At 42.4% G+C, this 60948-nt stretch overlaps 1 protein-coding gene across 2 annotated transcripts; it reads left to right on the forward strand.

Moving 5' to 3' along the window:
* Positions 1–30726: 30726 nt before the first annotated feature.
* On the forward strand, positions 30727–58904 carry LOC144785994 (somatostatin receptor type 5-like). 2 transcript variants are annotated; one of them, XM_078664900.1, is made up of 2 exons: positions 30727–30879; positions 56540–58904. In XM_078664900.1, exon 2 carries the CDS (start codon positions 56605–56607, stop codon positions 57589–57591), a length of 987 nt encoding a protein of 328 aa, XP_078521026.1. In that variant the 5' UTR covers positions 30727–30879; positions 56540–56604; the 3' UTR covers positions 57592–58904. The 2 variants fall into 2 exon arrangements, with proteins under 2 accessions (XP_078521026.1, XP_078521027.1); XM_078664901.1 differs by lacking the exon at positions 30727–30879 and adding an exon at positions 55807–55924.
* Positions 58905–60948: the final 2044 nt, after the last annotated feature.

The raw sequence follows: 60948 nt of genomic DNA on the forward strand, positions 1-60948 counted from the left end.
ACGCTGAAATTGACCAAATTACGGCGTTACCGACTGGTATTTACCCACCTACATCTGGCCCTATGTCCCCATGGAGAAAAAAAGTGCAAAGGTGCTATCATTTAATAGGCTGCACCCTCCCTGTGTATAATTCCGTAGCCCATATGACAAAAATGTAACTCACAGGCCTAAAAATTGGAGACTGACAGAGCCTTCTAGGTATACCCACCGGGAGTTTTAAAATGTTCTATAAAGAATACAATAGGTCCTTTTGTGAATCACGTCAGGCACTTTGTGGACACTTATACATTTATGTCTATGCCTTTCCCACTCTGGAATGTTTGGGGACTTGATTTTGCCAATCCAGTTCCAGGGTGACAAGGGAATCGGAACACCTCTAAAAGTCCTGGGGGTCTATTGGAAGTAGATATTTTTCTCGTGAAGTTAAAAGAGGAAGAGAGGTAAATGAGCTATCGACGAAAGATGCATGCCATAGGAAGTGCACAGTTTTATCTGGCAAACAATTTTGCATTGTTCAAATAGGAATGCACGTGACAGAAACTAAAGTTATGATCCTTCCCGACTTGGTAGGCCTGGGATCTTTTTACGCGTGCCCTTGGAAAGTTTTGTACAGTTTTTAAAAAGCATAAAAGTACATTCGAAGAGAAGAAGGCATTTCTGAAAGTACTTTAAAACTTTTTTTATTTGACTCGGGGAAAAGCCATCGGCGCTTGCAGATCTACGCTACAACGTTTACAAGTCAAGATATTTACAAAAGGATACTGTGCACTCTTAAATCGATCTTCTCCCACTTTATGTTTTTCAAGCCTGTGTTCTTGTCCACTGGGGCTCTGAGTCAGTGCACCTCTGGGTGCCCTACATGAATTATGTTTAGTCATAATCTCTGTACATGTTCTTCAACATCTGTTGTTACTTATTGCCTATCCAGTCACGATTTCTTGTTTTCGCTTGACTGCAGGTACAACAAGAGAAACAACCTTATTTTCACAAAATAAAAAAAAATAAAAGTAGCATCTGTAAATTCACGAGCAGCCAAGAAACTGCCCATTGTGGAGAGGACCGACAGTGAGGCAGAAACTGGGATATAGGCCCACATGCATCAAGCATTTTTGCAGTCGCAAACGGTGCGATTCCTTAAAATCGGCCGTTTGCGAATGCAAAAGTGCTTTTTGGGATGCATGAAGCAATTTTAGAATTCGTAACATGTGTGCGAATTCTAAAATTGCGGGTGCTTTTAAGAAGCCGCAGATGTGCGATTTCTTAAAAGCAATGCATCATTTTTTTAAAAAGTGAAAATTCGCAAATAGGGTGCCAAATTTACCGAGTGATTGAACCACTCGGTAAATTTGGAAAAAGTGTGTAAAATGTTGAAAATGTTTTTTTTGCAACATGCATGTTACGGACACACATGTCCTTAGGACATGTGTGTGTGCAACATGATGCGAAAAATACATTTCAGGGGTGCATGGGGGGGTCCTTTGGACCCCCCCCTGCACCCATGAAATTTTCTAAGTGCCACTCGCAATTTCCATTGACTCCTATGGGCCTTTTGGCCCATAGGAATCAATGGGAATTGCGAAAATTAAGTTAAGAAATCGGTATTTCTTTGGGATTCGGTAAAAATTGCGATTTTTACCGAATCCCACAATAATACCGAAAATATTGATGCATATCATTTTGCATTTCTTAATTTGCGATTCCTTATTTTTCGCAAATTAAGAAATGCAAAAAGACACAATGATGCATGTGGGCCCTAATCCTTTATATTCTTCGGGGGTATGTAAATGAATTATTACATACCCACTCCACACAGTAGCCAAGAAGAACAAAGTGATGGTATTCACCAGACCATAGTGGGGGGAGTCTTCTTGCTGGCCTTATTGTTGTAGATGTAATATTCAGAAGAAGAATAGAGTTGCAGGGATATAGTACTAGAATAGGGGCATAATTCAGCTATGGTTATATAAGAAGGTTTTCTTTTGGAGAAAATGAGAGTGGTAAAGCTAAAAAAAAGGGCAGCCGTTCAACACTGCCTCCATTTCTAATTAAAGCTGCAGGGACACAGAAACGCCTGCCTGGGGGCCATGAAAAGGAACAAAAGCCGCAATTCACATTATTGATATTCAACTGTAGATATGTGTATGCAATTGTATATCTATTTGGTGAAAAGATAGAAATGTCAATGCTCATGGCATTTGTGGGATTACTAACAGGTTAATTTTTCCCCTCCAAAAATAACTTGGGCCATAAGGCAACTGCAACCACAAGAGATCCAGAATCGACACACAACAACCACACAACCCAGGAACTGGAAACAATATCAAAGCATGAGGTCCACCAGTTACTGACTTTGGTGTTTTCACAGAGGTGACATCCCAGGTTTCGGATCAATATATCCTTTACAAGAACAACATTTAAATCTGCATAAAACTCTGTGCATAGTGGCCAGCATGGCAAGCATTACGCTACGGGTGTAATGTTGTAATTTGGAGATGTATCATCTGATTAAACTGCATGCACAATGAATGCAATTGACAACTTGCTGGATCATCTGACTACAAGCTATTTTCTGGCCAGTGAAGATGATGCTGGACTTATCAGATCATTTTAATGCCACATTTCTCTTTTGCTGTCATTGGGGAGAAGCTTGTCACCTCTACATTCAAAGTCCTAATGTATGACAGTAGGCCAAACGCTTAGTATGAAGGATCTTTTCACCAGCGATAAAATCTATCCATCAAACATCATCTGAGTTGGAAAACAACCACTACAATCCTGAGGAATTTGCAGTGGCTGTTTGTTGGTATCTGGCAAGGACTAAGATGTGTCCACGTCTGTACAGGTGAATTGCAAAGCCTCAAAGAGTAAATATATCATTAAAAATAGGCACTGTTTTTTTCATGAAAAGTATCTATGAGACGAGACATAAATGTAGGACCCCAAAGACAGGCTAACAACGGCCACTGTCAAAAACCTTACTGACTCTAACTAAACATCAGTAAGCTCCCCTCAATAAAGCCTCTCAAATACATAGATGTAACCCTCTACTGAACCAGTTGAGTTATAAAGTTTGTTTACCGCCAGGTTTACGGCATCTAGGGCCAGATGTAGGTAATCCCAATTTACCTATTCTTAAATACCGAATTTTACCGATTCGATATTTAAGAATATGTAAATGGGATGTAGATACATTTTCAGTAAAACTTACCGAATCTGTAAGATTCGGTAATTAAGAATCGGTATTTACTGATTCGGTAATTCCTATTCATTCCTATGGGCCCATAGGAATGAATGGGAACCCATTCAATATGACCGATTTGGTAAATACCGAATCAGTAATAGGGGGAACTCATGCAAGGGTGGCAGGGTGTCACATTGACACCCTGTTGCACCCCTGAATAGGGCATGGGTGCACATGTGGCACACATACATGCCCTAATGTCTGCCACATGGCACAGTAAAAAAAGCACAAAATTGCTTTTTTTTAAGGTTTTCGAAATTTACCTCCAACCTTCATTTGGTGGTAAATACCGAATCCTTAACTGTGCAATGCACTCATTTGAGTAATCTCTACATTTCAGATTCAGTAATTTACCTATTTGGTATTTTAAGGAATCTGTGATTTACCGATTCCTTAAATTAACGATTCGGTAAATTACCGAATCTGAAATGTAGCCACCTACATCCCAAATGCCCAATACCGGTCGGTAACGGCCGAAATTAAGTAATTTCAGCCGTTATCGACCGGTATTGGGCCACCTAATCTGGCCCCTAGATGGCAGTACAGCACTTCCCACCCGAACGAAGCAACCTTAGAGGGGGTTAAAACGAAATATATAAAAGGCAGGATCATACATGGTGTATACAAAACTATCAAAAATTAATGTGTCCTCATGTAATGCAACTGGTGCTATGTAAAGTGCTCTGATACCCAATTCGGGTAAAGTCGGCGCTATATAAAACTATGTCAAATAAAGAAATAACAAGAAAAATACAGAATAATGAACCCTACTAAGATACAACAGGAGAAATAAAATGATCACATAGGATTTCAACCAGGTATGAGGAATCTCCCCATAGATATGTAACTATCAACTGTGCAATGGAAAGCCCTCAGAGATGTGTGATGTATGCTTCAAAGGGATGAGACATCAGAATGCAATCCAGTTAACAAAATGAATGCACTTATGGAGTTAGCACTTCCTACCATTTTCTTGACAATATTCCTGTGGAACAGTGGGCAAGCTGCAGTCTAAATATAGATCACTGCACTGTGGCTAACATCAGTGGCCATGACCACCGTCTCCAATATTATCCAGAGCTCTGGTCATTATTTAGCTCACCCTATGTTCAGCTGGAGTAGTTGTACACAATAAATACCAATGATTTTTAATGGCATTTTGTCAGCGTTGTGTGTATTAGGTTTCTTTCATTTGATGGTGCAAGTAACGTGTATGTGTGTTTGTGTGTGTGGATGGCAGAAAGAAGAAAAGAAAGCATGAAAACAAGAGCATCGCCTTTAAGAGGAGATTGTCAATTCCTGGAATTCACAAGTACACTGATTTCAATCCCAATTAGAACAAAATAGAGGACTCAAAGGCTATATTATACAGGACATGGGATAAACAAGGCCATCCATGAACCTGAGAGCAATGTAGTGGTGGGTTCTCCCCTTAGGGTCTACAGATTTGTTAAGAAGCATACAAATATTTGTGGGTCGGATTAGCACTAACCCGTAGAGGTGTAGGCACAAATTCTAGTCCTTTGTGCCTCTGTACTATTGGAACCTAAAGCCTCAACATACTTAAAGGTTACTGTGTTGCTAGCCTAAGAGTCGGTCCAGAAAACACTCCATGTCAGTCACACTCTGGTGAAGAAATCACCGTAATACTGCGAAGCGGTGCCATACTGTGGACATTGTATACCAATGCCACTGCCAGAGAATGGCAAAATATTACTATTATCCATCACAGCCCTTCTGTGAGCTTGTGCATCCACACTCACTCTGTAATTATATAAACAGGACCACTGAGATAATGTGGCAATAGAGAACCAAGTTATGTAGGAGGGTTGACTAAATTATGGTTCAAGGATTGGGATAGGGAAAGTGTTTGGCATAATGCTTGGCTTTATCACTTTACTATTTTGTGGAAGACATGGGTCTTAAAGTTATGCCTTGTGGCCAATGTCTTTGAGCAGATTCTAACCTGATGATGATGAACTCGGATCCCACCCTCAACCACAAACATCTCAGCTGATATGTCTAAATCTTTTTTAGATAAGGCTACTCTGGTGGGGGTGAGTTCTGGTCAGACTTAGTGCTCGTTCATTCATTGATGTGTCTGCAAAAGTTATAATGGTATTTTTCTTGAAGAGTGGAATAAGACAAGGTAATATAGCCAAGGGGTAGAATTAGAAAGAAGTGTATACAATGTTGGGATGGGAAGGATCTATCCAACCCTATTTCATTGATTAGGGAGAGGACAAAGGAGGGTTTCAGCACTGTTATAGGGTTCATTGGAATTCAAATAGGGCATAATTACATTTAAACAGTAATAATTCAATAACAACATGGAAACCAATAGGGCAATGATGGTAAGACCAAGTTACAAGCCACTTGTTGAAGGTGCCAAAAATGAAGAAAGAGCGTGTTAACTGATAATGCAATGTATGTGGATATGCCAGTAGCTTTTACTCTGCTCCTCCAGATGATATTAACCTCCGCTATATTACAAGGTTACTCGATCAGTGCCCGTTCAGCTATCAAAAAATGTTCAGTCTATTAGAGAATTCATTATCAACTACAAACCTGACTTAATGCCCACCTATGAGACCTGGTTCACAGATCACTCTTCAGATGTTCTCAAGGATATCACCCCACCAAATAATGTTCTGTTTGAGTTTCATCAAACTAGCAAGCGGTGCAGTGGCCTGGAGTAAAAGACTCTTAGAAATGCTTCAAACTTCATTTTTCTTGTGACATTGCAGTGGATACTCTTACTATCAAAATCATCGGTCCGGGTAGCCCCCTTTGGGCTGTTATGCTGGCCTATAGACCTCCATCAGCAGAAAGAGATGTATATGAATCGCTTGACTCCGTTTTAGCCAAGGAAGGATTGGCCCACTCACTGTTAATTTTATTTAGAGATCTAAAGATTCATTTTGATTTTTAATATTATTGTTAGCCACACTTTTTTGAGTTATTGGGTTTTTTAAATCTAAGAGTAATCTCTATCTTCCCACTCATGTGAAATATCATGACCAGCACAACCATTTATATTGCAGAGAAGCTCTCCATCTCTGGTGGTTCTAGGCACACCTGCACCAGGATACCATCAACCTACAGACTAAGAAGGGTAAAATAGCAAAAACAAGGCAGCAGGCCTTTTTTATTGATGTGCCCAGGACATGGAACAACACAGCGTATCTATCTATTAGGACCACCTAAATACTGGTCCAATTTAGGAAAGAGTGAAAGACTCACATATTTAAAGAACACTACATCACCATCCATAAACCGTCCAAACACCAACTTCCTCTCCTATTACTTGTTAACTTTATGCTTGTCTTTGATCATCTACAGCTCTCCTCTGCCATTTGGCTAGGTTTGTGCTATAGAAATACCATGTATATCATACATAGATACATACATACATATGAAAGGTCACACCTTAGATATCATTTGTGCTAATTCCCATTCCTGTCATCCCTACCATCTTATCCCAGGTTCAGGGTCAGGTCAATTTCTGCCTTCCTTTTTCCTGTGAACTTAGTAGTTTCTCCAAACCCGGTTGGGTCTTTCTACCCTGGACTGAGGTGAGGCGGTGGAACACCCTTTTACTGGATAACTTGGCTGGTTCTAGTTCTGCTTTTTCTGTTGTCAATGTGCGCAGTGCCCATCATTCAGCTGAATGATTATTACGACTCCCAAACAACAAGTGGTAGATAATTTAGCACTGCTTGTTTCTAAATTAGACAAATATTCCGTGAGCCTCTTGCGGCTGATTATCACAGGGGTTGATATTTCTTAAACATTCACTGTGAGTTGCCGAATGCAACTGTTGTTGCTCATACGACTGAGCTAATAAACAAAATGGTTAGAATCTTAGCAACACTTGTAGATATGAGATTAGGAGAGCTAAGCTAAAGTTCCATCCAAACTAGATTTTAAGGCCCATAATCCTTCACCCGCAATCTTTACAGTTCCTAAAGATCGTCTTTATCCCCACAAGGCAAGCACTTTGAGAGCCTTTTGCAGAGCACTGTAATAAGATTGCAGATTTCTTTGAGTGTAAGATGTCAGTATTCAAACCACTTTTGAAGGTGATCCACTGTCCAACTTTGTGTCTTTGGAATTGTTTTGTCTAACCTCTTTCTTACATTTATATGTCTTATGTTTGATGTCTTGGACGGCGCTATTTCTACCATCTTAGTTGCATCAAGCAATGCCTCCTAATGTCCTGGGGATCTCCTCCCTTCCACTCTCTATTGTGGCGAGATGCTAGTCGGTCCAGAGCAAGTGTTAATGTATCCTTGCTGTTTTGATCAGATCCTAAACTTTTGAAACAGGCCTATATTTTTCCACTTCTAAAGAAACTCTTCATAGACCCCAAAAGTTTTGGCAAATATAAGCCCATCTCCCAGCTCCCATTTATAGCTATAATGCAGAGGAAAACAGTCTTCAATGATTCTCTGAGTTGGTGAAAGCTAATCGACTTTTTCATCTTGGGCAGATTGGCTTCTGTCCTGGCCACAGCACAAAATTAACTGCTGGATCTGCTCCTGATGAGTTGCAATGCTGTTCCAATGTTAACATCCATGGCACATTGATTTTACTTTACCTTTCCATGGATTTCAACGTGACGAGTTATCCCATTCTAGGCTTTCTGCCATGAGCATCAAAGATCAGGCTCTGCCTCGGTTCCAGGATTTCCTATCAGTAGAACATCTAGAAATGTCTCTGCCGCCCTTTACCTCTTCTCACAATTCCTGTTATTGTGGCATACAATAGGGTTGCACTCTGTTATTCAAGCCGGTTATGGTTCCTCTGGTCCTCCTTATTCTAATCTTTTACTGTATTGTTTTTCTAAATGCAGATGACAGACAGATTATTGCACAAACAACTGCTCCCGGTTGTCATATGCCTACCCTGCACTGTAATTGTTTGTCTGAAGTACATCAATGAATGAGTAATACAAATTGTAAAGTAAATGGGGAAAAGAAGATAGCATTTTTTTCTCCCCGAGGTCTTTGCTTTTTGGGAACTTCCTTTTTATCCAGATAAACTAGACACTTCACTCAAACCTGCTGTCCTAGTAAGAAACCTGAGCATTAAAGTCATTCAATGTTTAACTCTCTCTGATCCGGTAGCAGCTGGCATATAAAGAGGGTGGTGAGGAGGGAGGGAAAAAAATAAAAATGGTCAATTTAAAAAAAATTACACTTACCTGTAATCCTGGTGTGACGTCCTCCTCGCTCCGGTCTTCAGCAGGCAGGCTCTAACGCGGGACCAGGAACATGCTTAACCAATCCTGGAGCTGCTTTCATGCAGCATGAAAGCAGCGCCAGGATCGGCCTCTCTTGCCGCTCCCAAGGGCACTGGAGCCCTATGCTGTCTCTAACCAAGCTGTCTTAGACAGCTGGGTTAGAGAAATTTGAACTGCGTGAGATTGGCTGGCTGTCGCAAGTCGGCTGGCCAAAAAGACATGAACACTTTAGAACTAAAGTGCCCTGCCCATCACTGCTTTCTCCTGCTGCCTGACTGGCAGCAGTAGAAACGAATATATGATGTTACAACTCAAACAGTTGCAAAGTATGCTTTTACATCGCAGTTTTTACAACGCAACTACCATTACATCGCATGAGTTTACAACACAGCTACCATTATATCGCATGATTTTTCAACGCATACCATTACAAAGCATAATACTTTTATTGCAGTACAGTAGGGTAGCGTAGGGGTAAAAATTACAATTCCTCCTCCAGAGAGTGCAACAGTAGTGAAAGTGTTGGATAGCGGAGGGGTACAAATTACTATTCCCAGTCCAGTGAGTGCAACAGTAGGGAAAGTATTGGCTAACGTAGGGGTACAATTTAATATTCCTCCTCCATTCATTGAGTGCAACTGTAGGGAAAGTGTTGGATAGCGTAAGGGTAAAACTTACTATTCCCAACTACCCCAAAACCTATACCCACCCCAAAACTTACAATTCTCCATTATTAAACTTATAATGCAATGTGATGGTATGCAATGTAATGGTATGCGTTGTACTGACATGCATTGTAATGGCATGCGTTGTAATGGCATGTGATGTAAAGGCACTTGTGTTGTAAAAGTTTCTTTGTAAAGGCATTGCGACGTAATGCCTGTGTTGTAATGGACATTTCCCGTAGAAACCAGAAAACCCCACCCCGTCCTGACGCTCGGCTCAGGACGGGGTTTGGAAAAATAAAATGGCGATAAATGAACTTTATTAACATTTTATTTTCCACATCTGGGGTCAAACTGGTTAGTGAGGTGACGCTCCTGTGCCTTAACGGAGGAGCCGCCCCTGCTCATTTCACATTTTGTCAGTAGCTAAGTCTCTTTCTTTTTCCAGAGGTTGAAAATAATGAATGCCTTTGTGTCTTCTCATCTAGACTACTTCAATTCACTTTATCTTGAGCTTCCCACCTATCAAATTCCTAGACTGTAGTTAGTCAGAACGTTTGATGCTAGGTTTGGCCTTTGTCCCCCAAAGACCCTATTTCAGCTGCTTTCATCTCCTTGCACTGGTTTCCTGAGAAACAGCTAATTATTTTCACATCCATGTTCCAGGTGTACAAGGCTGTTAATATTCACCTCTCCCTGCCACTCGCAGCTGCAGTACGGGTTCTGATTGTCCTGTCTTACTTACCCATTAAGATTGGCTATACATATTCAGTTAGTGGTCTCTGCGTTGATCGTAAAATACTATGGGCATATTTACAAGCCCCTATCACCACCACAGCGACACTTTTCAGGACATTGTAGTGGTGATAGGGGCTGCACCTTATATACAAGGCAGAATTAAGCCACTTAATGTGGCTTAACACCGCCTTGTGAATAAGGCCCCCTCGCAAACTATACTTAGAGGGAAAGGGGTGGGCAATGGGTTTGTGGTGGGCGTTCCACCACAACACCCATTGATTTTAACGCTGCCCATATTAACAAGAGAGGCGTTAATATGGGCAGTGCCAAAATTACGACCAGGGAAAACCTGGTCTTAACAGGGCGTAACGAGGAAAAAAATAAAAATCTCCTTGTTTTTGCTGTTTCCATGTGTGCTGCATTGTGCAGCACACATGGAAACAGCAACACGCCATTGATTGTTTATATGCAAGAAGTTGACCCTTCCCACACATAAAAAATAAAAAAAATGAGGTTTTCCAACTTCTATGTGTGCTGCATTAAGCAGCACATATAGAAGTTACAAAACACCATTTACAGATTGTTTATGTGCAGGAAGGGAGACCAATCTTCCCCTAATGCAGGCACCTTTGCACATAGTGCAAGGGTGCCTGCCTGCGTTAGCGCTAGGCTGTTAAATTTAGAGCCAGCACAGGGGGAAACACAGGGCTGAACCATGTTGTTGTAAATATGGTTCAGACCTGCGTTTCAGAAGTGGCGGAGCGCGGCAGTAAGCCAAGGAGGCTCATGCCATGCTCCGCCACTTTGTAGTAAATAGGACCCCTGGCGTTAAGGCCTTTTTCGTCTCAGCTGCCTCTCATGGGGTTTCTCTGCTCCTCCATTTCTGAGCATCAAATCGACTTAAGTTGTGCTGACTGTTGAAGACATGGCTGTTTACTTCCTTGGTCTTGGTGTCATCTCCCTAGGCCTTCCTTCTCGGCATGTTTACAAGCTGTGCATAATGGATTACTTTAGCGGCAAGAAACCCAGTTATGGGTGAAAGATGCACTTCATAAATCCGAGAAAAATTATTAAAACAATAAATACAAGTAAAAACAATTATTTATTGTGGTGACTTGAGGTCGCTAGAATGGCATAGTGATATCTTGCTTGGAGCACCAAGCAGGCTTGCACTGATCCTGGTTGAGACACTTTCCCCATCAGTTCTAAGTATTGAACACTGGCAGGTAGTGGATGTTGTAGAAGTGACCTACAAATTATCATATAAATACATTTTTTCCAAGGCCCTATATTGAACACATTTTCCAATGTATTATCGGTGAAATAAAAGGGGCGACCCTGGCCTCCTCTATTCAAATCCATGTGATACAGGAATAGCAGGTTTAAACAAGTTTTGATATTTTATAATTATTTAAACAGGAAAATGTTACGTTTTTGGAAAAGATTCGCTCCTACATTTCACTGTTGGAATACTCTAATAATTTTACAAAAGTTTCATATTCGCAGAGTTGACCAAAAATGACAGAGAAACCAATGGAACTTTTGAAAGGATAATCATCTTGTTGGAAATGTCCGAAACATTGGTTTTATACGTAAAAGCTTACATTGGGAAGTTGAACCTCCTGATAATACAGTAGAATGGGAAAGTGTTCTGTAATCCGGATCCTGAACAGTTCCTGAGAATTACAAATATTTTCAGAAATTATCCAGAGCTAAAAAAACTAAGGCAGCACACCTCCCTTCAATTTCTGGGAATGCATCTGGCTTGGCCTGCAGCCTTTTGCTGCCTGAGGAAATGACCTCTGGAAACAATGCTTCTACTAGTTCTTGCCAAGTTTTTTAATTAAAAGCCGTGCCTAAGTATTTATACAAAGTAGCATCTTCAACTACTTCATCCGCAAGTGACCAAATAGAGTAACGGCTCTCGGAGTGGTCTGCCCACTCCATGTGCGCAATGACTGGCCGGCTAGGAACGCACTTCTGCTTGGAGAACATGCCCATGCCCCCATTCCCTGGCCCTGCCCACCACTCCTGATCCAAGCCAGCAGCTACTGACCAACTAAAAGACTATCACTTCCTCCTGAATGCCACAATTTTAGTTTCTCCATGTTAATGGTTAATGCATGTACCACACAGTAAGTATTGAATGCTTCGAGTTCGCTTTGAAGCCTGTCAAATGTACAATCACCAGGTCATCAGCATGCAGAAGTCACAGTACAAGCCTCCCCCGTTTTTTGGGGGAGAAGACTTAAGCCTCCTCTAAGACTTTTGGTAGATCATGGGATAAGGTAAATAATAGCCCGGGCTAACTGCTGCCTCTTTAAATTTTATGAATCAAGTTGTTTTAAGAAAACGCGATTCAAGATACTAATCACTGCTTTTTGTAATTGGGCAGGCGTAAGGAAGAAACTTGGGGAAGGTAGGTTTAACCGGTATTCTCCTATGATTGGGAATGACCAGCTGCCAATGGCATTACAAGATGCGTGCCTGGCCAGGGGGGAACTAGGGGACATGGTATTGTGCTCCGTCAATTTGCCGTCCCAACATTTTAAGACCTTATATGATCTTTATATATATTTTTTAAAACATTTTTATTCATGACTGCATCAAAATTACATGGCATTGTGAGCATTACATCAGTGTCCAGTCTTTTCTTATTTTCTTAACATGAACTGTCTGTGAAGTAGCAGGTATGTCTAATCCTTTTACCTTATGTGTTTCAAGGTATCAATCCTAGTACATCAGGAAGTGTTTGCGTTCACATTACAATATCGTCTTTCAATAAACTTACATCCCTCATTCACATTACAGTATCAACTTTTAGTAAAACTATATCCCACCCATGTCTATCCCACCCTCTCGTCTCCTAGCGTATCTATCATGTACACACTGTTTATCTAGGTCCATGGATCATAACTTGTGTAGAGAAAATGTCGACCTTTAGCTGGCTAACCCGCACCTGTGGCGTTCACATCCTCAATCCCCAGTTCCTGTGCTTTGCCCCTTACTGATACGGTCATGGGGCGTGTTCCTAAGAGGACTCTGCGTCTACACTCTCTAACTCTATCAGCATTCGCTCCCAATCTTGCGCTACAGGGTGTTTGCGGGCCCCCTTCTCCTCCTCCCTTCGCAGGGTCACGCCTTCTGCTTTGCCCCATTTTAACAAACCAGAGCGCCAGACTTCAACACTCGGTGGTCTGGCTGATTTCCATCTCATAGTGATAACTCTGAGTGCCAACAGAAGTGCCAGATCCAAGAATTTTAGTTGTGCCCTGTGGGTCTTGGGCCTCTTCCTGTTTCCTATCAGACAGGGCAGTGCCCCCTCCGGGATCTGCAGGGCTGTGATATCGTGCAGTGTGTGTCTGACCTTCCCCCAGTAAGTGCGTAGTCTCGGGCATGTCCATTGCATATGAAGGATATCCGCTTCATCCTGCTGACATCTGGGACAGTTGTGGGAGGAAGTAGGGTTCATTTTATGGAGCTTATGGGGAGTGAGATACGCTCTGTGCAGTATCATAGCCTGTATGAATTTAAATTTAACGTTTCTGGATACTCTCCTGTGATGCTCTAGGACAATCTTCCATTCCCCATCTGTCATGGCTTCTCCCGTGTCCTGAACCCAAGTGTCCCTGATTGTGGTAAGGGATAATGCAGCATGTTCCCTAACGCCCCCATAGAGCCATCACACCAAGTGTCCTCCCGTCCCCATATAGTGGAGGAGGTGTACCAGGTCATGTTGTGTCGGTTTGTTGCGTTGTGGAGCCCATGTACGTCGGACATATTGACTCACTGAGGCATGCAGCAGGTATAAACGTAATGGGGCGCCTGTGGCCTGTGCAGAGGAGGCATGATCCTTCAGCGTGTCGTCCCCGAACAGGTCTCCCACTCTATCCACTCCCGCCTCCGTCCAGGGCCGTAACCTACGCTGCGTCAAATGTCCCTGCGGTGTAGGGAGCCCTAACAGGGGGATGTTATCCGCATAAGGGGCGGTCCCGGCCGTGTACGTCAGTGCCTTTCGCCAGCATCGCAAAGCAGTGCGCAGCAGAGGGTGGCAGTCCTGGGGAATCTTGGCTGTAGGCAGCAAAAGGGAGTGTAGTTCCCCGCGTGCCAGTCGGTCCTGTGTAAATGCGATTTCATGTAGGTCCCTACCCGCCACCCATCTTGTCAGCCACTGTAGTTGGCTTGCGTAGTAATAACCTCGCAGGTCCGGTACCCCCAGGCCACCCCGACTGGTGCTCAGCTGTAGTTTTTTAAGGCTTATTCGGCGTCTCCCCGCGCCCCATATTAGAGTCATGAGCAATGTATTCAGTGTGGCAAATACGTGTTGTGGAAGAAGGATTGGTAGATTTACGAAGTAGTATAATATCCCGGGGAGTAGGACCATCTTCGAGATCGCCACTCTGCCCATGACAGAAAGGGGTAGGGATATCCAAAAGTTCACACTGCCCCGGAGACCATTAATTGCCCTTCGTACATTGCCCTCAATCTGGTCCTCCTGACTCCTATATATGTTAATGCCCAGATATTTAAATGTGGTCGGTGCTATTTGGATCCAGTAGTCACCAAATTGTATATGGGATGGCCGTTGTCCTTCCCGGAAGTAGAATCCCAGGGACTTCGACGGGTTTATGGCCAGGCCGGAGACGGCCTCAAAACGGTCAAAGATGGTCGCCAGTTGCGAGTAGTCCCCGTCCAAATCTCGGAGATATACCAAAATATCATCGGCGTATATGGAAATCAGGTTATGGGTACCCCCGACTGATATTCCCATCTCAGCCGCCCGAGTCCGGAGTGCGATTGCCAGGGGTTTGAGCGTTAACACGAACAACAATGGCGACAATGGGCAGCCTTGTCTGGTACCTCTGTAGATGTTATAGCTATCCGAGGTGTACCAACCCGTACGTGCTCTAGCCGTCGGGTTGGTATACAATAAGCGTATCCATTTTATCAGGGTGTCAGGGAAACCGAAGCGCTTAATTACTTCAAACATAAAGTTCCATGTCAGTGAGTCAAACGCCTGTCGGAGGTCCAGGGCAATACAGCCAGCCTGAGGTAGAGCCAGCGGCGTAGCCAACATGAGGGCGTGGAGCCTTCTCGTGTTTTGGGAGGTGCTCCTCCCCGAAAGGAAGCCGCATTGGTCCGGGTGAATTAAAGTGGGGAGATGGGTCTGTACACGCATGGCAATAACTTTACTAAGTATTTTATACTCCGTAGGGAGCATTGAGAGCGGTCTGTAATTATTTACGTCCAGGGTATCTCTGCCAGGTTTTGGGATGGATATCACCGAAGCCTGCATAGTCGTGGTAGGTAGGCGGCCGACCTCGTAAGCGGTCCTATAAATTTTTTCTAAGACAGGTACTAGTGTTTCAGAAAAGGTCTGATAAAATTCCGCAGGTAACCTGTCCATACCAGGGGTTTTACCTCGATTAAAGGAGTGGATGGCTAGTTTTATTTCCTGTCGTGTTATGGGTCCAGCCAACTCAGTCCGCGCGTCCCGGGTCAGGGTCGGGAACGGGAGTTCCTGCAGGAATCCCATCATATCATCTCCGGTGTCCTGGGGGGGGGGGGGGGGCATACAATCTTTCTAGATGGGCCCTAAAGATAGCATTAATTTCGGATTGTGTGATCACCTCCTCACCCGTTACGGTCCTGATTCGCGTAATCACAGGGACTTCAGGGGTGTCCCAGATTAAGCGAGCTAGCAGAGCTCCAGATCAATCCGCCTCCGCATGCTGGCGTCGCAAATAGTCTCTGTAGTCTATAACCCTCAATGTTTCGAGGAGTTCCGCGTGTTCAATGTTGCATGTCTGTAAATCACTCTTTCGCTCCGGGTCTATACCCGCTGCCGTCTCTAGGTCTTTCAAGCGGGCCTCGGTTTCACAAAGCTTCTTGTGAATTTCTTGCCGGTCTCCCACCAGTTGGCCAATCGCGTTCCCTCGTATCACAGCCTTCATGGCGTCCCATACCACCAGATTCGAGGACGTGGAGTCCCAGTTCTCCCTGAAATAGTTATTAAGGGTATCGGAGAGGTGTGTGCGGAACGGGGCATCCTCTAATAGTAGGGGGTTGAGTCTCCAGGTGGGTATTGGTGAAGGCACTCTCCTCCAATGTAGTTCAAGTGTTGGCGGTCTGTGATCCGAAAACGTTTTTGCAAGGTATTCAGAGGACGTACACTTGGTTATAAGGGAATTGGTACACAAGAATCTGTCTAGGCGAGTGTGTAGGTTATGCACTGGGGAGTAGTATGAATACTCTTTGTGTGTTGGATGCAATGTACGCCACGTGTCTGTCAGTCCCCACCCTTGAAGCCACGTTCCAAAGGAATCGGACATCTTGTGCACTCCTGTCTTCTGGAGGGGGGGGGGGGTGATCTATCCATGTCAACATCCAAAACCATATTCCAGTCTCCCCCCAATACCCAGGGAATATCCATCCAATCAGATTATATGATCTTTATATAACGCCTGCGAAAATTGTTAGATGGGAGGGAACGGAGGGGACTTATTGTTTTAGATGTGCAACATTTGGTGCGGATATAGTGCATATTTTTGCCACTTGCCCTCACATAGAACCTATAGGTCGTGAAATATCAGGCTTTTTAGAGCAGGTGTTAAATGAAGATGTACCTCAGTGATGTTATTAGGTGTAAATGATTTAGAGAGAACAATGGGGTAGAACTCATTTTTATAGCAATGTCAGTACTTAGGCTTTGTGTCGCCTCAGCCTGGCTTGATTCACAACCTGCAACCTTGCAGCAATGGAAGGGACGACTTTTGCACATATATAATTTAGAAAAGAAACACTATGAGAGGAGAGGCAGAAAGGGTAGGATTAAAGGGAATAGGATCTGGGGCCCCTTTACCGCCTGGATTATATCACTTACATAAATGGAATTTTGTTAAGTCTATTGGCAAAATGCGAAGTAGGGTATAAATAGATTTAATTTATTTTGAAAATATTGCTGTTACATTATGTTATTTTCTAGCCTATGATTCACTGCTATATTTGAGCAATGCATTAACTGATTGACATTTATCTCAAATGGAATTGTGGTTTCATTTATTATTTGTTTGGATTGTATTAATATGTGATTTTCGTTGTATTTACACAGCTTTATCGAAAAATAAAAATATATTTAAAAAATCAATATACCACTTTCTTACTTTTTTAATTCACTTATAGCTGTGTGAAATAGACAGGGCCCAGAATGAGCGAACATGAGAGATAATGAGAAGTAACAGAGAGCAGGAGAAAGTCTTTGTATCAGTGAGAGTCCAAGTCATAAAATTATACATGAACTATGCTTAGCACAGACTACCTTTGGACACACTGCCACTGGTGAGACAGCAACGTGTTTTGTAATAAATGGAAAACAAATCGTTCTTGTCAATTTTGAAGGTTAGGCAGCTAAATAAACAAAGATAAAAAAAGTTTGGAAAACAGTGAGAAAACATCATTGAAATCCACATAAAATACTGGATGAATTATATTTTGTGATGTTACTTTAGTTAAGACAAGACTGTATAAATAATTTTCAGGTGCCCCTCATTTACGCGGTGGTAAGGTGAAGTGTAAATTGCAGCTGAAGTATGTTCTTTATGATTTGTGTCATCTTTTGTTGATATCAAAGGCTAGAGAATAATCAGTAAGAAAGATTGCATGTGAATGCCTGCAGGGCCAGTACAGTAACTGTATTAACTCTGATAAGGTAATACAGCTGGATGAAAGGTTTTATTGGAATAATGGCTAAAGTACGCATCACTTCAATTAACATTTGCGGGCTTAATGATAATGCTAAGAGGAGGAGGATCCAGGAAGATTTCAAAGTATTAAAGGCAGATGTTTATTTTCTTCAGGAGACGAACATTGCTGGGAATTATAGCAATCTACTTAAAGCCTTGGGGCTGAAGGGAGCAGCTCATACTACACAAGATGTGAAGACTAAGGGTGTAGCTGTTCTCATAAAAGGCTATGCCATTAATCCAGGTAGGAAGGCCGTGGATAAAAATGGTAGATGGGTAATACTGGAATGTAGACATAGAACCGGTTCATTTATATTATGTTCAGTCTACTCTACAGTGTTAGATGACCCAGCGCTACTGTGCTTTTTGTCTAATGAATTCCCATCCTGGCCTGCACCGTATGTAGTGTCTGGAGATCTAAACCTTAATGGATCTAGTGGGACCCCAGGGACATTCGAATTTCCAGTAAGGGGCGGAAACCACATTCGATGAGGGTGTTTTTTTTTAAGTTATATTGGTCTGTTAGACGCTTGGCCTAAACTTAGAGCTCTGGAGCCTGGCTATACTTTCTACTCTGCCCGACATGGTAAGTTCAGCAGACTGGATTATTTTTTAACTTCACCATCCATACTCCAAGAGGCTTGGATTGAGCTCTTTCCCAGAGTTATGTCAGATCATAATCCTGTTGTCTTGGAATTCTCAGTAACTGGAGCAAGAAAGGAGTATTCAAGATGGACGTTTGAGAGGGCACTTTTATCAGATCAAGAATTTTTTAAACATATGAAGGGCTGGATCAGGGATTTTTTTTATAACAATAGTGGTAGTACCCCCCTGGAATGGTTAGGGATGCCTTTAAACCATCAGTGAGCGGTGAGATATTGCAATATAGCCTGAGCAAACAAAAAAAAGAGGCAGAACAGATTAAACAGTTTTATCAAAAGCTTGCCCGATTGGAAACAGAATTAATTAGTACAGTGACTTGTGGAGGTGATGTGGCTAGAATCACAAACTCTATTAATATAACCAAAGTCTGCCTGATTGATTTTAACACTGAGAGGCTTGATGGGAAGTATTTAGCTAAAAGGCAGAACTGCTATTAATATATCGAGACTGTGGGCAGATTATTGGCAATCAGGGCCAGACAACAGGTGGCAGCTGGATATATAGAGAGGATTAGAAATATGCAGGGGAAAGTTGTGACAGATTCTGCTAGGATTAGAGAGGCTTTCAAGGAGTTTTATGAAGATCTTTATTCGGCTCCATCTCATGATGGTCATTTTCCAAATCTGGACTTGCTAGAATTTGAACTGATTGGAAGGGTTCCCAGGAGGAGGGATCCCGGCTAGGGCTAGAGATTACACTGGAAGAGCTATATAGTGCTCATCAAGCCCTTCCCTCGGGCAAGGCAACGGGAAATGATTGTATCCCCATAGAGTTTTATAAAGTCTTCTTTAGGGAGACATCTCTTGCTATGCTCTGTTTATTTCAGTAGATTAGGGAAGGGGCTACACCACCGTGTTCTTGGGGTGTCGCGAATATTGTTATCTTTTTGAAAAAGTGCAAAGATCCTATGAATTTAGGTTCATATAGACCTATTACGTAGCTAAATAGTGATGCCGAATTATACTCCAAAATCTTTGCTTCACGCTTAAACTCTGGGATGCATCATCTTGTTTCGGTTTGGCAGCACAGGTTTATACAAGGAAGGGGAACTGTAGATCACGTTAAGAGGATAATTGCATTTTTTGACGCCACTGAGATGTCCGAAAAACCTACGGGTGTAGCTTTTTTAGACGCCAAGAAGGCATTCGACAGGGTGTCATTGAGCTTTCTATGGAAGACCATTGAGGCTTACGGCCTAGGGGATTCATTCATGAAAGCAATGCAGGTTTTATATGTCAACCCTATAGGACGATTGCGAATTATGGGGGAAGAGACAGCGCCATTTTCAATCGATAGAGGGACAAGACATGGATGTCCAGCCTCTCCCCTGCTGTTCGCCTTATATATAGACCCCTTTCAGGGTGGGGAAACCAAGCTGTTGGCCTATGCCTATGATATGGCTATAATTACATCTGAACCTGATCGGGCAATGGCTGCGGTGGAAAGCATTGTGGAAAACTTTGGGTCCCAATTGGGCTTTTTATTGAACAAGGCTAAAACCCAGATTGCGATAAATAGATTTGCTACGGGTATGGATAACAGGATTGTATAAAAAGCTATTTAATTAGGCATTAATATTACGGCAAAGGTGGAAGATATAGTGGATCTAAATATTAGCCCTATAATAGGGAAAATTAAGAACGATCTTCAATGCTGGGATAATTTGAAGCTGTCAATAGTTGGGAGATGCAATCTCATCAAAATGATGATTTTGCCAAAACTTTGTATATTTTTCGCGCGATCCCTTTGGAAATTCATAATTTTTGGTTTAGACAAATGGAGAAGGAGGTAGCTATATTTATCTGATCCAATCGAAAGACCAGTGGAGCTAATGTATTCCTATCCCTACCTAGCGATAGAGGGGGATGGGAGCTTCCTCATTTTAAGGTATATTATCTAGCGGCTTCATTTCAATATTACTGGCCTCTCTTTAGCATTAAAGAAAAGGATAGCGATGATTCTCGTTGTGTGCCGTCAATATATGAGATATTGATAGGAGCCCGGGCTAACGGCTGTCTCTTGAAATTTTATGAAGCAAGTTATTTTGAGAAAACGCGATTCAAGGTACTAATCTCTGCTTTTCCTAATTGGGCAGGCGTAAGGAAGAAACTTGGGGTAGGTAGGTTTAGCCGGTATTCTCCTATGATTGGGAATGATCAGCTGCCAATGACATTAAAAGATGTGTGCTTGGCAAGGTGGGGAAAAGGTGGTTTATACATGTTAGCTGGGGACCACATAACTTCATTTGAAGTAGTCAGGGAAAGGTTTGGTGTTGGCCCCCGGGATTTTTTAAAATGTTTGCAGTTAAGAGATTTTGGGCCAGATGTAGATAATCAGCATTTAGCAATTCTAAAATACCGAATTATACCGATTTGGTATTTTAGAATCGGTAAATGCTATGTAGGTATCCAATCGGTAAATTTTACAGAATCTGTAAAATTCGGTAAATACCGAATCTGTATTTACCGATTCAGTATTCCCCATTCATTTCTATGGGCCTTAAGTCCCATAGGAATGAATGGGAATTACCGAATCGGGGGGGAAACATTGAAGGGTGGCAGGGTGTTACTTTGACACCCTGTTGCACCCCTGATTTGTGTATAGGTGCACATGTGGCACACATACATGCTCTGCCACATGGCACTGTTATTATTTGCATAAATTAGCATTTTTTAGGGTTTTCGAAATGTACCACCAAATTGTAGTTGGTAAATAACGAATACTAAAATGAGAAAATCACTCATTTGAGTGCTCCCTACATATCAGGATTCGGTAATTTACCGAATCGGTATTTAAGAATTTGGTAATTTACCGAATCCTTAAATTACCGATTCGGTAAATTACCGAATACTTAATTTAGGCCCCTACATATGAAAAGCCTAATTCCGGTAGGTAACGGCCGAAATTCGGTAATTTCGGCCGTAACCGACCGGAATTATGCTTCCTACATCTGGCCCTTTCTGTTTAAAAAAGGTGGTGGTGCGGTAGGTTTTGGGCCGGTATCCTTAATGGAATTGTTATTTAGTAGCTCGGGATCTTCAATTGCACAAATATATAGATGACTGCTGGAAGGAGTACCAGATGATTTAAATAAACATAGGTTGAGATGGCAGGATAAGCTAGGGGTTACGGAATCCTGCTTTTTGAGACCATTCGAACTAGGGGACACGGTATTGTGCTGCGCCAATTTGCGGTCCCAACATTTTAAGACCTTATTTGATCTTAATATAATGCCTGCGAAAATTGTTAGATGGGGGGAACGGAGGGGACTTCTTGTTTAAGATGTGCAACATTTGCTGCGGATATAGTGCATATTTTTGCCACTTGCCCTCACATAGAACCCATAGGTTGTGAAATATCAGGCTTTTTAGAGCATGTGTTAAATGAAGATGTTCCTCTGACACATCAGTGATGTTATTAGGTGTAAATGATCTAGAGGGGAACAATGGGGTAGAACTCATTTTTATAGCAATATCAGTTCTTAGGCGTTGTGTCACCTCAGCCTGGCTTGATTCACAACCTCCAACCTTTCAGCAATGGAATGGACGATTTTTGCATATATATATATATATATATATATATAATTTATTAAAGGCACTCTTGGAAAGGAGAGGCGGAAAGGGTAGGATTAAAGGTAATAGGATCTGGTGCCCCTTTCCCTCCTGGATTACATCACTTACATAAATGGATTTTTTTAAGTCTATTGGCCAAATGCGAAGTAGGGTATAAATAGATTTAATTTATTTTGAAAATTTTGCTGTTACATTATGTTATTTTCTAGCCTATGATTCACTGCTATATTTGAGCAATGTATTTAATGATTGACCTTTATCTCAAATGAAATTTTGGTTTCTTTTATTATTTGTTTGGATTGTATTAATATGTGGTTTTCGCTGCATTTACACTGTTTTATCGAAACACAACAATATATTAAAAGAAAATGAATAGAACACTTTCATACTTTTTTAATTCACTAATAGCCATGTAAAATAGACAAGGCCCAGAAAGAGTGAACACGAGAGGTAATGAGATGTAAGAGAGGGCATGTGAGAGTCTTTGTATCAGTGAGAGTTCAAACCATAACATTATATATAAACTATGTTTAGCACAGGCTACCTTTGGACACACTGTCACCGGGGCGACAGCAACGAGTTTTGTATTATTTGAAACACAAACACAGTTCTTGTCTATTTTGGAGGTTAGGCAGCTAAATAAAGAAAGATAAAAAGGTTGGAAAACAGTGAAAAAACAACACTGAAATCCACATAAAATACTGGATGAATTATATTTTGTGATGTTACTTTAGTTAAGAAAAGACTGTATAAATAATTTCCGGTTCCCGTCATTTACGCAGTAAAGCCCAGATTTACTAACATTTTGCATGGTATGAGGGTGACTTTTTTTGGCGCAGCCATAGCATAAAATATATTTCAGGAATAACAGAGCCAAGCAAAGCCTGTATTGAGTGGGTTTGTAAAAAAATAAAAATGTAACGTAGTGCATAGCGTTGCCTTGTATTACTTTGCATTGGGGAGGCGTTACGTTGGTAGAGCTTGGGCATTCCCGTGCAAAAACCCAAGTATTTTGATGCAAAAAAAGATTTACTAAAGTCTGTCAACCTGGGTTTATGTCAAAATGGTGCAACTACCCGAGGCTGACGTGATGAGAACAAATATCTTTATTTCTCCTTGTTATCTCCTCTTTGAATGCAAAGAGAAATAAGAATCTAAGGATAGTTTTTGTGCAGGACAGTATTGCTTTGTGTACAGAAACTATGCTGACCACAATACAAACATGCTTGCATCATGATGTCGGGTGCCTGCATTGACACTAGGCTGCCATAAATGTGCTAGTGCAGGGAGAGAACAGAAGTGCACCATAGCTTGGTAAATATGGCACATTTCTGCTTTCTTCCTTTCAGTGCAGCATGTTTCCTTGCTGCTTTCCTAATGTAGGGCCAAAACACGTATAGTTATTGATTCAATATTATCTTACTTGGAGTATGCTATTAGCCTAAATCCAGGCCTTATACATTGTTTTTTACAATAGCTTTCTGATTACTACTTTATTTAAGAACATGAGCCTACCTCGGCATGCCACACAGCACTTTCCAATGGCCACCGGGAGCAACAACAATAGAATTTAAAATACTGTTCTTTGTAGATCCCGCTTTCTAGCTCAAAGACACACAATTTCTTAAAGGTAAATTGATTCCTTACTACTCAGGAAGAGCACTCTGGAGTGGCCACAGGTCTTCTTTTACAGTTCCAGCATTCTAGAGATTTCAAGAAGGGGGGAAATTGTGCTGCGTCCAAGTGAATGATCTTTAGAATGAAGTTTTGATTTACATACAGCACATAAGTAATAATCTTCATGCCAGAAATTGGCTTAAATTGTGAGTTATCACTAAGTGAAACCAAGCAAAAAAATCTGATACCTGTCAGGCGTTGTGTAGTTCCTAGGACCCCCTAGGACCTGCGCCTTAGGATGACCTAAACTGAGGGCTTGGTTTGAAGACTGACTCTGGACACCCCCACAGGATGAGTCAGGCGTTAGACCTGCTAGCTCTAAAGTGCCACTACCACCACCCTGTACTATACAGTGTGGTAGGTAGTTTCTGGCAACCACTGAACATGACAAACCTGATTGCTCAGGTATCGTGGAAACAATAAGGTATCTTTCACTCAGTCACTCATGGTTGCCTTTCTCAGAATACCATTGCTTCCATATCTTTCCCGGCGGCCGTGCTCTAAGGAAAGGCTGTTCGTTTTGCGGTTGGCGTCCCCCGGTTTTAAATAGAGCCGTGCAGGACAATACAGTCGCTCCTTACCAGTGTCTTCTTCTCAATGCCAGGTCTCTGAACTGTCATTCTCTTAATATTTGGAGTTTGTTGCAGAATTCCAATATATTGTGTTTGTTTCTGACAGAGACCTGGCTGGGGGACTGCTCCGCACCTGACCTGGCCAACGCCATCCCTCCGGATTATAACATCTTCAGGAGGGACAGAGTATCGGGCAGAGGAGGAGGAGTAGCACTTATTGTGAAGACGAACACTCCTTGCTTAACCTATCCGGTTGAGAATATTCAGGGATGTGAAGCCCTTGGCTTCACCCTTCATCTTTCCCCTCTCCAGGCCTGCACCGGGATTCTTTTGTATAGAACACCGGGACCTATGGGATCTTTTATTGATGAACTACAAGTAGCTCTTTCAGTCCCTTGTCTTAGATCAGATCACTGCATCCTTCTTGGAGATATTAATGTCCATATAGACAATAAACTTGACCCCAACGTTATGAAACTTACTGACATTACGGCTTCGTTGGGGCTGTCTCCGTTTCTGCAAGGACCAACACATAATAAAGCCATACTTTAGATCAGGTATTTTCAACAAGACCGATCTATGTATCTTCCATACAGCAAGTACTTTGGTCAGATCATTTTTTAATCTCCTTTTCTTTGCCTGTTACTGCCCTCATCCGGGAGAGAGAAGTAATAGAGGCCACGAGGATTTCGCGCCCTTTCCATCTGCTCTCGGCGGATATGCTATCGTAGGCTCTCATCACTTTTCCTTGTCCTTTTTTGGGCAATTTGGAAGAGAATCTTGCTCTCTTCCAAAAATGGCTTATAGCCAGATGCGAGACCCTAATCCCCGAAAAGAAGTCTAAATCAGGTGAGCGAAGAGCGTCGGCCCCGTGGTTCACTCCCCAGCTGAGGATGCAAAGGCAGGATTGTAAAAGGGCTGAGAGAGTTTGGAGGTGGGCCTATGATCCGACAGAAAAATTGAAATTTCGAGCAGTACTTAAAGCCTATCATCAGTCAATCTGGGATGGAGAAAAGGCCTACTACGAACGTCGTATTGTTGAGCCTGAAAATGTCTGCAAAGAAATTTTTAAAGTGGTCCAGGACTTTACTTCTCCTGTCACCTGTACTCCTAGTCATATTCATGATGACTTATGGATAAAACAACTAGCCACTCTCTTTGTTAGCAAGATTACAACTATTCAAGCCTCTCTCTCTTACTCTTGCCCACGACTTGATCTGAGTCATTTACCTCTATCATCTCTTGTGGAGGGTCAAGGCCCTTTTCTCTCCGAATTTCCCCCTATGAATCTTGATACATCTCTGGATCTTTTGTCAGGTTTGAAATCTGGTTCCCCTCTAGACCCATGCCCGGCCAAACATCTGGGGAAAGTGGCGCCTGCCCTAAATGCCTTGTTAAACCCTCTGTTGAATTCTTCTTTGTCTACAGGTGTGGTGCCACAGGCATGGAAGCGCGCCATGATTCTACCACTGCTCAAGAAACCTACCTTGGACCCCTTATCCATGCCAACTACAGGCCAATCTCCCTTCTCCCTGCTCTGGCGAAGGTGACCGAGAGATACGTGCACAGGACAATTTCCAGTTTCTTCGAAGGAAACGACCTGTTGCACGCTTCGCAATCCGAGACGGCTTTACCCGAGGTCACTGATGCCATCAGGGAAGTGCTCGATTCTGGGGGAAAGGCCATGCTAGTTATGCTAGATTTGTCGGCAGCATTCGACACCGTTCCTCACGATGGCCTCCTTGTAAGACTCTGGGAATGTGGCCTTCGTGGAACGGTGTGGAACTGGTTCAAATCTTTTCTGGCCGACCGCCGGCAAACGATCTGGGCGCCCCCTTTTTCCGCTGACATGGCTCCGCTAGAGGTGGGAGTCCCTCAGGGCTCCATTCTTAGCCCCATGCTTTTTAACATCTTTATGGCCCCTCTGGCGGCAGTCGCGGAGTCGTTCGGCGCCCAGATCATATCATACGCCGACGACACCCAGCTCCTATTCACATGTGATAGGGGCGGGTCGTTTAATGGCATACAGATTAGGGGATGTCTTGGTGCGGTCTTTGAGTGGTTTAGGTGTCATGGCTTGAAATGCAACTCCGACAAGTCGGAGCTGCTCTTTTTTGGCTGCGCTCCTGAACCTAATTGGAAATCCTGGTGGCCACAAGACATGTTTCCTCATGACAATGTGTCTTTCAAGGCCAAAAACTTGGGAGTGATAGTGGACAGTGAACTGTCTTTTGGGCCTCACATCTCGTGTCTTTCAGGAAAATGCTTCGGCATTTTGCGGATGCTGAGGAAATTTCTTCCCTTAGTATCATTCGATCACAGGAAAATTATTGTTCAGGCCCTGATTGGTTCTCGACTGGACTACGCAAACGTACTCTTTTTGGGTCTACCGAAATATCTCTTGACCCGTTTGCAAGTAGTTCAGAACTCGGCAGCCCGAGCCATCTATGGACTCCCGAGAAGAGCAGGTGCCACTGTTCTACTGAACACCTTACACTGGCTACCTATCGCAAAGAGAATTCTTTTCAAAAGCCTGACTATGGCCTTTAAAGCTCTACACGGCACAGGCCCTAAGTACATTGGAAAACGTCTCTCCCGGTATCTACCGAGCAGGACCCTGAGGTCATCCTGCCTATCCCTGATGACAGTTCCTGCAATTAGGCGTGCAAGAATGGGAGGTCGGTCGTTTCGCTATCTAGCACCAAAGGCCTGGAACGATCTACCATTATCCCTGAGACAGGCTCCCAGTCTTCTTGCTTTCAGGAAACATCTGAAAACGTGGCTCTATACTAAATAGATATCTTTTTTCTTTCTGTTTGCCTTCTGCTGTTGTGTGGTTGTTTTTATTTGCTGATATTCTTCGGCAAAGCGCCGGGATGCTCCATGGAGTAGCCGTGCGCTATAGAAGAAATAAATTAACATAACATAACAATACATAGATTGACGATTGGAATAGTTTCAATAAATATTTATGAGTCAAGCGTCAATATAGTAGGGAGAGGTGTGGCGCAGCGGTCAGGGCGACTGACGCTAGACGCTGGGGATCACGGTTCTATCCCCGGCTCCAGCAGCAGGGGTCTGCCCAGCACCATGTGACTCTGGGCATTAGCTCGCTTAATCTTCCCAACGGCCCCCAGTGCCGAGAGACCCCTTTGTGGGTGATTCGTGCGCTATACAAATACTGGATTTACATTTAGTATGAAACATGTTAGCTGCGACAATCAAAAGACAGGAGCAGACAAATGTAATCACTGGTACCAATATCGTAAAAAGTAGATACATTTATACCATAGTGCTAATAAGATTATAAAAAGCATATTACATAAAACAATAGCATTGGCGAAGGGATGTCAGGTCTATGCCTGTCGAAGGATCAGCCTTAAGAGTCTCGGTGCAGCCTGGTAGGAATTCTTCCTCTGCCTTGGTAAGGGGGAGTGACAGCCTTTTCTACTAAAGTGGTCACTCCGGGGTTTTCTAGAATCGATATGTTTTGAAAACATTCACTAATCCCCTGCTAATCCTTTGCTAAACAAACATGAGCATATGCAGCTGGCTGTTGGTCAAGAATGAAAAAAATGGTGACCCTTTTACAGAATAAATTTACCGTCCCTGGGGACATGTTTTGTGTACGTCAGGTACAGGAATTAAGATATGGTACCAAGAGCCTGATGTTGAAGAGACAGAACTAAGCTACTGGGTAAAAGGTCATCTATGTAAGACCGTATGTTGTGTGGATGGGACGCAATGTAAGTAATCGGTATGTACAAGATGGAACTAACCTAAGAGACATGACAAAGGCAGGTCTATGCTTGATCTGTGTGGTAGTGTTGTTCTGTGGTTTAGATGATTGTGTGAATAATAATAATAATGAATAATGATGTTTATGATTGATCCAATACTTAAATGCTGTTTAATTAACATGATTACATTTTAAACTAGTTTAATATGTTATATAGATGTGTGTTTATTCACATAATTTAGTCATGTCACATTTATATGAAAGTGCCATTTTGGATAACATGGATGCTATTCTGATGCTGTTCTGTCATTCACTCCTGCTCGTCCCCCTCCCATCTTGTTCCACTGCACACCTACACCTACTCCTACCTATTGCTCACTAACCTGGTCTTGCCTAGGGTGGGTGATTTGCCAAATCCCTGCCAGATGGACTAACTCCCCGCTACCTACGTGTAAGTGTCATCATGCTGTCCATCTTGGTGTAGAGCTGGACATCCTTTGCGTCAGTAAATAGGAATCAGCTGAGCTGGAATTCCGGTATGCAGAGACCTCACAGTGTCAGCTGAGTGCTCCTCTCCGTAAACAAGGAAGTGGCTTGGTTTATATATTAAACATCACTTGTGTGGCCATGTTACAACCTCTGTTCGGTCGCAATGATTTATTCTAGTTCGATAGCATTGTCACCCACCAGTCAATATCAAAAACGACCTTTGCGTAATGAACTTCATCCCTTGTACTGAATGTACAAGGTGTTGTGATAGTGTGCCTAAAAAGTAGAAATTTAAGTAGTGCGGATTCGGAGAATGTTATCCTGCATTGTCACATACGCAAATGTATGTCAGAAGTCATTGTGTGTAAAGAGAAGGCAACTTAATAAACATGAGCATGTAAATGGTGGTGCTCTTTGCCAAGCCTATCTTGACCAAGTGACAAGGCCATAGACAGGGCATGCGATGCAAGGTCCTGCTTTGTCATCAAGGATGCTGTTGACTAGGACTGGTGATGCAAAATCATGCACTGGTGATACATCGGGCAGCGTCAATTTCCGAGAAGTTGTGGGCGGCGATGTGAGGTCCTGCCTAGAGATGAATAGAGATGCAGGGCTGCAAAGAGATGCATCACGCTGTGTCGGTTCTGCCCAAGAGTCCACAACTGGGATGTCAGAGCACCTTCAGCCCCACTTCTTAGGAACGAGGACTGGGATGGGACCACTTGGGGAGCAAGATGTACAGTAGACAGAGTCCAAGTGCTGGGTTCAAGGTGGCTGGTGCCTTTCCTGTCCCTAAGGTTCAGAATAGGAGGCCAACTAGCCCCTGAGGTCACTCTAGTGGTCCTGGGTTCAAGATGCAGGTCCAGTCCTTCTCACTTAAAAAGCAGAGCAGCAGAGTAGTAATTCTCCTGGCAGCACAGGAGTCCTTCGTCTTATTCTTCCACAGGTCACTGGTGTACTGAAGAGTTGGATCTAAGGGGTCTAATATTTACACTTGGTGCCAGCTTTAAAGTAGGAGAAGAGCCTGAATGTTTCCATTGCATGCGGTGTTTGGAATGTCCTGCCTCACTGCCTGGTCGAAGCTTTCCTGGGGGCACAATAGACTGGGGTGAAACCCTTTGTGAGAGGGCTGAGGCAGAGCCTTTGTGATATGCAGATGTGGTAAGTGACAGTTCCTCCCCCATCAAGTCAGAGATGGCCCATCCTGCCAACACCAATTCCCCCTTTGACTCACTGTCTGGGAGAAATACACAAAAAACAATTGTCAGCTACACCCAGTCATGTGGCCCATGGCTGCAGGCACCAAATGGCTAGAAAGGCAAAAAAATGCAAACTTTCTAATTGTGGCATTTTCAGAATTGTGACTTAAAATCTGATTTTACCATTAGAGAAGGGTGTTACATATCAATTATTTACACAGTAATGTGACTTAAAATCCAACTTTAACATTAAAGAGGGTTTTACATTTTAATTATTTAGCCAGCGAACTCAGAATTCTCACTTTGTCCCAATTGAAAGTTGTCACTTATTTTAATGTAACAAGGTAACCCAATGTTATCCTATGCAAGAAGTAGGCCTTACAGCAGCGAAAAACAAATCTAAGAGTTTTTCACTGCCAAGAAATGCAAAAGTTAAAAGTATATGGCTAACGTTTTAAATACACTGCACCCTGCCCTATGGGGTATAAAGGGCCTACCCTAGTGGTGACCTATATGCATTAAAAATGTAAGGTTTACACCTGGTAAGACCACCCTAAGGCTTTCTTTTTCTACTAGGGATGCTGCCTGATGTCTGCATGGTTTTGCCACTTATTGCGATTTAAATGACTACTCTGTATAATTCTGCATTTAAGTTTCCATCAAATTTACTCTTAACCTCACTATTTTTTTGATTTTTGTAACAAAACCCTTTATCTTTTCTCCTGATCTAGAACACAATTATTGAGTGGTCCCAGTTACTTATGATTATTACTCTACTAAATTTATGTTGGGAAGGGTGCCTTTTGTGTAAGATCAACCCAACCCAAGGGGCTAGGGGTAGGGGGGGATACCGTTTGAGGTAAATCTTATGTAATCTGAATTTCTGGGGTATCCTAAATATCGGGGTACTATTCTGCTTCTGCAGTTATGCCTGGCATAATAGAGCGCTAAGAAGCCATGCCCTTCATTGAGTGCTTAACAAAGCCTAAATAACAACACAACTAACAACAAGAGGAGAACGCCTCCTTCTCATCATTGGCCGAGAGGCACATGGACAAACTAAGAGTGGCTGAGGCACCAAGAGAGCCTCTGTGGAACATGTTCCCAGAACAACGAGAGTATTGTGAAAGACCAAGCGAGCATTCCAAGTGAGGCGAATAACTGGAGAATGAGCAACCTTGTAATTTGGATTACAAAAACAAGGGCCCTTCGAGGGAACATTCAGACACACAGAGATGCGCGGCTTGAGGACAAGTACCAATCACTAGGCTGGGAGTAGCGCACCAAGTGGGCAGGCTGCCATCCACAGCCCTGGAGACTGGAGAAAGCAGCAGCAGGTACTTTATGGCTCGTTTTCCTTACATTGTTGTGGATTGCATCGAATGTTGTGTTATAGCTTTTGCTTTTTTTCCCTCTTTCTAAGCTTTTACTTCTAGTGGCCTGGTCTCCCTCCTTCTTGTGAGTGACCCGTTCTTTCTCAAGGAGTTGAGATGATTTTGGCAAGTTAGTAAAATTAAGGGAATGGCAATTTAATAATGCAACGCATGTTTAGTGTCACTTGCACGGTTAACAGTTTGCAGCAGGCTTTGCATTTTAATCTCTGGAGATCTGACTCCATGGTGGCACTTTAATGTGTCAGTGTCGCAGGAAGAGAATGGGTGAAAGGTTGTACTTTTACTGCATGTGGAATTAATTCTGTGCATTAGTTATAATTTTAGGGAGAGGTTTTTTTTATGTTCTTACAGGAAGGTTCGGCTGCAAAGGGCGGATCACATCCTGCAATTTCGAACTCTGTTGGAAATTCCTGTTGACCAATTAGTATTCGTTTTTTTAATGTGTCCCGATGCTACATAGGGGATCATAGTGTACTGAAGCTGTACTTCGAAATGTTCCTTTGTGTTGTTTCAGTTAACATGTGTATACATCCATAATAAATCCCTTTGATTTATTTTTCCTATAACTACTCAGCTCGATCTAAAAACATAACCGTATCTGTAGCGACTTGATCTAGTGGTAACAATTTGGAACTACTCAACTGGAGTTGCCAGTTTGGCATTTTTCCCATTTGATCAGCATGAATTTTTGCAGGGGCATCTGAGGGGTTTGGCACAGGGAATTCCAGCATTTTCACTCATTCACTCTTCGACTTCTTCACTTTGCATGTGGGAAAGAGTTTCGCTTACAGAGCTCAATCCCTATATGATTTTTTATACGTTAAAAGGAGATCCATCGCTTCACATTTTGCCTGTTAACCCCCCCTTTGACTTTAGCTACATTATCTCTGAAATAAACATCGGCAAAGCCAATAAATTTCCTAATCAATGAAAATGCAAGCCATGCCTATTGGCTTTGCCAATGTCTGCTACATTATGACTCTTTTCACTATAAGACTGGTCTCGTCCAAGAGATTTATTGCAGCTCTGCATTACGAGCTTCCTGTCAGGGTAAATAGTCTTCGGTGAACACCTTTGTAGATGCTGAATTTGCTTTGTTCTTGTCCCCTTGTACGTAATCTAAGGATTTACGAACATGTAACTGTATGCTGTATATTTGACTGGAAACACAGCAGATGCCTGCTGCATGAGACAATGTGTGCATTTAATGTGGAGTGATGCTGTTTGGTGTGCTGTGCAATTTTAAATTCTAGTGCTGCGCATTTGTTTAATGGCCCGTAAAATGAGGCTGGCCTTCTTGGGCGCCATCATCGACCCACGTTAAGGGGAGAAGCAGTGCCAGTGTCGCTGGGACAGAGGAGAGGCTGTCTCCCATGAACACAGGATCACTCATCAAACTGCATTGATTTTATGGGAGCCACAGTTTCAACGGCACGTCCCAGCATCCATCTTGAATGAGGGGAAGTGTATTATCGACCCATCGTGGGAATTACATGGGGAGCCATTACATTGCGGTCATTACATCAGGAGTCTTTCCCTTGCAGAGAGGTTTTCAGTATTTTATATCACAGACTTTTATTACACAGGTAAGTTTAATTTGTAAGTGTCCTAACCTAATATTAACAATATAGATATTCACTGAAAAAAACCAAAGGTTAAAGTAATGTTATAGTTAGTTATTGTAATAAGATCTTACCTTGCCTTAAAAAACATAATATCTTATTAACTAACCTATCTATTACGTTGTTTTAAACTTTGTTTTTTTCAGTGGCTTTTGATCATAATCATCCAATTATCCTGCTAGCGGTGGGTGGCCGCAGTGCATGACCTCTGGCTAGTCCCTGTGCCCAACACCCAGCGAGTAGCAAACCCACCATGAGCTGCCAAACCCCACCGATAATGCCCTTCAGCCAAGCAACCCTGGAGGTTGAATGCAGGGCCTGGTCTGCGGCACGGCCCTGTGCCAAACCCCTCTCTGGCTGTCAGCCCATCTCCGCGCACGCCTTAGGCCATGCGCTGCATAGGGTTGGAGACAGGGATTGGGCTGTGGTCAGACCCTGAACCCAACCCCCGCCCGCTGCCACCAATCCCCCTGCCAGCCGCACCCCACAAGTATATTTATTATTCGTTAAACAAATTTGCTATTGTGACCTACTACTGTACCTGTGGAAGCGGTACTCCATTATGGGATACTACAGTACTCCATGGGAGAGCTGCCACAGGTCCTGTGGGAATACCACCGTACCCACAGTATGATTTTTTTTTAATGGTCCCTAGGTTGGACCCTCTGGTTCCTCTATGAGTGTCAGATGGTCAGAGGGTTCCTATTCTGCCTTCTTATATCTTATGTTTTTCACTAGTTCAGGACACGGTACCAAGTCCCTGTGCCCTGTAATGTCAGCCAAAATATTTTCCTTCAAGTTAAATCCAGCCAAACAAATCATTCTGTCGAGTGGAATAACGAAAACGCCAATGGGAGAAAAAGCTCTGTCAGCCAATAATAAACCATTATGTTTTTTATTTAATTTACGGTGCCACCGGAGTTCAATGAGACTTCTGCTGGACCAATAGTTCAGATATACCTACTTTTTTCATCCCTTCATAACCACCCTGAGCACATCTTTAAACACAAATTTCTAAAAAAAAAAAAAACGGATTTAAACCAAACATTAAAAAACATGCTTTCTGGGTAATCAAACTTTCTGCCACATTTGGTGTAATTCCAATCAGCTAATAATGTTTTGGGATCCCGACTTTTTCTCTGCACCCTGCCTGATGGATCGCCCCAAAACATTCCTAGAAGGTCCTAGGGTGACTGAACTTTTTTGGGAAAGTTTTATAAAGATTTGTCAAACAGGATCAAAGTTATAAGCAAAACAAAAAATGCTCTTCCTATGGAAACTCTGGTCTAACTATAGCAGTAGCGACCACCAAACGGCTAAATAGTTTTACACCCAAAAAACAATTTTTTGCAAAATTTAGCGTAATTCCGTTCAGCTTTTAATTCTGTAACAGAGCACTAAGTTTCCAATGGGAAATCAACATTTGGGTTTTCTTGGCAAATTAGTGTGAAGCTTTCCAGGAAAAATCTGAGGTGGATGAACTTTTATTGGAAATTTTAGTGAAGATTCATCAGTGCCAAAGTTTATTTGCAGAACAAAAAACACTCCTCCTATGGAAACCCTGACATAACTATAACTAAAGCGGCTGCTATTGTCTAGTATATGACTATACTTATCACCTTACCTGAGAAGTAAAATACTTCTGATGTAAAGTAATAATGTTAATCCTAATGCAATGACCGCTATATAGTGACTACCAGTCACAGTAACAGTTCGGAACGTAATAAGTGTCAATTATGAGGGAATTTCATCACAAAACCAAATGGTTCATCAGCCACAGTAGCATGGGACTTGTTTCCTCTCGGCTGCAGTGAAGGAGAGGCTTTTCTCCACCATTGGCCTTTAGCTAGTGCTTAATGTGTTAAAATATAAGTGCCAGGGCCCTGATCAGGAGGCCACTGCATCTTGTACCACCCACTGCCCGTGCCTGCGCCGCCATTGACAGTACTAACATAATTACTAACCATCACACTCCTACAAGTGTGACATGTCCCATGCCCGAAAAACTATAAGAATGGCTTAGGTGGCAGGTATTAGTCATTGTTAATGTATATTGAAATAATAACCATGTCAAAAGTGCCGGTGCTGACAATTCAGTGCCGGTGCCATGCACCGGAAACCACCAGCTCAAATTAAGCACTGCCCTTAGCCTCAGTATTTATGTTAAGAGAGAAGCTGTTGAGAATTGCTATAGAGAGAGGACAGATAGCAACTTCTCCTTTGCCATCGTTCATGATTTTTCATCAAGGCCATCAGAAGATTGCAGTTATCCCCTGCAAAAATAGTTTCTATCAGCCAGAGTGAACATGAGAGGGCAGTTTTACATATTTATCAGAGCCAAAGGAAGTGCAAAAATTGTTGAGAAAATGTTGTTCTAAATCTACTAAATGGACATGCAGAGTTAAGCTAGTTGGAAGTGAGTAAATGGAGGGGAAATATGTGTGCACTAAAGAGAAAAATGGGGTGGGGTGGTAGGAGAGAAAAGAGAATCTGATAGTGTATATTGCAGTTATATGGTATAGTTAATGGATAGTTCTGACCCATTCTGCGTGTATGGAGTGGTGTGAGGGTGTCCTGTCAGCATCTTGTCATTGCAGGTTGCTAACTGTGCACTAGATATTGCAGGTTAGGAGGGGAGGGAATGGCCTTGTCGATCATAGCTGCATTCTTCGATTGCAGCCGGACTGGGATATGTTTGGGCACTGGTGTGAGGCAGTGGGGATGGCTGGGAGGAGCAAAAAAAGAGTCTATGGCTGGGCAGCTTTACACGTGATCCTCTGTTTAGGAAACTGAAGGTATTTTCATGTCATGTAAAGAGGGTGAATACAGTACTGAAATGCTTTGCCATGTTATATATAACTCCTGGACGAATAAAAGGTGCTCCCTGTGTGGTGGAAACGCCATTTTCTATTTTTCAGTGGTTTAAGCAAGTTATTGGCAGCAGTCTCCATTAAGGGATTTGTGATAATGATTCAGATGCAAAAGGTCATTTGAATGATTGAAAAACGACTGGTTTGTCGGGGCACTGAATTATCACGTTGGTGAGAAATGATAAAGGGCAGGATTGGACTATATACATATTCATGGCCCTAACCCCAGACGTTTCCAATATCGGGCAGTTCAATTTCCTCAGTATTCACGTCCTATTATTTTAAAAGAGTCTTCAAAAGAAAGTAAATGTCATTCATGCAAGCATGAAAAAATTTAATTTTGTTTACATTTGGAAAAACTCGAACCATGTGAAAGTAGGCTTTGCATTCTATAGTGTTCGAGTTGCCAGTAGATCAAAGCTTGATCAGTTTTTAGTATCTAAACAACTGGAGATGGACCAAGACCATATCAAGCCCAAGGTATTTTCTAACCATAATGTTTACTGGGGGGAATTTTACACAGCGCGAACTAGACCCCAAGGTTTCAGAGCACTTTACATGAGCACCAGTTGCGTTACAGATGGACACTGTGGGGCATATTATCAAGATTTTGAAAACCGGGAACTCACCCTAGGAACAAGGTCTGTAGTGTAATAACATAAGCTGGGAAAACCGGTCCGAGTCTTGGCAGGGCCTCTCAACATCCTGTGATTCTGGGAATATCACTTTATCTCAGGTGCCTAAGAAAAAAATAATGGGGCATATTATCAAGAACGGGTGTTACATTATCGCCGCTTTTATCGGCAGGAAACTGCCGATAAAGTGGCAATAATGTGCTTGATAATATGCTCTATGAATTCCAATCGAAGCCCATGTTATATGTGAAGACATCTAACATGGGCTTCGATTGGAATTCATAGAGCATATTATCAAGCACATTATCGCCGCTTTATCGGCAGTTTCCTGCCGATAAAAGCGGCGATAATGTAACACCCGTTCTTGATAATATGCCCCATTATTTTTTTCTTAGGCACCTGAGATAAAGTGATATGCCCAGAATCACAGGATGTTGAGAGGCCCTGCCAAGACTCGGACCGGTTTTCCCAGCTTATGTTATTACACTACAGACCTTGTTCCTAGGGTGAGTTCCCGGTTTTCAAAATCTTAGATTAGATGCCACACTGTTGTTAGGCTTACAATTTAAAAAGAAAAAACGTATTTTGGAAACTAAAGGGCAGTTCAAGATTTTAAGGCCATCCAAAAGGGGCTGGTAAACTTAGAACAATGAGTGAGTAGGTGTGCTCTTAGGGATAACATGCAGCTTGCTTCTTAGGACGCATGAATATACAGGGGCATATTAGCAAGAACCTCGTTAAAATTATCGCCATTTTAGTGGCAGGAAACTGCCGCTAAAACGGTGATAGTGGGCTTGCTAATATGCGTTATAGAATTCCAATAGAAGCCCAGGTTAGATGTGCAGGACATCTAACCATTATCGCGGTTTTAGCGGCAGTTTCCTGCGGCAAAAACGGCGATAATTTTAACGAGGTTCTTGCTAATATGCCCCTGTTTCCAGAAAAGCACTCTAAAATACACCTCAATTATGAATAGTGATGGCTTTTAGGTATGATGGCATTGTAAAATAACATCCTTTCAATAAGAGAAACTGTGGGGATGGTAACAAGCTAGGGCGCTCTTTACTTGACACATAGGGGGAAGGGTAGGTAGAGACATAGGAATGGTGAGGAATTCAGATTACTTTAGAGGGAAAGAAAGACACTAGCGGGTATTTAGGGATTTCTATATGTCCCTTCAAAAGTAAAATCTGTGAGCTTGCCTGGATAGAAACATTCCACTTTTAGGCTGGCTGTAGTCTATCAAGCCTCCCTAGAACTGCAGGATAGACAGAACTAGAGAGATGCGGCACTAGAACTAGAGAGAATTACATTGAAAGAACTCCCTCGCAGGAAAGCACAAGGAGAAGATGCTATAGGGCAGGGGTACTCACAAACATTTGCCCAGGGGGCGCAAGGTACGGTCTGTGATGTGACCGAGGGCCGCACTGATGCCAGCAGGGTGGTGGTAGGGGGACTGGGTGGGTCAGGGAATGTGTAAAGAGTTCTAAACAAGTGTTAAATAAATGGGCACACATTTATTTGAAGGTTAATAAATGCTTGCTTGTTTATTTAAAAGAAATGTAAGTATTAGTCCTCTGCAACTAAACAGCAGCTCGTGCTGCTGTTCACCAGGGGGCCGCTTGTAAAGGTCAAGAGTGTCACAAGCGCCCCACCGGGCCGTACTGTGAGTAACACTGCTATAGGGTAAGAGTGGTACAAACCTATTGTGGGTGAGGTAGCTCCCACCCTCTCCACATTGTTTCATTGTAGTCTTCTCCATATTGTATAGTTGTAGTCTTGAGGGGGGCCCAATATGCATGTCCTTTAGAAGGGAATCCTGACAATTTTTTTAGAACCAACAAAAGATCGTTTGGTATGTGGCAGGTGCTGTGCTATCACCCTTCTCAAATGTGATTATAAACTTCTGATAAAGATTTCTGATAACCTTTTGAGGAGGGTCTTAGGGGATTGAGTTCAGGAACATCAAATAGGGTTCAGTTCTGGGAGATCATCCGGGACTAATACTAATTATTTGAAGGAATCTTTAAAGATAGCAACAAATCAAAGGTTCTCAAAAGATGCAATTTTTTTAAAAAATGCTGAGAAGGCATTTCATGCCAGTGAGATGAACGTTTTTGTGGATGTTGAAGGACCATTTTGGAATACCCACATAGTTCATCAAATAGTTAGGCCTACATGAAGGTGCATCACCAGTTTTCCATGTGAACATGGTAGCTTTTGTAGAGATAGGCATTGCTAACAGAATATGTGTTTTGAAGGCCATCTCAGGAAAACCAAAACATACATGTGCACTTAGGTTTCTCCAGCCCAGCTACGTTCAGCAGCTGGGCTAGAAAAACGCCGACTCCATGACCTGAGTGCCGCATCTTTCCAGCCTGCTCAGGCCAATCCTCATTGGATGGGAACCTGTCCCAAGGGCTGCTCGTACCAGGAAGAGGACAGCAGGAGCGACGCGACGCAGGAGGCGGCTGGTTGGCTTATTTTTTTAATTATTACTATCACCCCACCACGTGCTCCCCCCGCCTTACCCACACCCGCCTCTCCACCCTTTGTTAGTGGCGGCCACCACTGTGTACTAAATAGCGCTGCTGTCTCTCAGCACTCTTATTTTCCCTGTTTATTCAATCTTTAGCAGCTAGATATATGTCGAATAACTGTTTTACAGTGAATGGTGAATCACAAAATATCTTTATATTGGACCACCAAATTGGCCTCTTTTGTTCAGCCTGCCTCCTTAGGGACTCGCCACCCTGATCCTCATTCTCACACCAATCCTCATGCAAATAAAATCAGTGACCCTTTCAGCTGACGAGAATGAGCTGTATGATCCATATTGTAAACCTGCCTAAAATCTCTCAGAGGCTGCCTTTATCAATTATAGGCAGGAGAAATCTAATCAAGTTGACAGTTTTCTTTGTAGTCCAGGCTTTGCCAGGGTAAACCTGGTCTTAACATGGCGAAACAAGGAGAAATGCTTTATTTTTACTCGTTTTTGCTGTTTCTATGTTTGCTGTACTGTGCAGCACACATAGAAACAGATATTCCTCATGAATGGTTGTTCATGTGTGGGATGTTGTTCCTTCCTGCACAGAAACATTCATGAAAAAATTTATGATTTGCAATGTTTATGTGTGCTGCACAAGGCAGCACACGTGGAAGTTACAATTTGCCATTCTTGATTATTTATGTGCTGGGAAAGACACTTTCCTGCACATAAATAATAATTCCCTCAACACAGGCACCCTTGCAATATGGTGCCAGGGTGCCTTCATTGTTGCTAGGCAGCTAAGTTTAGCGCCAGGGCTAGGAAAAACACAGAGATGTGCCATGTCATTAAACAAGTACAATAAGAAGAATAGAGACTGAAGACCTTTGAATCAGCTGACGTCAGCCACTGATATTCTTGGGATTATTTCATGCCTTACAAATTCCAGGATTGACAGTAAATTAACCTCATGGTGTTGCTTGGATTTTTATGGATGGTTGCATTGTCCCACTTGTGTTACCTTTAGGGTTCGGTGATGGGGTATCAACTTGTTCTTTTATTTGGCTACATATGCATCATAACATGTAACTTGTAACTGTTGTTTGAATTGTTTCCTTAGATGACACTTTAACTCCCAATTCTGTCTCTTTCTTCATAAAATGTATGCTCTTTAAATGCCTTATCCTGCAATAAAGACACAGTATAATTCCCTAATTGGCATTGTTCATTCATTTGTTTTACTTCGATATCCTGAGAGCATGTTGTTGGATTTAAGGTTTTTCCACATAATCAAAACATGCCTACATAGGCTTTCTGTACGTCTGGCTTAAGAAGCACACCGATGTTCTGCTCTGCGGCTCCCCGCCGACTGCACGGCCCAGAGCCTCTGGAGTTTTATGACTAGGCAACACTAAATCCCAACACTCGGGTCCTCAGAGCCGTACACAAAACGGCACACACGTCGTCCAATGTTGATTTGATTTAGACGGCACAGCCATTCTAGTTTAGGCAATTCACCGGTGCTTCTCAAGGGATTTGGGGGCATATTATCAAGGGCCGGCGATAACATTATCGCCGCTTTAGCATCTGTTTTTGGGCGAAAAGCCGCAATAATGTTGTCGCTTTATTAACAAGGACACGCTAGTGCGTGTTTCCTTTCCTTAGCGCCCGGTTTCCTATCGCCTTACATCGCAAATGAGATGCAAGGTAGGCATGCCCCTTACAATTGCATCGTAAAATATCGCTAATTTAATGTCTGTTAAATTCAAGACTAAGGCATACCTACAATGGGAGGTGGATTGTGTGGCTAAGACCACAGGCCCTAGCATCAAGGATATCGCCATTTTCCATGGGACATCGCTGGAAAACCAGCGTTGTTCCATGGAAAACACAGCTATCGCTGGAATAATTATCGCCATTACGCTAAGCGTTGTTAATACAGCCCTAGCATGGCGATCATTTCCAGCGATAAAAAATCTCACACATAACACGCCGCCAGCGATAATTATCGCTGCTGCTTGATAATATGCCCCTAAGTTCCCCAATTTCACAGGATCCTCTGACCATGACTGCATGCCTGTCACCCGCTTGACATGAGGATACAAACCTCCCTCAGAGGACCGGGGTATCCCTCCGACAGACTGGACTACTAGTACTTTGTCTTTCTCTCGTCCTGAAGAGGCCTGCAGGTTATAGGCCAAAATACGACAACACTTTCAATGAAGGAGTCTTTATCAGTTTAATTCGGCTTTCAAATATAATTTTTGAAACGGACCAAGTATATACAGGCCAAAACTGCCCCTCATGTGTGTACAATCCATAGACTATCTCCGTTAAGGACTGTGCAAAAAGCAAAGAACACAGCAATGGCTGTTTAAAACAACTGGAAGAATGAAGAAAGTAATTTCCTTGCACATTTATTGTTGGGTATTTGATATAAGTTTTATGTATGTGCAATTCTGTGAGTTGATTGTCCCTTGTACATGTTTGGTTATATGTTTTATTTGTGTGTGTTTAATGTGCTACACAGCATTTGTATAACCCAGGTACCTACTCCAGGAGTGAACGATTACAGGCTCAGTTAAAAAAGGTCAAAATAAATTGGCAGAAATTATGCATATAGCTCCAGTGATAAATTGATGTAATCATTAGACAACTAACATTAAGAGAACCAGTCCATGCATTACACCACTTTTCATTCATACATAGGCTTTCTAGTTCTCTTTGAACACTTTCTTTCCCTGAGAACATTTTGTTGCGAACGCGTAGTGCGGTAGGGAAAATGCTGTTCGCACTGATTGCACAGTGCCGGATGCTTGTCCGCACTGTGCAATCATTACAAACGGCATCTTGCACAGTGGTTGTTTTCTGCTGCTCGAGTAGATTTGTACTCGAGCGGCAGCTTTCTCAACGCGGACTGGTAGTTTCTCATCGCGAGCGGTCGCGAGCATACGCGACTACTTGCAATGAGAAACCTGACCTCCCCGCGTTGAGAATCTTGCCGGGAAGTTTATTTTCCACACTCGCGATCGGAAACTTGATGTTGCTGATCGCTAACGAGGAAAAAGTCTCGCCGGGATGTTGATTTTGCTCGCTGGCGGTCGCCAACTTGACGTTGAGGACTGCGAGCAAGCAAACAATGTCTGTTACGCGTTTTTGCACTGTGCTACGTGTAATTCGCGTAGCGTGTAGTAGCGCAAACTACGCACGCTCCGCGAGTTTAGCATAGTCCTACACCCAGGGTTACGTAAGATGGCTGCTGACACATCGTTGTTGTTGTGGTGGTAGCCATTCAGATCTTATCTTGAGATCTGTTGGTTCTGCGGCACCTCCGTGGTTTAAAATATACAAAGTGTTTGAGCCATAATATCTCAAACACTACCAAACAGATTTACACGAAATCACACCCAGCACGCTTTATGAACCAAGGTCTAGCGTTATGCCAAATTCGGTGTAATTCGGTTCAACAGTTTTTGGAGTATCACTTTTTAGTTTCTCTATGGAAAAATCAATAGGGAAAATGTCCTTTGGGACTCCCCCTTTTTCTCAGCCCCCACTTGACAGACCACCCCAAATCTTTCCAGCAAGGAGCTGCAGTAGGTGAGAATATATTTTAAAAAGTTTTGTGAAGATTCGTGAAAAGCACCAAAGTTATGAGCAAACCAGAAGGTGTTTTTCCTATGGAAATCCAGACCTCATTAAATATATCCTCCTCTTTTGCTGAATTTGATTCTGTTGGCTTACCACTGCTAACCAGCGTGAAAGTGCTTGTGCTCTTTCCCTCAAACATGGTAAAATTGAACTACACCTAAGTGGCATATTTAATTTACTTCAAAGTCCCTACTAAATGATACTACGTGTGCCCAGAGCCTGTAAATCAAACACTACTACTGGGCCTGCAACACTCATTGTCCAACCCTCTAAAGTAGCATATTAAGACATATATTAGGCCTGCCATTGCAACATGTAGTGCAGTTTTAAACTGCTATTTTGACCTGGTAAAATAAACCTTTTGCTGGGCCTAAATCTACTTATTAGTCACCCCTAAGGGGAGCCTTAAATGCTCATAGGGCAGGGTGCATTGTATTTGAAAAGTAGGGAATGTGTTCTTCAATTTTACATGTCCTGGCAGTGAAAAACTCATGAAATTGTTTTTCACTCATGTAAGGCTTATCTCACTAACACTGGTTTACCTTATTACATTTAATAAGTGACACATTTGGATTGGGAGCAGAGAGAGATATGCTCTTTACACTCAAATTAATTGTAAATTAAAATCCTCTTTAATTGTGAAGTCGGATTTCTAGTAACCAATCTGAATATGCCACTTTTAGACAGGTGTATACTCATAAGTATCCAGTAGCTACTGTTAGAAGTTATTCAAGTTCCAATTTTTATACGATTGGCATATCCTTGTCTTGACTATTTGTGCCTTCTGTCAGTGTCTTGGGTCATATGACTGTGAACTGCTCTGCTGTTGTGTTGTGTATTGCTTCCAGACAGTAACACAAAGGAGCCATAGGTGTGAATAGAATGAGCCACCCTGGAAGGATGACTGGGCAGAACTGTACACAGCCCTACTTACACTTCAAAGGACTTTGCATTCCACACACACACACACACAATGGAATCTGACACCAGGCCTGCCCTGTCCTTTGTCACCCCAGATACGTTTTGAGCATTGACTGGAAAATAACTTTCCAGAACGAGTTGTGGGAGTAGGACAGGGAGCGCCCCATACAAAGACGGGAACCAGGAATAAATATTGGCCCTCCAGAGCCACTTTACTGAACACTCCTGGACCTGTGGATATTTCAGGACTGCCCTACTGCTGAGGGCTGCTTTTCTGTCTGAGAAGGAAGTCTGGACCTGCTTATGTTCATCCTAGGCTAAGTTGAGTGACTCCAAGGCCATCATCATAAATCACTTTATTTCGGTCACAGATCTTAAAAGCAAAGAGTCATCATACAGTTTTATAATGCTACATATTTTAAAAATAAATCAGAAATATGTGTCAAGACAATGATAAAAGAAGATAAAAATTCATAATTGTGACTTGTCCCGAAGTGCTTAAAGTGCATTTCCTTAACAGTGTTAAAAAACGAACCATAAAAATTGCAAAATAAGTAGATAAAAAAAGGTAGATAAAACATGCAAGATACAGTATAAAAGCCTTAAAAATAGTCAGCAACATTTTAGGCAAAAAACAAGATCATCCAGAAAGCCATAGCAAAAATAAAAGTAGCTCAATCAGGGTACCCCATGATGGAAAAGCTTGGATCTGATAGGCCAGAAACTTTTGAGGAAATCTGCAATAAATAATATAATATAAGGTGAAGTATTGGATCTAAAAAATTCTCACTGTAACTTTCCACTGTTAGACTAATTGATTCCTACATAGGGGCACTATCCAGCACTTGCACTGACGGGTGAATGCTGAACAGAAGAACAGAAGATGCTCATCTGTTCTCTCTGCACTATGACAGGCTTGGCAGATTTTACTCCCTTCAGTAGGGCTCTTCCACTAGGCAGTGAAACTGGTAAGTAGAAAGACACCCAGTCTGAATCTGATGTAAACAACTTTGGTAAAGGAACACTCTATCCAGTCCATAAAGGACTCAAATCCAGGTGCTGGTTGCATCTCCAGGAACCTGTTTTTAATGGACGCCAAGTGTAATTTGGCTAATCTCCTGTGTAAACTACAAAAACTAAACAAGCTACACAGGCCCCCTACAACTGCCCAGCTGACCTGCAGTACTGGACCTGCCTGAGCCCCGCTGGCCTGTGCTGGAGTGAGTGCCTGATCCCGAAGAGGTGAACCCCTGGGAATGTTCATTGTCATCTTACACTTCCTTTAATAGTCATGCATTGATTTGCTGCTGGTAAACACATCTCTATAAATAACATGAAATGTAAGCCAATTAAGAATGAGCTTTTGATTGGATGACAGTTAGTCTGAAGATAGACTGCTGCGGGGCTTCATATCGTAAGGCAGCTTGTATTTCCAATATATATATATGTATATATATGTTCACTGAGAAAACCAAAGGGCACAGGGATGTTATATTTATGAAACAGAATTTAAAAAACCTTAGGATTTCCCTAAAAGAAAACAAAGGTTTACAGGGATAGTGGTAGTTAGATTCAGATTTGTACACACACAAAAACATAGAAATTCAGCTATATAGTTATAGTTATCTCTATAAACTATAACTCATGCCCTAAGGTTTTCTACATTTCTTTGATGGTATTTTCTAACTATAACCTCCCTGCAACCTTTGTTTTTTACCATTGAATTTCAAGTTTTTGTTTACCGCAAAGTAAGTTATAATTACCATATATGTGCGCCTGTGCGTGGCCGTGCAAGATGGGGTGTTGGACGCAGAGAGAGTGACCAACTTACCACGTGCAGCCAACCACGCGCATGCCTTTTGGCCGTGAAATGGGGTGGCTGAGTGGGCTAAAGAATGGTGATGGATTAAACCCAGATCAGTTGACTGGGGGTGAGTGTTTGATTTGCTCAAACGCTCTGTCCATCATCCCCTTTTGTATCGCTTTGTTCGCCCTAAGTGTGGCAGGGTATGCTCAGACGTGAGTCCCTTGCTCACTTGGCCACTGGATTCGAGATAGCCTGGCTGATGAGGATTATGAATCCGAAACCGGTCCCAGGATGCTTGTTTCCGGTCCATGGAAGACATGGCTTGGCAGTTCGGGCTGGACTGTTCCCATGAGGTACAGGGTCAGACTGATTTGCATATAGCCATGTCTGAAGTGGGGTGGCTGAGTGGGCTAAAGAATGGCGATGGATTAAACCCAGATCAGTTGACTGGGGGTGAGTGTTTGATTTGCTCAAACGCTCCGTCCATCATCCCCTTTTGTATCGCTTTGTTCGCCCTAAGTGTGGCACGGTATGCTCAGACGTGAGTCTCTTGCTCACTTGGCCACTGGATTCGAGATAGCCTGGCTGATGAGGATTATGAATCCGAAACCGGTCCCAGGATGCTTGTTTCCGGTCCATGGAAGACATGGCTTGGCAGTTCGGGCTGGACTGTTCCCATGAGGTACAGGGTCAGACTGATTTGCATATAGCCATGTCTGAAATGGGGTGGCTGAGTGGGCTAAAGAATGGTGATGGATTAAACCCAGATCAGTTGACTGGGGGTGAGTGTTTGATTTGCTCAAACGCTCCGTCCATCATCCCCTTTTGTATCGTTTTGGCCGTGTATGGCAGGGGATTGCACTAAGAGCCTGGGTGGCTAACCCCACCATTACAGCTAACCAGCACATGGCCTTTGTGTTTTCCTTTTACATCTTCCTGAATTTGTGGGAAAGGTTTGGCCTACAATGGGGTCCCTGTGGGACACCATCACCAGTCCTAGGGGCTCAGGGTATTCTAACTCTGTTCCTTTATTGTAATCATTGTGGCAATATGGCTAATTTAAGAGCTGAACTACAATTGTACACATTTAAACTAAAGAATGTTAATAGAGACTGTAGTGTTGGTGAAAGAAAGACTGAATGGAAATTATGCTGAGGAGCTGAGATAGACTTTAGTTGCATAATATGATGATGGTATGACTTTAAGACTATGGAATAACTAGGTAGTCTTGAACTCATTTAAGAAGCACATGGTCATGTTTGAATCAGAGCCTGTGCACACCTGTGAAAAAGGCTCATCACAAGCCGAAGTGCATCAGGATAAGGATTGAAAGCGTAATGAATAAGGCGCCTGAATTCTTCTGAATAAGGAATTAATTTTGGTTAACTAACTGGGTGCTCTGTCCCTGATTATCCTAGGTAGCCCTGTTGTGGTCTTGGGCTCCCTTTTGGAGACAGTGTGTTTGGGGATATAGATATATGCACTGAAAAAACAAAGGTTACAGGGACGTTATAGTTAGGTTCAGATTTTACACACACAAAACAATAGGAATTCAGCATTTATAGATAGTTAAAGTTATCTCAAGTAGCCATAACTTGTGTCCTCATGTAGCACAACTGGTGCTATGTAAAGCGCTCTGATACTTGATACCTGCGGGTCAAGTTTGCGCTATGTAAAACTCTGTAAAATAAAAAATAAAAATATACTGTAACTTTAACTCATGCCCCTGCCCTGCACAGTTTTTCCATCAATTATTTCACTGCAAATGTTGCAGTCATATTATAAATTATGTAATAGAAGATGCCATGAGTGAGGTAATATTTGGGGTAATTAGCAGTGCATGGCGAGGACGTGAGTTATAGTTACCTTAGGGCACAAGTTATAGTTACTTTGAGATTACTAAACCTGCTGAATGGTTTTGTGTGTGTAAAATCTAAATCTAAATATAACATCCCTATAACCCTTGTTTTTTTCAGTGAATTTCTAGTTTTTTTTAAATTCCTAACTATACCGTCCCTGTGACCTTTGGTTTTTCAATGTATTTATAGTTTTTAATGCTATTTCCTAAATATAACGTCCCTGATACCTGGGTGCGTGAGGGTATGTGTGAGTGGGTGTGTGAGTGAGAGGTAGTGCGGGTGTGTAAGTGATTGTGTGAGTGTGTGGTGGGTGTGTGAGTGCATGCGTGCCTCGCTTTGTGTGTCTGTGAGTTGTTGTGGGAGTGGCTGTGTGGGTGTGTGAGTAGGTGTATGAGTAGGTGTGCAAGTGGTTGTGTGTCTGGTTTTGTGGGGCTGTGAGAGTGTGTGTGTGTGTGTGGCTGTATAGGTGTGTAAGTGGCTATCTGAATTGTTGTGTGTGTGTGAGTGTGTAAGCTGAGTGGGTCTGTGAGTGGGTGTGTGAGTGGTTTTGAGGGTCTGTGAGTAGGTGTGGTAATGGCTGTAAGGATGTGTGAATGGTTGTTTCAGTGGGTGTGTGAAAGCTGTGTAAAATTGTGAGTGGGCTTGTGAGTGACTGCATGGGTTTGTGAGTGGGTGTGCAAGTGGGTGTGTGAATGAGTGTGTGAGAAGGTGTATGGATCTGTGAGTGAGTGTATGTTTTTTTATTGTGGTCTGTATCTGCGGATCTACCTGAATCTGAGAGGATCCCGGGAGGGTCCACAGCTTCTCACATGGTACAATAAAGTTTTGGGGATAATTTCTTGCCCATCATTGGTCTCTCACATGCCCCTTTGTTAATCTCATGGGGGCAGGTACCTCTACCTTGACCCCTTCTATCACTTTTTACTGTATTTTCTCCACTGGGAACCGTGTCACAAGGAACAAAATGGCAGTCGTAACTTTCCTCCAGGTTGCGGCCAGCCAATCATGGCATTCCTGTAGGCACTTAGACACGCAAATTGCGATTCTCCTATTAACATGACCAGAGAATCTGGATTTCATTAAGGACACGGAGGATAACATTATGCTTACAACTTTTGATGCAGACCAAGCAGCCGCATATGTCATAAAGTAAAAGTTCCATACTAGAACATAACAGACCAAACAATAGCAGTAATCACTAGGCAATCAGCCTCTTTTAAATGTGGAGCAAAGGAAGAAAGAAATGTCCGAGGAGCATCCACGAAGTACAACTTGAATGAAGATAGAGAAACCAAAGAACTTCAAAATTCAAACAACGGGAAGCAAATCCAAAGGATGTAGAACAGGAGCCATAAAATAAATTCATGAGAGGTTATCTGAAAAGAAAAAGGTATAAATGAATTCAGAAATATGAACAATAAGAAAAAATCTTGCAGTAAATCATTGCGCAATCAAAGATAAATCCTGTAATAAAGGATAGAGCAAACATGTGAGTATAACATGAGAATAAAATACAAGTGCAACAGATATGAAATTAACACAACCACCCAAGGGATGGGTGGGAGGGATAATGTTAGCCTCCTTGTCTTAAATGAAATCTAGATTCTCTGGTCATGTTAATAGGAGAATCGCAATTTCATTACAAGACCGGAGGCTACCATTATGCTTGTTGGTAGTCATGTAAAACAGCATCAGACATATGAGTAATACGTTTGCAATAATGATGAGCAAAGGTCCTAGAATTTGACCATTCAGCAGATTTAAGAATGTCTTCTAACTTACCACCACACCAGAAAGTCTTACTTGCCATAGCACCTCTAATGGAATGTGGTTTACAAAGATCCAGATTGACGCCAGCAAGGCCCATAACAATTTTAACCCATCTTGCTATAGAACTGGAAGAAATACCTTTATGAGGTTTAACAAAGGAGATAAGTAATTGATCAACACCCTGAGGACGAAGAGAATTCAATCTTAAATCATATTCTTTCATGCAGTGAACAACACAAAGTTTATTACACATGTCAAAATGTGGGTAAAAAATACTATCAGACATAGTTTTGGTTCTCCTATGTAACTCAAATTTGACCCCAAACATATCATAGCACCTATATGAAATGTCAAGAGCCTTAACATCAGAAACTCTTCGACATGAGATTAAGCAAAGAAGAGTTGCCAATTTTAAAGAGAGATTCTTTCTACTCAAAAGAGAGTTCTCAGGCCAGGAACAGAAAAGGTCAAGAACTAATTTAACATCTCAAAGAGATTGATATCTTGGTTTGGGAGGTCTCCTGATCCTTACACTTTTAAGAATTCTACAAATAATAGGATTCTTACCTACCGTCTTATTGTTGACAAGGGAATGACCAGCAGAAATGGCAGACCTATAACAGTTGATAGATCTGTAACTCAGACCTCTATCAAATTGTTCTCCCAGAAAATTAACTATATCAACGATAGGTGCCTCCACGGGATCCAGGTGCCTCTCCAAGCAACAACGTTACCATATCTTCCAGATGGTGTTATACCGGTAATGTGTACCGGGGGCCCAAGGTTCTCCGAGGAGAGCAGAAGCTGTTGACGAAAGTCTTGCGAGATGGTTAGATCTCCTGACACCTTCCGAGCAAGAAGGTTCAAACTCCCAGTCTGAACGAGAGGGTGAATTCGACCGTCTACGTCTGTAAGGAGGTCTAAGAGTGAAGGAATCAGGAATGGGAGATCGAAAGTTAGTTCCAGAGTAGTGGGAAACCATGCTTGGGACGGCCAAAATGGAGTTATCAAAACTATTGAAGAGCGCTGTTGTCTCACCTTTTGAAGTACTCTCTGGATCATTGCAAACGGAGGGAAGGCGTAACCGACGATCCCTTCCCAAGATAGGAGAAAAGCGTTCACCGCTAGAGCACCCGGATCGGGCATCCAGCTGTAATAATTTTCCAGTTGGAAAGTCAGTCTGCTGGCAAAAAGGTCTATTTGGAAAGGACCCCAGAAGTGATTGAGGGAATTGAAGACAGAAGTGTTGAGTTTCCAATCGCTGTAATCTATGAGGAACCTCGAATTCCAATCTGCACAGAGGTTGGATTTTCCCGGAAGATATACTGCTCTGAGAGAGATCTTGTGTTCCAGGTAGAATATCCAAAGTTTCTTGGCCAGGTTTGACAGGTCCTCTGATTTGGTGCCACCCAAGCGGTTTATGTAGGCAACAGCTGACATGTTGTCCATTTTCAGAATGACTGATCTGCCTTGAAGAGAGTGCTTGAAACTCATTAGAGCATAGAGCCCTGCGGTCAATTCCAGATAATTGATGTGTAGAAAGGATTCTTCTTGAGACCAGATCCCACCAGTGTTTTGATCTTGGAGACAAGCACCCCAGCCATGAAGGCTCGCGTCTGATTCCAAAATAAAATCTGGAGCTGAACCAAAGATCGCCCTGCCATTCCATGCGTCCAAATTGTCTAACCACCAATTCGGTTCTGAGACAGCCTCCTGGTTTAGAGAAACGCGGTCTCCGTACCAGAGACCTGATCTGAGAGCCTTTGCTTTTATTCTTTGAAGGGCTCGATAATTCAAGGGGCCCGGAAAAATAGCCTGAATGTAAGAAGAGAGAAGGCCCAAGAGTCTGGCTAGTTCTCTCAAAGAGAGATTTTGCTGCTTCAGGACGTGTTTTGTCTCTTTCCTTATTTTTGAAATTTTCTTTGGAGGAAGAAGAAGAAGACAATTCTTTGTGTCTACGGTGAAACCGAGGAATTCCATCGTTTTGGAGGGGGAAAGAATGGATTTTTCCTTGTTTATGATAAAACCCAAGCTTTCTAGAAGGTCTACAACAGTTTTGAGATCTTGAATGATCTGATCGTAATCTTGAGACAGTATAAGGATGTCGTCTAGATAAATAATGAGACGAATACCTTTTTCTCTTAGAGATGAGGTGACTGCCCTCATCACCTTGGTGAAACACCAAGGGGCTGAGGAGAGGCCGAAAGGAAGGGCCTGGAATTGGTAAAGACGGTTCTACCAAATGAATTGAAGAGAAGGTTGATGAACCTTGGCCATGGGGATGGTAAAGTAGGCATCTTTCAGATCCAATTTGACTTACCAGTCCCCTTCTAATGAGAGGTCCCTGAGAAGATGGATTCCCTCCATCTTGAAATGTCTGTAAACAAGGTACTGATGAGTTCCCTGAGATTTATAACAGGTCTCCAACCTTTGTCCTTCTTTTCTACGAGAAAAAGAGTGCTTACAAACCTCAGAAATTCCATAGGGACTTCTATAATAGCACCTTTTTGGAGCATTGAGGAAATTTCTTCCTCTATTATTTTTTCTTGATCCAAAGTAAGTGGAAATGCCTTCGAAATTGAGTTCTGAACTGGGGTTTGAAAGAAATCCACATAGAAACCAACTATGGTATTTAGAACCCAAGGATCTTGTGTGATAAGTTTCCAGTTGTGGTAAAAGAACTTCAGTCTGCCTCCCACACTTGGATTCGAAAAAAGGGGAGGGGAAGGAGTACTCACATTTAGGGTTGGCGTCGGCAGGAGCTCCTCTCGCTCTGAAACCTCTGGAATGAAAGCCTCTTCCTCTCGGGGGATAGAATGGAGGTTAGCTGGGGGGTTGGTATCCTCTTCCGCCATAACCCCTGGATCTAGAAAAGGGCGGTCGGTTGAAGAGGCCGAAAGATTGGCCCCTTCTTCCGGCCCTTCCAAAAAGGTTATTAGAATTGAATACCTTCTTCATGTTTTGATGGGCCTTATCCAAGGCGGTAAAGGTATTGACATATTTACCAAGGCTTTTAATCAAGTCCTCACCAAAGAGAAGACCTTTGGGATTAAGAGAAGGTTCCTTGTCAGCCAAATCGCTTAGTTTAGGGCTAATTCTGGTTAAAACCACTCTTCTCCTCTCCTCTCCTCCCCCTGCATTAGCATTGCCCAACAAGACTAGAGCTCTCTGACTCCAACCACGAATTGAAAGGGTATCAAGAGGGGAGTCGTTGAGGTAGCTTTCCTCTGCTGCATCAATTATTTTAGTCAAGGGACCCAGGATGTCTAAAACCTTATCTTGGCATATTTTTAGGGATCTTTCCAGTCCTTTACGAGGGTCCCTGCTGAGCTTAAATAGGTAAGTAATTAGCTCAGGGTCGAGATTTGGGGTTTGGCAAACTCTACCCTCTATAGAAAGTCTTGAGCATTCTGCTCTCAAAAGATTGCGAGTCTCCCTCTCCAAAGGGTTTCTGAGCCACTTAGTGATAAACTTACAAACGTGGTCATGGGGGGTCCATTCAGAACTTCTAGGATGTTTAATATTAAGAGGGGAAAACATTTCTTCACCCAAGGGGTCCATAATACTATCTTTTGAAGATGACGGAACGTCACCAGCAAGGAGAAGGGAGTCAATGTCTTGATCATTTTCATCTAGATCAAGGATATACTCATCCTGAAATTCTGAGGCATCATCATTTACATTGAGATCATCATTAGTATAATTCTGAGCACTTTGATAATATGTGTCGCGAGGGACACCCATAACTTTTGTGCCGCTAAGGACACCTTTCGATTTTGTGCCGCTAGGGACACCTGAGGCAAGTGAGGTGAAATTACCTCCCGTAAATCTCGAGGTGCTAGGACCTCCCATGGTCTCTGGGGTGAAGTTAATATTATTTGTCTTTTTATGCCTCTTACCCCTTATTTCAGCGTTCTCATCCTCGAGGTCAGTGTCATAAAAGTCATCACTTCCGGGAGGGAAAGACCGCTTGGAAGACATGACCTGGGAAAGTGTAGAGAACATGCAAGATCTCATTTCTTTATGTATAAGATTCCTGATAGAGTCATCATTAAGATCAGAAACTGGTGGGTTAGACTGATCTGAGTCGGAATCAGATATGAGTAAAATATATTAAAATATGATGCCTTAAGGATAATAATTAATTGAAATATATAAGATATTTAATATATTACTTTTTTTTTTATAATTTTGATATCTTTTAATATATAAATAATATTCCCCCTTTTTTTTTTTAATAATATATATAATAAGGGTGGAGTGGGGAGGGTTCAGTAGGACAAAGAGACTCAAATAATGCCAAATATATACGCGCTAGCTTAAAAAGGCTATCACTTTGTAAATCGGGGCAAAGAAACAAAGAGGTAGACAAACTAACAGCTGATCGGTCGTGAGCAACTGAAAGATCGTGCTCGAGCGACCGACCCAGTCAAGATGAGGAAAGTTCCTTGGCAACGTGCGTGCGCGACGCGGGCGTTGCCAAGGTGAATTCCTCAAGCGGAGCACGAAGGAAAGCCGGCTCGCGAGCGGTAAGAGAAATCATGTTGAAATTTAAAAACGACAATAACAAAGTGTACGGGGGGAGAGGAGCACTCTCCCCCGAGTGTGAGGCAAACATCGCGGGCAATCAACTCCGTTAGTAGGGAGGGGGGAAGGGGAAAAACGAGGATTATGCTACGCCGATCTCCGTAAATTGGAGATCGGTAGTGCAACGCGGATTGACAAGCCGAAGAAGGCTAAAAATGAGAAACTAAAGTTAATAGTAGTGTAAACGGTAAGGAAATAACAATAAAGTATCACAGAGCTAATGGCAGTGTACAATGTAAATCAGAAATAACGAGCTAACATCACTGTACAATATAAATTAGGAATAGCTAACATCACTGTACAATATAAATTAGGAATAATGGTTGTAGATAAAGGCACAGAACATCTAAAATAGTTAAAGAAGGATTGAAAGGAAAAATTTACTTATCTGCTTGGAGCCGCATTTAAAAGAGGCTGATTGCCTAGTGATTACTGCTATTGTTTGGTCTGTTATGTTCTAGTATGGAACTTTTACTTTATGACATATGCGGCTGCTTGGTCTGCATTAAAAGTTGTAAGCATAATGGTAGCCTCCGGTCTTGTAATGAAATCTGAGGAGGATAGGAGGAGGATCTTCGTTCTTATAAATAGAATTTTTTTTTTCCCTAATATTTCAAAAACTACTGAATCGATTAACACCAATACACAAAAACGTCGCTTTCTGGAGCAGGAGCTACCTTTCGGCCAAATGTGTTGTAATTTCATTCAGCAGTGCGAGCTGTAGCTGTGCCTAAAATCTCTATGGCAATTAACATGGGGAAAACGTGTTTTGGGCCCCCCCCCCTTTTTCTCAGCCCCGGCTGAATCAATCACCCTAAATCTTTAAATACACCAGCTGAACTGAGTATCATACTAATTCAGAAGATTTTGTGAAGATCCAAAATTATTGGCAAAACAAAAAGCACTTTTCCTATGAAAGCTAGATCCTAACTATAACCACCTAATGGCAACTGCCAGTAGTAAGTTATATTTAGCCACTCCTCCCTGTAGAAACAACCAGAAGTCTAGTAGCAATGTACAGCATTTGTGTAGACATTTTCTTGCTCTATTTCTCAATTGATTCCTGATTTGATGAGCGTCTCACAGAAAAACCAACAAACTGAATAATCATTACTAAACTTATTTGCTAACTTGTGCTATGAACATAGTAGAAAACGTGTAGCACCTCTCTTTAGAAGTACAAGAGCAGACAGTTTGTGCAGATTATTTAGTGCATTCTCACTGCAAAGCAGTAAACAGTGGAAATAGTTTGTTGGTGTCATGAATTGAAACAGGAGAGAATAATCTGTTGCTGCATCGGCCTGCAGGTTGCTGCAAGATCATGCACAGCTTTAAAAAGAAAGAAACTCAAATAGGATGAAACATCTGTTGTCTCAATGACCCACATTCACATGTCACGTGAAGCACAAACATTCAAGTCAAATGAACAATTGGCTTGACTTAAGAGTACTAGAATCCACAAAAATAGTACACTCAAAAATCAATTTTCCCACGGTGTAATGTTATCCCTGTTTTTGTATGATATTATTCATGGGGAACAGCGTTTACAACGCTGTCTCCACAATGCGATACCATTACAACACAGTTGTTACCACGCATACCATTACATCGCAAGTCATTACTATGACTTGCTGTAGGGGGCACACTGGTATTGGATTTAGAATCCAACACCTTCCCTGCTGTTTCACAAACTGGATTAGGAATAGTTAATAATACTAGTTCTAAATTCAGCGCGCCCCCTACAGCAAGTCGTAGTAATGACTTGTGATGTAATGGTATGCGTTCTAACAATGCGGTCGTTGTAACGACCGTTTTGTAATGGCATGCGCTGGATTCGCATGGGGTGTTACGGTATATATTCATTATTCATGGGTAAAAGTCTACTCTGCCACCTTGGAAAATGTCTGTGTTTGGTGGTGATAATTAGCGACAAAGTTAGCTTAGTTGTTCCTCTAGTGGCATTTTTTGTTTCGCACTTCCATTCTTATTGCCCTCACTATTCTCATGTACTTCTACTTCTTTCTTGAACATGTTTCAACACTGTGCGAGATGTCTTGGGGACATATTATCAAGAACTGCGATACAATTATCGCCGCTTTAGCGGCAGGAAACTGCCGCTAAAACGGCGATAATGGGCTTGATAATATGCCCTTGTGAATTCCCATAGCAGCCCAGGTTGACACCAGAATCTGGGCTGCTATGGGAATTCGCAAGGACATATTATCAAGCCAATTATTGCCGTTTTAGCGGCAGTTTCCTGCCGCTAAAGCGGCGATAATTTTATCGCCGTTCTTGATAATATGCCCCCAGGTGAGCACCAGATATCACTGTTTGTAGTAGTGGTGTTTTGGGTTGCTGATTGTGGGTTTGATGGAGTGTGAGGACAATGTATTTGGTGCCAGTGGTGGCTGCTGTTGATGATAGTTTGTGCCCTTAATTATAACTTCTCTTTTTGCTCTGTACCCTCCTTCATCTTTTGTTTCCACACTAGTTACAGAACCTGCACCACCAAAAACTAATTCTTAACTCTGGTCACTGACAAAGCATGCTCCTTCTGTCCAAACATGAGCAAACTATCAAAGGGAGAAGACTCAGATGGGAGGACCTTGGTCTTAGTTCTAGCTGGACCCAAAATCCGGTACTACATCAATTCCAAGAAAATCTGAAATGGAGAACTTGTTGATAACATCCTGAATGAGAAAAAAAACAATTCCACAAAAATAAAATGATTTCCATGGAAGAAATATATCAGACCTGGGATGAAATCCCAGATGCGGGGTAAGAAGAAACAGGGCGCTGAAGAGTCAGTGACAAATCCTCAAAGGGACCACGCACAAAAATACTAAGGACATTTATAAAAGGGTGTTATGGCTTATGGGCGTGTAGGGGAAGGGGTTGTTAGGAGTGAAGAGAGTTTGGTGGATTAAAATCTGTAAAACAGCTACATTTCTTGTTGTGTACTGTGTTGCCTTTTAGGGTGTTGCCTTCAAATACCAATCAAAAAATGTAGCAGCAATAAATAAGTAAATACAATTATACCTGCAAAGCTGGAAAAAAAAGATATTTTGTATCCTGTGTCCATGTTAAATTTTTTAGCACTAAGGGGAAGATTTACAAGCCCCTTGCGCCACTTTTGCGTCACTTTTCCCATGTTAAAGTGATGCGAAAGTGGCGCAAGGGGCTTGTAAATCTGACCCTAAGGGCCTTATTTATGAAGGCCTTGCGCCGCCGGTGCGTCACTTTTAACATGGGAAAAAGTGACGCACCGGCGGCGCAAGGCCTTCATAAATAAGGCCCTAAGTGTTTTTTTCTTCCGAATATTCTGCTGTGTATGTACAGCTAAGAATTCATTAAGTTTCAGAATTGATTCCTTTATTCTTTTTTCATTTATAGAAACCAGATATTCCGTAAAGTCGTGTTATCTTCACCTTGAATAAATAAACCAAGCCTGAAGAGACATGGAGGCCGCCTATGAAAGCCCCTTTGGAAACGGATCGAACTTTCTTGACTATTTGCATCCGGATGACGTCATCATATACCGGAGCCTGCCCTTTGCCGTCATTCACCTTCTGCTGTCTTTGATTGGGCTTGCCGGCAACGTCTTTGTGATGTACATATTTCTGAGATATGACAAGATCAGATCTGTCTCCAACATTTACATTTTCAATTTAGCCATCAGTGACGCTGTTCAGATGCTGAATTTATTTTTCCTTGCCGTTCAAGAAACTACGAACTACTGGCCGTTTGTCAGCTTCTGGTGCAAAGTCGTTCTGGCGGTGGAATTCCTGACTCCGACTGCCTGCACCTCTTTTGTCACAGTGATGAGCATAGACCGTTCTGTGGTACTGTACCGTCCCCTCCTCGCCAGTAGGTGGCGCAAACCAAAGGTGGCCTGTCTTCTTAGCATAGCAGTCTGGGTTATCTCTATTTTGTCCACACTTCCGGTGACATTCTTCCAGCCGATACCAGAGTATAACCCAATTTGTGCTTTTAACTGGTTTCACCTTTTCAATTTTACTTTTTTCCATTTTTACCTAGGGTTTTTACAGCCTGTGACCTTGATTGCTATGTGTCTATGTATGACTGCAGTCAAGGCACCACCGGCTGTCCCTTCAGTCATTGTCAAAAAGCACAAGGGATCTGATAGAACAAGAATGGTGGTGGTGCTTTTTGTGGTGTATATGATCTTATGGCTTCCAAAGTACATTTTCATGCTGCTCAGCATGCAGCCAGTCATCCCATCAGGGTACTCCACCAGGCTGCATGTTCTGTCAGATGTAGGTTCATTTGTTAATGTTCTGACCAGTGTTAAGTGCTGCATCTACCCATTCATTTATTGGCATCTGTCAAGTGATTTCAGGCAATATTTTCAGAGTGTGTTGTGCTGCCGCAAAGAAGGAGCAATAGTCCAGTCGCTGGAAGGGGAGCCTTCTCAGATGGAATAGATGCTACACCAAAACAAGCATTGGCATAGCCAATAGGTCTCGCTTTAGCATAGCTTAACACCACCTTGTAAATAATGCCCCTATTCCCATAGCAATTATAGTCAAAGGAGCGTGCATTAGGTGTTGCAGTGGGCACGGTATGGGGCAGCGCCAAAATACTGCCAGGGAATACCTGGTTTTAAGCAAGCGATACGAGGAGAAATGTTGTATTTCTCCTCATAGTTTGTCCTTTCCTGGTGTGCTGCCGAATGCAGCACACACGGATAGAGCAAATTGCCTGCAAAGATTGTTTATGTGCAGGGAGGTTTCCCTTCCTGCATATGAACAATTGCCCCCTAGCAAAAAGGTGGTAGGGTGCCTGTGCTGGCGCTCTGCAGCTTTTTTAGTGCCAGCCCTAGGAGTAACGTAGGTGTACACTGCATTCTTGTGAATATGGCACATCTCTGCGTTTTGAAAGTGTCGGATAACGGCGTTACCAATTTAGGCATAACACCGCGCTCCGCCTGTGTCTTGTAAATATTCCCCAATGATTCTTCCAGTTATTCCACAATAACACATGAGGCTTCTAAATATGCAGGAATGGTGGCCTTTAAAGGTATTACCTACTCAACCATTTCTGATATATTTATCGGCATGTTCTAAATCAAGACCCAACTCTATTCGAAATTAAAGATGTATAATTGGTGAGATTTAAATTGTTATCAGAGCATGATCAGGTAGGTTTTCAGGCACTGGTAGAACAGGATATTTGACGGGAGCCAAATTTTAAAAATGGCTTTGCCATTAAAGAGGCGGTCCATGGTGATCTCTGATTTGCACGTGCTGTTCTATTCCACATTCACAAATGTTTGCACTGGCGAAAAACTGGAGATGCCCGGGACATCTCTGAGACTCTCATGTGAGGGTGAATTTACAAAGATCTGCTGAAGGGCAGTCTTGAAAAGGCCCAATAAACCTCCAAATGTGTGCAAGTTCAAGCTTTTTGAATGCTGCATAGGATGATTGGTATAAATCTGAAATGTTATCTCCCACTCTGCCCATTGGCCCCTAAACATCTGAGATTAAGGATTTGTCCTGGAGCAACTGTACTTATTGCTTTCTATATAATACAGTATTATATTTCAAGGACAATCAATATAAACATAAAATAACAGGCTTTAAAGGAAAATAAAGAAGGACATTTTTTCCTTATAACAATAATATGTCAAAAGAAAAAAAGAAGTGATTTACTAACCTAATTTGTACCACACATACGAGCTGTATACTGCACTGTAATCGTGATAATGTTTAAAATAAAATACTTAAAAATAAAAGTGAATTCGTTTTTTCATTGACGCTGTTTCTTGCAGTGATTAACTCTGTTGATGCAATTTACACTATCACTGTGCATCTGCATTAAAACCTGAAACTATCATGACATTTTTCCATCTTTCCCTGCTAATGTATAGAGTTTTGGATTAAAAGAATGATGAATTGCTCCTCACGCTTTTGCTGATTTTTTCACATTATCTAATTTAGGATTTACTGCAAAAAATGAACAAATGGGAGCAGCGTATGTGGTCTTAAACCATGCATGCACAACAAGTGAAATGTGTGATTATTTATTTAATGCTCCATGCATTTGTATCATAGCTATTACACTTGTGGTCGGCTAAGGTGCTTTCCCTTTCCACTGGGCTCAGCTGATGAGGAGGAGGAGGGGGCACATTACCGAATGCATTTGTTGGTAAATCAGTGAATTCATGCAGATCATGTCTGGCAAAGCTGCCCCATGCATTATTTGAGAGGCACTTAAACAGACACTTAAAAAATGGTGGCTTGTCCATGCATGTGGGTCTTCGGCAGTGGCTCTTCTCTGAGATGCCTCCAAAACTTTATGGTGTCATTTAAAAAATATATATTGATATTGATATATATTGATATCTGTTGGACACCCCTTTCAGTTTAAATTGTTCTGCCAGCACTGGGCTGAGAGCTGGCGGCCTACGGAAGGAGAAGTGGCCATAATAATGAGTCAGGTGTCATCTGCCTGATGCCTAGAAAGTTAAGTGCACATATCTGGCCCTAGCATCAGTCTCGTCCATCTGGACACGTGCCGTACAATTTAAAGTCCTCTCGGTGAATGACAACCCATGCTGCACCAGAGAGGGGGAGGCAAATAGTGCACCCAGGTCTCTGGTGGAGCCCTGGGTTGGCTTTCACTGAGACAAACAATCTCAATGCTGGTCTCCACTGTAAAGAACAGCATCAGTATTGGCTGGGCTGGCAATAACGTCAGTATAACTACAGCGGCCGGTTGTATGACGGAACCCTGCATGCATTTACCCTGCGTACCTTTACAACACAGTCACTACCCCAGCTGCGATGTTACCACGTGTTACTTTACCACACAAGGTGTAACAAAGACTTGCTTTTGGGGGTTCTGGATTTTGGAATTGGGGAAGCTGGACTTTGGAAGGGGGGAGCTGGACTTTGGAATAGGGGGAGCTGGACTTTGGAATAGTATAAATTACTATTTCATCTCCAGTCTATGCAATAGTAGGGAATGTTTTGGGTTTACAAATCCAACACCAGTCCAACTATGCCCCCCCTAATTCAAGTTGTTGTAACGACTTGCAGGTTAAAGTAATGGGTGGTAACATCGCAGTAGGGGTAATGACTTTGTTGGAAAGGCAGGTCATTGTTGTGACTGTGGGGTTACGGATGTTTCCCACAGCAGCCCATGCACCCACTGTGTTTGTTGAAGTGAATGACAAAGTGTTAGCGGTCTGCACTTTTAACAAGAGGCCAATCACCCTATGGTTTTATTATGATGCCGTTGGATGATTGGCCATATTTCTCCATCCTTTCCTAGACTTCTAGCAGATCCTCCTACACTTCATGACAATGTGTGCACATAAGTATGAGTTTGAGACACTGTGCTCAGTCAGCCCATTCTGTCTTCTCTTAGGGTGTCTCAATGTCAAACTAACAACTAGACAACAATTCACTGATGCTTTTACACATGTGCAAATTCCACATTAAAGTGCTATTTTGAGCATTTGCCTGTAATCTTTGGAGGTGAATGGGTGTTCTGCATCAGTTTCTCCTCCACGGTTTCTTCATGTGCTTCAATTCTGGTATGAAATCACCAACAAAAGGAGGGATGTGGTGTGTGCATATTATTTGGAGAAGTTTGTAACCCAGTCTTACCTCTTCTTTATCTCACCCTTCTTAACATTAACAAGTCAAGTAAAATGTAATTGTTTTAGTTAATTAAAGCATCACAATGTTTACAAAGGTAAAATACATTATATTTACTGACAGCTTCTAAAATGAATCTAAAATATTTCCCATTGTGCAATCATTTCATTGATA

Source organism: Lissotriton helveticus, chromosome 10 (genome assembly GCF_964261635.1).
Source record: "Lissotriton helveticus chromosome 10, aLisHel1.1, whole genome shotgun sequence".
Taxonomy (NCBI): domain Eukaryota; kingdom Metazoa; phylum Chordata; class Amphibia; order Caudata; family Salamandridae; genus Lissotriton; species Lissotriton helveticus.

Excerpts from the sequence above, each read along its gene's own strand:
- LOC144785994 (XM_078664900.1), top strand. The coding sequence starts at position 56,605 with ATGGAGGCCGCCTATGAAAGCCCCTTTGGAAACGGATCGAACTTTCTT.